Source organism: Rhipicephalus sanguineus, chromosome 10, assembly GCF_013339695.2.
Source record: "Rhipicephalus sanguineus isolate Rsan-2018 chromosome 10, BIME_Rsan_1.4, whole genome shotgun sequence".
Taxonomy (NCBI): domain Eukaryota; kingdom Metazoa; phylum Arthropoda; class Arachnida; order Ixodida; family Ixodidae; genus Rhipicephalus; species Rhipicephalus sanguineus.
The window spans coordinates 38,486,182-38,558,270 of record NC_051185.1 but is presented as its reverse complement, the minus strand read 5'-3'; the positions used below and the strand labels follow the sequence as shown (position 1 = coordinate 38,558,270).

The window sequence follows — 72,089 nt, the reverse complement described above, 5'->3', positions numbered from 1 at the left end:
GCAGGAACCAATGTGAGCAACTTGTTTACATTCAGGATTAAACCTGCTTAATAACCCTGTTTGTCCAGGATTAACCCTTTTAGTTCTGACGCCCGTTGACATCTGTTTACACGTGTTTTTAATATTGATAGATAACCCTGTATAACCCTGAAGCAGAACTAACCCTGTTTGTTGAACTAAGTTTGGACATTACGGGGTTAATCTGTTAGCCTTAATTCCGGGTTTGACGAGTAATGCGTAGTTACTCGACAATTAATATTAAAATAAAAATATTAAGGCAGCTTCGTACTTGTGGCCTCAAGGAAGTGCGGAGCTCGGTGGCATTCTTTGTTTCTCTCTATTTGTCTCTTTCGTTCGTCATCTCTTTCTTTGCTTTTGTCTCTTCTCTCTATTTCTTTCTGTCTTTTTTGGCTCTGTCTATTTCTTTTTTCTTTACGTATGTATTTCTCTTTCTCGCTTTTTCTATCTTCCTTTCTCTCTCTCTCTGCTCATCCTGTCGCCCATTCCAGTTATTACATCTAACGCCGGACAAATCGGAAAAGCGGGAGAGAGCCTGTAAATTAAGGTTGGCAGCAGCGTTCTGATCCAGTCTTTTTAACAAGCGAAGGGCATTTAAGGCATTTAAGCGAACCGCAGGGAGACACGATCTCTCCAATGCTATTCACCGCGTGTTTACAGGAGGTTTTCAGGGTCCTAGATTGGGAAGAATTAAGGATAAGAGTTAATGGAGAGTACCTCAGTAACCTTGTCGATTCGCTGATGACATTGCATTGATGAGTAACGCGGGAGACGAATTACAGCTCGTGATTACTGAATTGGATACGGAAAGTAGAAGAGTAGGTCTGAAAATTAATATGCATAAAACTAAAGTAATGTGGAACAATCTTGGCAGAGAACAGCGCTTTGCGATAGGTGGCGAGACACTGGAAGTTGTAAAGGAGTACGTCTACTTAGGACAGGTAGTAACCGCGGAGCCGAACCATGAGAGTGAAATAACTAGAAGAATAAGGATGGGATGGGGCTCATTCGGCAAGCATGCTCAAATCATAAATGGTAGTTTACCACTATCCCTCAAGAGGAAGGCATATAACAGCTGCGTCCTACCGGTACTTACCTACGGACCAGAAACCTGGAGGGCTTACAAAGAGGGTTCAACTTAAATTGAGGACGACGAAGCGAGCGATGGAAAGGAAAATGATAGGTGTAACCTTAAGAGACAGGAAGAGAGCAGAGTGGGTCAGGGAACAAACGGGGGTTAAGGATATCATAGTTGAAATCAAGAAGAAGAAAGTGATATGGGCCGGGCACGTAGCACGTCGGCAGGATCACCGGTGGTCATTAAGGGTAACTGACTGGATTCCAAGAGATGGCAAACGCGTGAGGGGGAGACAGAAAATTAGGTGGGTAGATGAGATTAAGAAGTTTGCAGGTACAACGTGGCAGCAGAAAGCACAGGACCGGGTTGATTGGCGGAACATGGGAGAGGCATTTGCCCTGCAGTGGGCGTAGACAGGCTGATGATGATGATGACTTTCTCAGATCACTATGCCACAAGCGCATGCATCATCAGACAAAACGAAATGTCTCGAGAATGTTCAGTGCCCACGCAAACGCGTTCAGACGTTTGGCGCCCTTTCCACGAGGCTCACGCTTCCGTCAAGAATTTTCCTGGCGCCTTTTCACAACGCCGATGGAGTGTAGTTGAGCCCTGCTTATCCTATTCGCTTTATCGTTGATAACTGACACCAAAAAAATTCACCGACGATTACGATACTGCCTAATGCGAATTCTGAGCGCAGCTTCGTGTTGGGCCAACGCCAAGCTGCGTTTGAAGTTTTGGCTATCCGCAAGTGTAGCAATGAAACATTCGTTACATATTGCCACAGAAAATGTCAGCGCTTGCGTGCTACGCACACCTCTCTGTGCATTCCAGGCGTCGCGAATCATGCGAAATACCGACAGCCCTGTTAGGACAAGCTGGGTTAGAATTCTCAGGGGATGTTGAGAAATACGTCCGTGCGCAAAATTTCTGATCGCGACTTGTGAATCGCTCAGAATGAAGCTGTGCTTATTGGAGGAGAAGGCCATGGCAATGGCCACCTATTCAGCTTCCTCTATTCTTGTAGTTAAGACAGTACATGCGTCAATGCATTTTCCGGTAGCGTCTACAGCCGCTGCAGCATGTGCTCTCTGCTTACTGTGGTGGAAGTTACATCGGCGAGAAGGGTAACTTTCAGCAAAGACTCAAGCAGCACATGTATGACGAAAGAAATGTTTCATCGAACGCACTGGCCGAACACGTAGAAGCAACTGGCTGGCCACGAAATAGACCGGGATAAGGCAATGATAACGGAAAGAGAAAAGAAGTGGACTTCTCGGTTTTATCTTGAATCTCTGACAATCTAGACAACGGCGCACACGCTTAATCGTCATGACGGCAACTTTCCACACATGTCCGCACGTTGCCTATTTCATATCTAAAACATACATGACCTAACTGTTTGCGCATTCATTTAGTAACTGTGAACAAGGTTCCCGTGCGGGGCCGGAACGTCTTGCTTTTATGAATATTCGTGGTCGGTGTCCATTTTAACACCGTAGACTTGAAATAACAAAAGGGAAAGACAGGGGACAGCGGCATCATGCTCGTGAAAAACAGGGTAGCGGTAAAAGTGAACGCTCACGCCTGGCACCTTCGCGCACGTAGTGCACTGTGGCACGGAACAGAAGAGTACCAGGCCGCCGATAACTTTTACTGCACGTTTCCGGATTGTGTAGTCTCTGGGGGTCCACACACAAGAAGCGAAAGCGAAACAACGCTGTTCAAAAGCGAAAACACCACGAAATCGCCGTTATAACAACGAATTCAACCGTCCACTTCCCTTCGCAAGAGCGAGGCGAGGACACGTGATCCAACCCTGCACGTCACAGCGATTGCAGCGCCCGCGTATCCAGTGGTGGGCCTCGCGTCCAATAGGGGACATCGACGCCAGCCAACAACGGCGACGCCGCTCAACGCAGGAACGGGCACCTAAGAGCTGCGCTCTAAAGCTTGTGCCATCATTTCTTTTTCAGGTTCATGGAGGTACAGTACGGTCCACTGTTAACGGGAACACGCAAATGAGCAATTTTCATTTTGTTGACCCCCTAACGGCTAGTGGATGCGAAAAGATTGTTCGTGCACGTTACTAGTCTGTCATAAGGGTTCGGAACTGTGAACCACCAGTAGTGTTATGCAAATCTAAGCTACTATACTTTTTGCAGGAGAGCAGAATCCAAACATACCCGAAATGCAAGTGTTCCCTTTAACAGTGGACCCGTCTGTACCTTTCGTCTGGTAAATATGAAATGACGGAAATGTGAAGACAGTTTAGAAGCATGTGAAAAATCGGTGACCATTCGTTAGCAGTTAGACATATGAGATCTTTTGTATATAGGGACAATATTTTGGCGCAAACGACGCCTTGGTTACCTGTTTCAGATTTCTCGAAATAAACTTCGGTGCTCGAATACAAAAGTAGTCTCATGGCTTATGTAAATAAAATAACGCAACTGCAGTTCAGACAGCTATACCAAAGAAATGGCTAACGAAAGTTGTTCCACAGCTGTGCCTGGAAAAGAACAACCCTACTCCGGAATCCATGCGGTGTCGGCTCCAAAGGCAGCGGTAGCGCATGCGGATACTAGCTGTTGGCAGCGTTGTGGAAGGTACGGGCGCTCTCAGCCAATCATGACAGAGCGCACTTCATAAGCGTGTTCCTACGCGGACGTTGCGTCCGTTAATTCGACCGGTGGCCCCGTCTGTATGGAAGTAGGTGTACTATATAACTATCTTTTAATTTTTGTAGCAGATGGCGCTCGGTACCTTTTTTATCTGTTTTGATGTTTTGCTTATTTACGGACGGGACGACCAGCGTAGCAGTGGAACTGGCCCGACCTTCTTTATTTATCGTCACCCGGTTCGTATGAGTTCTTGGGGCGTTAGAGTTTTTTAGGGGCGAAGCTCCTTAAGGCGGCACCCGTTCGTCCCTCGTAGTCGTAGTCGTAGTAGTGCGTAACCAGTCGTAACGCTAGTACCAGATCTTGATCTCCAAGGTGGTGCCGGTGGGAGATTTTTCCTGTGCGTTGTTGAACAATAAAAAATTCGCAGCGTGCGCGTTAACTAAAAGCCGAATTCTTCTGTCTCTCATTCCCCATTAGCAGCCATTGGCATGTTCCAGTAGGAAACGTTAGTAGAAGTAGAAGTGTAAGTGTTAGCTAAAAGCCGACTTCTTCTGTCTCTCATGCCCATTAGCAGCCATTGTTTACCTCCAAGGTAGTGCCTGGTGAGATTTCTCCTGTGCGTGATTAAACAAAAATTTTGTTCAAAACGCCGTTGATTGATGAAATAAACCAACGAAAGACGCCAGATGTTTTCAAAAAGTAAAACGAAAGAACGCCAGATGTTTCTAAAGCAAAACGAAAAGACGCCAGCTGCTTAACGAAAGACACCAGATGTTTTCTAAAGCAATGGTTTTCTAAACAATGAAAATTCACAGCGTACATGTGAAATTAAAGTGAGCTGCAAGTCGTCATAACTCATCGAACCTTTAGTATAAACGCGCCCGATCTCACGTCGGTGATGATGTACTGGGCGGAATTCACGGAAGATTCACGGTTTACCGATGAACCTCCGCAGCTACGCCCACTCATCATCATTCACTCCGTGGATATGCTGTGATTCTTTTTATTTGTTTATGCACCGTGTATAAGAATATTTACTTCAGTCACTGAATCACTTAACGAACGAATGATTGAATCAATCAATCGGAAGCTTTATTTTCACTTGCCACTGTGACTTGATTGATTCCTTGTCCTAATAGCAGACAGTTCTGTGTTTTCATTTTGGCTACTCTCACTACGATAGTGCTCAATGATCCTGACCTCTACGCACACATGTAATGATAGACGTGAGCTTGTTACAAGAGCCACATGTCATGGTCCTCATCACAACTTAAATCTGCACTGCTCATTGTTTCGTCCTCCAGGGTGATTATGACAGCTGCATTAGTGTCAACAACATCGTCGATGAAGTGGTCCAGTTTTCTCATTACATCTTCTTGAGCGATAACATGCTCCACATATCTCTTCTACTTCTCAGCGGTTACTTGCTTAACTCCTTGCAATAGTAGAGTGCGAACGTCTTGAAGCTTAAACGTCTTGTTTGCCGCTGCTACGAAGCCCTTCACGTCACTCCAAACAAGCTCTATGGGGTTAAGCTGGCAGTGGTAGGGAAGTAGGCGCACAACGAGGTGACCAGCAGCCTCAGCGATGCAGTCCACACGGTATCGGTCCCCGCTTGCGTGTACGTTGTCGACAAGCTTCATGAGCTCCGCCTTCACCATGTCGCTGCTCCACGGAACACCTTTTTCGGAAAGCCAGGCCTGTATGTCCTTGTTTAGGCTACTCATACGCGGCACTTTTTCCTGCTTCAAAGAATGATAAGGTGCGTTATCCATGACTATAACACTGCCAGGTGGTAGTAGTGGAAGCAGCTTCTGGGAGAACCATCTTTCGTAGTGGTCCCCGTTCATTTCCTCGTCGTAGTCGCCTGAGCTTTTCTTTAGCTTGGAAGACTTCCGCTGCGCCTTCAACGAAACCATGTTCGCTACCGCAGTGCGTGACAATCAGTCTACCTCCTTTGCCACTGGCGTTTCGAAGACCAGTTGACAAACCAGATCGACGGGCTTCGTACGTAGACTGGACAGTGCCGTCTATACACACCCGACTACGTGTATGACCAGCGTTGACCCACGTTTCGTCGGTGAAAAAAAATTGCCCTACCCTGGCGTCGCAGCTCCGCTATTTGGGGCAGGTACCGGCGGCGACTCTGGACAATATGCGTCGCTTCTATGAGAAGGGCGTTCCGAGAGCGTTTCTTGTACCTGAAGCCAAGCTTTTTCAGCATCCTCTGCATCGTCGTCGTGGACGCGGTCGGTAGCGTCGCGTCTTCTTTGAAACGCTGCACCACTTTGGCGATAGTTGGAATTTCGCCTTTCTCAAAAAAGCCGTGCACCACTCTTCGCAAGACGCTGAGGTCAAAATCATCCAGCTTTTTTTTTTTTTCGATCACGGCCTTTCCCACAAGAACGCTTCTTCGGTGGTAGGACTTCGCCGGCGTCTTCCATCTCCCTTTTCCACCGGTACAGCGTTCGCTCGCTCACCTGGGTCAGTTTCGCGGTCCTCTCGATAAGTGCATCCACACTTACACTGTCCCCGCACTCGACGCGAAGCCCTTCAAAAGCATTTAAAGTTATCTGCTTCGCCAGCTTGGGAAAACCGCGCACATTCGAAGGATGGCTCGCTGGTCGCACAGCTTGAGAGGCATCTTGCACAGACACATCCAACTCGGGCGACGCCATGATTCCGAAAGGCGGCGCATCACGACCTCACAACAAGCCTCCGCAGAGATGCGTCCTTGCTGGCTTTCTCTTTTAATTCCACTAATGAGAAAAACACTCCGCACGCTTTGAAAAAGTGAATCCTAACAATATTTTCAGTTTGTGTGGGTGTAGCTTGCGAAATAGAACTGCATTGCTAAAATATTTCAGGGTCTATTTCCTGTGCCCCTACAGCCCTGATTGGACGAGAGAGCTCCACCTTCGGCTGCACTACCAACAGCTTGTGGAGTAGAGTACAGTATGGTACACGCGTGAAGCTTGTCTTTCGGCCTGCCTGGTTTTGGTAGGCTGATGTCTCGTTTGGTGCCGGCCGAAATACCATGTAAATACAAAAAATGTACATATTAACGTTTCATTTGTGCTTTTTGTTTGTCATGTAATGTACATATGTACATCCATCTTTTTGTGACATTTTTGTGTGTGTGTATCTGTGTGTAAAACATCGATTGTGCGTGTTCCCTCCGTCATTTCGTGTTTTCTTTCCATGTAACTGCAGTTTGTTTTGTCATTCTTGTAAACGTATGTCTAGCAAGCAAATGTTACGTTGAATTGTTATTGATGTTAACCGTCTGTTATAATAAATTTTTCTAAACACACTCTAAAAGGAACTTTCACGGCGACTCGGAACATTAGACCGTAGGCTCGAGTGCGACGATAGAAGTCCACTATCGCGATACTCGTAGTTTAGGGACAGCTTTTTACACCTCTGCCATGTCAGAACACGCGTCGTATGTACACGAAATCTTTTTCCCTCTTTAAAAGGGTACTGACAACTTTTTTCGAAGACGAGTTAACCCTGCCGTACAAATCGCCTGTATGCAGAGACGGCTCTGAACAATTGTGAAGCTCAGCAAACGCTCATATATTTACTTTGATATTAAAGTCAATTTTGTCCATGGCGCACCTACCGACATCGACACCAGTTTGACGTCAGGCTAGAGTACTAATTCTGGTGACTACACGCAGCAGTCTGACTAGTTGTGATGACGTCAGGTACCAAAAATTCCAAGGTGGCCGCTTGTCACCAAAACATTCCAATATGGCCGCTTGTGCGTCGCCAACGGAGCCGCGGTGCGGAGCGGCCGTGGAAGCGTTGCTATATATTGTGCGAGCACCTGACGAGAAGCTCATACCGTGTTGTAACGTCAGGATACAGTAAGAACCGAAACTAGCTTTTAAAAACATACTGCAATTACTTTTTCAGGGTGCACTCGCGCTTAGAGTTACCTTGTGTAGGCTCTTGAGGGACTGGCCTTTCATTTGACGCAAAAAAAAAAAAAAAATCGGCAATTGAAAATTTTCGTGTCAGTACCCCTTTAAGGCGAAACTGTTGCATGCCTCACGAGTCAAGAAGTTTTCGAGATTTGGCGAGACCTGACGATACTGCGCGAGACCTTGTCTCGGCGTCAACGCCGAACGATGAAAAAAAAAACTAATAAAAGTCGGTCAAAAGTCACGTGATACTCAAGTGAATGTGCGGGTAGTGCCGGTGTACCGAAACTCGCATGACCTAAATGTAACACGACGTCGTCAATCATCGTGACCTCACAGATCCTCGGAGTTTGTGACATCATAATGACGGTGATGTCACGTGATGACGTCATAGCACACGACATCGTCGCTTGGTCGAAGGCTGGCCCGATCACGGAGGCTGTAAAAAAACTATGTGGGGTGCAGAAAGCTTGCAATGACACACATACTAGAGGTGGTGCAAAACCACGTTAAGTGCGGCAAGCATACAGGCGGGGAGGGGGGGGGGGGGCAATCAATGAATCAATACCGTAGACTCAGATGAAAAAGAAGATGGCGTTCGCCTTTCGGTCGTCTTAGGCAGATGCACGAAGAGCCATGTAGCTTTTTTCATATTTTTGCCTCCACTGCGAAGCTTATGGTTTCTTTCGAACTCGATCGGGGGAGGTGGAGACTGCGGTGAGACCCCCCTGCCCCTTAAATGGGGAAACCCTGCGCACGCCTATGATCTCATACGTACGATTCCACGTCACTTCTCGGCGTCGATGCAGGTGTATGCATCCTCTGAACTGTTGACTCGCAGGTACTGTAAGGATTGGCGAAGAATCGGATAGTTCAAGATACACTCAAACCTCAATATAACGAACCCGGATATAAAGAATTATTGGTTATAACGAAGCGAATGAAGATTCGTCTTATCATAGCTACAGTGTTACAAATAAACGTTTATAACGAATTTTCGGATATAACGAAGTTATTTTTGTGGCAGATGCGACTTTGTTATAATGAGGTTTGAGTGTAAAATAATTATTTGTCTTCCGTGCACTGTGCTCCTTCTTACGTGTCTAGATGTCGACGTATACATATTCTCTGTTCGCTGACCTCGTAACTTTCACGTGCCCTTCTGCTCTCCCATGCACGTACGGCAGCATTTTTACGCGCTGGAGAGAACCCTCAGTTACGAAAACAGCTGCTAACTTCAGTTTAAACAACTATTTGCAAATTAAATTCTACCTATATTAATTAGGCTTTAACTAGTATATTTCTTTTATTGAATAAGTTTTAACTCGACCAGCGTTCGAATAAAGGTGAGGGACTCGTTTCGACTCTCCGTGATGCTGAGTTAAGTTTTGGTAAGACAGTTTTTTTTTTTAGATGTTATAAGGAAACGTTGGCGAACAAGTAAGGCGCCGGCTACTCCTTGGTTCTTGAGTAGATCGAGCATACAGCACAACAAATAAACATATGGACGGTAGTACATGTAAGATAGACGCGCTAACATGCACATGTAAAAAAAAAGAACACAAACACACGTATCAAACAACACCATCATAGCGTAAAAGAAAATCTTCGAAAGGCAAACAGTAATGTCTCCGGTCGTCATGGGGTTTAATACGCACATATGAGCAACAAAACAGTCAACACGTCATATACATCAAGACATGCACATAATAAGTATCAAATAATGTTGCAACATAACTGTCAACGCGTCATAGACTTCAGTACATGCACATAATAAGTTTGGTATAATAATACAACATAACAGTCAACACGTCATCGACATTAGCACATACAAATAATAAGTTTCGTATAATAATACAATATGACAGTCAGCACGTCACAGATATAAGGACATACACATAATAGGTATCATATAATAATACAACATAACAATCAACACGTCATAGAAATCAGGACATATGTGTAATACGTTTCACATAATAATATACTATATATAATGAGTAGGACATACATATGACAAGTGACTTAAGATAATAGGAACATAAATTCCTTAATAAAGGGCTAATACGTCATATACGAGTTCAGACTTGACAAGTAATGCATATTTACTCGACGAAGAAAATTAAAAAAAAAACACAGAATTTGATGTTATTTCTTTCCCATTTAACCAATGAAATGGACATGGTTCCAACTTGAAGATACCAAGTGAAACCCACCTCCCCTCATACGCGAAAAACCGAAATGACGAGGTCGTACGAAAAAAAAAAGTGATAACTGACACGAACGCAGTGCGGGCGTTTTTTCCTCGCGCACTCGAACAATGTTATCTCTCGTGATGGACCCCGCGCGGGCGTGTGTACATGCGGCGTATGCGAGGACCAGGTTATCTAAGCGCCGAGCAAACATACGGTTTCGGAGATAACGCGGAGATATCGGCATATGCGGTGGGGGTACAGTTGAGCGTATGATCAAGGGAGGGGGGCGTTCTTTTCGTCGAGCGATCCTTGTGGGGAGGTAGTACCCTGTCCCGGACTCCGCGTGCTGATATCAGACGGTGACGGACTCCGTGGGTCCGAAAACCCCGGTTTCACTCTGCGGTTTTTGATATAATTTGGTTCCAACAGCACCCGTCACAAACGCAGAGTCTTCATCAGTCTTTCTTCGGCGTGTCGTCTAACGTGTTTCGGTGAGTACACAAAACGTGTGCGTTGCTGGTACACCGATGCTCGCACCTTCTCCGTGTAGTCGCACCCCTGCAGGGTATTGTATGGGAAAAATCTGGGGTTTTCACGTTCCAAAACCGCGATATGATCCTGAGACATGCCGTAGAGGTTGGGCTCCTGGTTTATTGGTTTTTTTTTTTAGGGCGTACCTAAATCTAAGTACACGTGCGCTTTTGCAGTGGTGTGAAGGAAAGAATATGGCTTTTAAGGGCTCATTTTTCTTTGTTAGACACAATATTAATGAGAACTAACAGACAATAATGTCAAGGAAAGTACAGGAGATGTTATTTGTAATAATTGGAATATAAATGTGAAGAAATTAAATTGGACGAAAAGATAACTTGCCGCCGGCAGGGACCGAACCTGCGACCTTCGAACAACGCGCCCGATGCTCTACCGCTGAGCTACGGCGGCGGTCATCCCCTCGACCACTTTATGGGGTATATATGTGCATTTAAACCTAGGAGTGTTATTCAGCGCCGATCGCAGCCATGGCGGCGAGTGTGGAACGCTATTTTCCTGCCTTTTGGCGTCACGTAGCACGTGATCTTTTTACGAGCTGGCAGCTGACAAATAATCCCTCGCATACTGCCTGAAGGCATCAAGTCTGCCAGAACGAGACCCTTGCTACGAATGAAACACGATGGCTTTTAAGGGTTCGTTTTTCTTTGTTAGACGCAATATTAATGAGAACTAACAGACAATAATGCCAAGGAAAGTATAGAAGATGTTATTTGTAATAATTGGAATATAAATGCAAAGAAAGTATAGTGGACGAAAAGATAACTTGCCGCCGGCGGGGACATGTGTATTACATGTGCCGTTAACGTACATAAGTTAAGATTGGAGCAGGGCTCTCTCCCAAAGTTTTTTCAGGTGTGGACATTTTGACAGTGGGAAGGCAGGGTGGTGGGGATAATAAGCCGAAGACTTCAACGTTTTCAAACTGCCACTTTTCAATACACAATCACATTTCATTCGTGTCCATGCATTTTGGGCGTCTTTGAGACACACAGACAACGGAAGCAAGGGGGCTTTTGTTCTAGCGCAGGCACTGGAATTGGCGATCTTCGAAACCACAAGGCCACCTGTTCAGACTCCTTTTTACATAACTAGGTGGTGGGAGGCACGGCTCCACGGCGTTGGGCATGCACAATCGCTACTTATTGGTTCCTCAGGCACGCATTTCAAAGGGGTCAATCGAAGCGGTGGGAAGGTCTATCGAAAGCGGCGGTGGGCGACGTTGCCACCGCCGCCCACCCTGGATTGGAGCCAGAGGACTGAGCCACACAGCGGATTAACTGTTAACTGTATAAGCAAGGATTAGGTGCCTCACAGAGGCTGACCGAAAATGCGATACACGTGAACCTATATACGCCAAAAGGTGGCCTTGTCGATCGTTCCTGCCGTGCTGGTTTTAAAGAATTTGTAGACTATGCCATGTAGTCGTGCACAGTGTCACGTGGACGCATAGAAAGCGTGAGCTTTTATATGTGTTCTAATGAATAGCAATTTATCTGCACATGTGGCACATTCGTGGTCTCGAGATTATGCAATATGTGCGTGACACAATCATGACGAATTCCAAACAGAGAATGGTCCTAGCGTGTTATAAGTCTTTTTTTTTTTGCGCCTCGGTGTACAAGCCAGCGGGTGAGGATGGAAGGAGCCATGAATTGCGGGAAAACCTGGAAAAATGAAACGTCTCATTGGAGAGCAGGTTCGGCATTGCTCGCGTTGGAAGTTACCTCGAAGTCGACGTATACAGTGACGGACAAAGGAAACGCGAATAAGACGTTACAAAGTGGATAAATTTTCGCAAGCAATAACTTGCGAACGCGATTTCCCTTGAAAAAACAAAAGGTTGTAAAAGATTGTTTGGGCCCCGTACTAAGTGCCCAAGGCGAAATCATGCCTACACTAGGCATACCGGTGAAAACAAAACAAAAAAAAAATCGACAGAGTGTGTCCTGGTTAGGCCTAACTTGTTCGTACTGACTGTAACATAAGTCGTAACGGTACGTGACTGTACATAAAGTACACCATCCGCCGTTGAAGGGAACTACGGGTTAATATTTTACGACAGCGAAAAAAAGACATTGGGGTTCATTCAAGTGCATCACGATGCTATACAGAAGGTAACCCCTATGGCTTCCTCGTAGAGAACAAGCTTCTTCGCAGTTGAAGAAAAATTCGTCCGTGTTCCGGGTATCAAAACCAGGGCCAACGGGTAGAATCTGTACCAGCGGTGCTACAGGTATAGAATACAGCTCAGAAGGTATTAGAAATGAGGCGTGAGGCCGCACTAAGTGATCGCAGGAACGAAGTGCGCGGACATTCAATATGACAAATTATTTCATCCAGGAATCGGGGCGACATGGAGGACACTTCACGAAAAAGAAACACCTGGACAGAGTAGCCCGATAATGCTGCCTTCTCCTTAAGACCTTGAGATGATGACGTCACTCATACTAGTATTATGTTTATTGGCGTCTTCGTAGAAACTTAGTCACCCAGTCAGCTTGAGCTAATCAGGTATTCTGGACATACATAATATTCTGTAGCGTTTCGCCCATCTCTTACATATATATTCTTCTGTCTTCATTACAAACCTATACCTCTGTGTTGTGCAGCTGCCAATGCCTGCAACAACTCCAGTTGTATCAACATATTCCCTGTTGTATTTTTTTTACCACAATGAATCTTGCGTACCTCGATCATCTGCTAACCGTTTAATATTCGTTCTCCCACTCCTTATTCTTTTCATCATCACGTTTTTTTTTTTTCTCTCCAATTATTCCTTTCCCAAATTCAAGCTAGCAAACTTGGCATCAATTTTCCGGTTAATAATGGATTCAGCCTTTCGTATCTCATTTATCTATAACTTTCACCCTCTCTCTAATCTCTCTGTCTCTCTCTATCTCATGCAATTTCTCCACGTCGCAGATATGCTCAGGAACTTATCTTCCAAACAACTGTATACAAGTACCAGTTACGTCCGAATTATTTATAACATATGTAGGCACACAGAGATTTTTTAACGCCATTTTCTAGGCGATTATCGTTATTTTGGATCTCTTTCAAAACACTTTTCGGTACAATGTCCGTTTCTTGGCTTCGTTTTGCTTGGCCTTATGCCGCTCAGATAACGAGCTTCAACGAAAGCTCCGCTGCACGTTCACTCCAATCCGTGCGCACGCAAACGTTGCCGTAGAATGCACTATCTTCTTAAACTGCTAAGTAATTAAATGGTACGTTTAAGGTTGCAGATAAGTTATGGGCGTTCTCCTCTGAACAAGAAACGGAAACGTAAAGGTGCTGTATTATTTGGGACATAGCTTATTCTTTCTTTCTTTCTTTCTTTCTTTCTTTCTTTCTTTCTTTCTTTGTAAGTGGTCCTCTATGACTTAACGAGACAATGAAACAGCAAATTAAATTAATTAGCTTACAAAGAAGATTAATGTTTCATGTTTCAAGGTATAAATTTCAGATTTCAAAGTTACAGGTCAAACAGAAATACCTTTAAAGACATGTTCCTGAGCATCTCTCCGTCATTTGCGTTCACTGATTGATTGATTCATTCATTTCTGAAAGTGCCCATGAACAACTCCAGGCCTCAGTAAGGGTGCACTTTTGTTAGTCAAAGAACAACAAAACAACAAAATATAAAACCAGAGGAAACAGCGGTACATGAACGCAGCAGCAACAACAAAAAACAATCAATGGCAGAAAATCAAACAAAAAAAAACAAAGATAAGAGCTAAATGTTTCAGTGATTCTGGGAGTCGTTCACCTTAATATGGTTCTTGCACTTCGCCCAACCGCCTGATAATTTTTCCTGCACTTTTTGACGATAAGAACTTCCTTAATCGCGCCTTGCTCCGCCCCCTCTGTTAGGCACTGACGTCATTTCCTATTACCGCCAGATATCAAGCCTATGCACATTGTTTCATTGTTTACTCGGATCTTATCATGAAAGAATTCTAAGGCGTGCAAGCACGAACACAACAGAAGCAAACGAGGCAACACAAGCGCCGACTGTCCCGTCTCCTGTGCTCATCTCCGGTGTCCGTGTTTGCACACGTCACCATCTTTTATGATGAATCCTTACCAACTGACTCGGGTGTCTGTCGTTTTACGGCGAAACTGTTAAGATTTTCGTTATGCCGCGCGGCGTGACCTGATAACTATCGTCGTCAGGAATTGACACGTGCTGTCTTCGTCCTCTTCTCCACCTTCTGCTTCGCTTTCAGAACACGTGAGCCGGTTTGTCCGGCGTGGGACGCGATAACTGATGGGCGAGAGAACGCGTAAAGAGAGAGAGAGAAACTAAGAGATAGAAACAGACTAGTATAGTATACAAGTCTGTACTAGACTAGTATAGTTTTAGTATAGTATACTAGTCTGTACTAGACTAGTATAGCTTTAGTATAGTATACTAGTCTGTACTAGACTAGTATAGTTTTAGTATAGTATACTAGTCTGTACTAGACTAGTATAGCTTTAGTATAGTATACTAGTCTGTACTAGACTAGTATAGTTTTAGTATAGTATACTAGTGTGTAGAACACTAGTGCGTAGCTGCCCAAAGTTTTCATACTCTAGCCTTATCTTTCCTCATCACGCTGGTCAAGGCACACGCCTTTACGCTACAGATATCTTCATGGGTTATGCAATGTTTACGACTCCTGATGGTTGGTTGTATAGGTTATATAGTAATTCGCAAGTCTGACGATTTTCTGTTCTCCTTGTGCATCTATCACTTCTCTTTTTACTCATTAAAAAGAAAAACGAAATATAATAAGATGAATTCGAGTCCTCAGCTTAATTCATTCCATCCCTTTTTTGTATTAAATTTTTTTTGTCGGTGTTTTCGGACAACTCGCACCGGTGCTTGACCGGGTGGTCTGGATGATGGCAAAAAGTGTATTTTGGTACTCCTGCCACTAATAATAATAATAATAATAATAATAATAATAATAATAATAATAATAATAATAATAATAATAATAATAATAATAATAATAATAATAATAATAATAATAATAATAATAATAATATCAGACAAAGAAACTGCACTCTCTTCGGCGTTGTCTCGCAGTTTTGAAGACATTAGGCAGTACGCATACCGGCAATTTCGGTTTAATACTCTTCTTACAGGCATATATTATCGGGGTTCTCGTGGGTATACACTGGCTTCAAAGCCTAGCACAGTATAGCGACCCTTCATTCAATGTCTCTCTCGAAGATAATGTAGATAACAACACAAAAGAAACGGCACGCTCTTGCACCCGATAAGCGCGGGGCGTCAGTGGCGCACGTCGATTGCCTCTCCGTTTCTGTTGTGATTACAGTTTCTCTCGAGAGTTCCGCTTTGCAAGCGACACCGCTCGCATTGTTCGACGCTTTCGGTACGCCTCCCTCCGCCCACTACGGTACACGTGGCATGACAGGGTTGAAGCGTGTCGTTAAAGTATTAAATTAAATCCACGGTATTTGTGCATTTCACAGCAACAATATGTTTAGGTCGAGAGTTACTCCGGATTAATTTTGACCACTTCGGGGTCTTCATTTGTGCTCATAGATATCTGTGTGCGGGAGTCACTTGCACGGTGCCTGTTGCAGGCGCATTAAGAATATATATTCAGGAGCGCTTTCCCTGCCGGGGCAAGTAATGCTTTGCGTGTCCGTGCTTGACGTACTACTTTTCTTTCTTTCTTTCTTTCTTTCTTTCTTTCTTTCTCTTTCTTTCTTTCTTTCTTTCTTTCTTTCTTTCTTTCTTTCTTTCTTTCTTTCTTTCTTTCTTTCTTTCTTTCTTTCTTTCTTTCTTTTCTTTCTTTCTTTCTTTCTTTCTTTTTCTTTCTTTCTTTCTTTCTTCATTTCTTTCTTTCTTTCTCATCGCGCAATGCTCCCTCCTATAAGTGTTTCCTTCCACCATGCCGGGAATTGAATATTCATCCACGTGCTCAGCAGCGCGACACTTCACTCGCTAGAGGAAACAACGACGGTCACGCGTCCGTATATCCGGGCAACAATGAAATGTGGCGACGAGAAACGGCAAGTGGCGTCGATAAAAGATCAGGCTGCCGTATCAGGAACGGCCGATCGCCAGCAAGCCCGCGATCGAGAGCGCTTGAATTCCTGGAAAAACGGCGCGCACAAATTCGCATGCCACCGGCGCGCCTTCGAGTACACCGGGTGTTTCGCGTATACAACGCCGCCGCCACCGAAACCTGTAACTCATAATAAGCTTCGCTCGAAAAAAGGAACGGAAATCGTTATGAAGATACCACCCATTTATTTTTTTACGGGCGTCTCTTTATAGAGAACAAGTATTACACAAGAACTTGAGCATTGTGTTTGTATACATCATTTAGCCTTCGCAATTTGTATACAACTTGCCCAAGAAGCTGGTCTTCGCTACAGTGACACAAACAGTTATGACCGATGGATACATGACAACACATTCCACAAGACACTTCTTCACTTCATACACAACACCGGCCTAACGGCGCACATTTAACACAAATATACCCAACAAATATTATGCCTTAAGGGCAAGTCTATGTCGTAAATTAAAAAAAATATAAAAAGAAGCAGGGTTCCCAAACTGCGGCCAATTTTTTTTATTGATTGAAGCCTACCAATTTTGGCACATACACACTCTGGGGGATTGGCCGAGAAAAATTATTGTAGCCTATGGATAATAATTACATTAATTTCTTCATTTCGATTCTTTTTTTCGCCTCCTCGTCGTCCTCGCTGTGGTTGTAATTGTAGCAGTAGCAAAAGCAGTTTTAATTAGAGTAGTAATAGTAGTTGACGCTATAATTGTAGTAGTCGCAGTAGTACTACACTTACAGTTGTACTACGACTGCTGCTGCTGTAGAAGCAGCAGTAGCAGCATCAGTAGTTGTAGTAGTAGTAGTAGTAGTAGTAGTAGTAGTAGTAGTAGTAGTAGTTGTTGTTGTTGTTGTTGATGATTTTGTTGTCGTCGTAGCTGTTGTAATTGTAGTAGTAATAGCAGTTGATCTCATAATTGTTGTAGCAGTAGTAATAGTAATAACTGTAATAGTTGTAATTGTAGTATCAGTAGTAGTTGTTGTTGCTGCTATTGTTGTTGCCGTCGGCGCAACTGTTGTTGCTATTGTAGCAGTAGTAGAAGTTGTTGTTATAGCAGTAAAAGTAGTCGATGTTCTGCATAATTGTAGTAGAAGTACTAGTATTGCTAATTGTAGTAGAAATAGTAGTCGTTGTTGTTGTTGTCGTTCTACCTCTTCTCTTTTTTTTTCTTTTATTCGTGTCTTCCAGCTACAGGCAGCTAACTCGCGGTTGTCGACTCCACTCGACTCAGCATCGCGAATCAGTCGATCACGTTGTATACGGCTACACTCCACTGAGTGATGAAATACTTTTACAGCGATCAAGAGAGGCTCTCACTGACGCCCGCAGTGATAAGGGCTACGACGTCATCCCGGCTCGTATTGTCTTTAATGTGAAGCAATTGGGAAGCTGTAAGGGGAGGTTTAAAGTTCAAAGTCTCGGACAAAGTCGCGTATCAAGTACTTCCGTTCCTCCATTTGCGGGCGTCCAAAGGCGTTTGCTAACTCTAAGGCCGCGTTCACACTATGCGAGCAGCAGGTGAGCGAAAACGCCGTAGCCAGCGGAATTTCTTTTCCGCACTTTTTCAAGGTGTTCACATCGGTTTTCCGCAGCCGCCGACTACGCCACTTTTACTCTCTTTTAGCAAATGAAGTGAATGCATGCCACTTCGTTTCTTTAACGAGCATTTTAATTCGTACCGAATTTTAGTTGTGCAAGCAGAGCGTGGAGAAGCATTTGCCATCTATGACAGCTTTCTTTTTTGGTCGTCAGCGTCATGTGTATCCTACGGGATGCGTATAAAGTCGTAATGCTTGGGAATCGTTAATCATTCTCACAGGGCACGAGATACGTATTATTAATTTTTCGTTTGTTTCGGTTTATCGCAGGCATATCATCCAAGATGCAGCGGTTCTGGACCGCGGCATTACTTTGCGTTGCGCTCGCAAGCGTCTCCACACTCGCACAACAACCGAGTAAGTCTCAACTTAATTTTTTTCTCGCTCTCTCTTACCAGCGTCGACAAATTGGATACAAAGTCGTTTGTAAAGTAAGTTAGCTTTAGTGAAACCCGGCTAGAGCGAGTAAATATTCAATTCCGCAACATTAACGACGATCAAAAGTTGACTTTGTTAAACACATGGCGACATAAAATAAGGTGGTTAATTCTGGGACGGAGGCGTAGTCATAGTCGTAAGTTCGTGGAGCACAGAGTCGGCCAACATTGGAAACGACAGCGTGCGCACGCGTACTTGCGCCAACATTCGCTACGTATTGCGAAAACAATACAAAGGAATTTTCCCTAACGTTGAGCAGAATGTAAATAATAATAATTGCTGGGATTTTACGTCCCAAAACCACGATACGATTATGAGGGACGCCGTAGTGGAGGACTCCCAGAAATTTCGACCACCTGGGGCTCTTTAACGCACAACTGAATCTGAAGTGTTGAGTCGATTGTCTTACGTCGTTCATAAAGCTCAGGTTACAGAAGCAGGCGTGCAAGGTGACATCCGTACAGTGTGGCTTCTACGCATCGTACTTTGCAAACGAAGACGAAGTGTGATGGTCGCGGCCGAAGTCATCGATTTATCGTAAAACATTTTTTGTGCAACGTAGTTAGCCTCCATGAGGAATTTTTGCATGCCGGACACAAACCAGGTGACGTATCGCAGGGGAGTATTAAAAAGAAACTAGGATTTAAAAGAAGCATTATTTTAAAATAAATAAGCATTATTTTAAAATAAGCATAAGAAAGGCAGAAAAAGCGAAAGTCATGCGATGACGTCACTTCGAGCTTTGAATAGCTTTTTCGAACGCGCCTGTACATGGGGACCCATTAAAAGGACACTAAAGAGAAACAATTAATCAATTCAGATCGATAAATTGTGCTCTGAGAACCCTAATGTCGTTAATTTCGTCGTCATAGGCTTATTAATAGAAGAGAAAATCACGTTTAAAGTTTCCGTTTTGAATTTCGCGCCGAAATCTAACCGCGTGACGTCACGGATTTCAAAATGTATTTATCGTATTTTGGCGCCATTGGCTCAACAAAAGTACCCCGAAGTTGGTATGTTAGGTCGATGGCCCCCTCAGAGGACAATGTATTTCGTTTTTACTGATTAGGAACTACGTAGTCCCTAGTAGGCGCCGTCAAAACATGTGACGTCAGGGCGAATGGTGCGGGAACTTCAAGGTGGCGTCGCCATCCACATTTAGTTTTTGCGAGTTTTCTTGCTTACTAAGCGTCTTCTCGCAGCAAGCGTGGTGTTTTTGGTATCGTGGAAGAGTGCTTTACTAATATGAGAAAAATCGTTTTGCTCTTTAGTGACCAATTAACTACCAATGTGTGCCACATCTGGCTTCTCCGCGATAAGAGCCTTTCAGCGGGAAAGCCCACCTCAGAGATTCTGTTTGGTTTATTCTGGTTTTGCGGGCAAATGGCTTCTCTTGATTATGTTTACGTCAGCCGGGTAATGTTCGCGTACTCTCGCAACCATTACGAAACAACAGACAGTACGCGGGACAAAGGTGGGGTACAGAACATTTGAGACTGGTGCTCGGTATATTTTATGATCAGGTTCTTCAGGTTTATATACGATGATGACGACGACGACGACAATAATAATAATAATAATAATAATAATAATAATAATAATAATAATAATAATAATAATAATAATAATAATAATAATAATCCAAGGAGCAACCGTCGGGCCTTTCTTTCTCTTTGCTCTTCTCGCAGCATGTACGCTGTAAATAAGTGAACGAGCCCACGTGATGCTAGTATAGAGGAAAAAATTAACATATACCACACCGTTTTGCTTTTCAGCCTACAAAGGGTTCGCGGATCTGATATCCAAATCGTACCACGTCGACGTCGAGGTTACGTACCCTAATAAGGTAAGTCGAACGCAACGTGACAATAAATTTTAAATAAGTTTTATGTTCTGTACGATAGTGTTACGTTGTAGCTAACTACGTCGGTCTCGCGGAAGAAGTAACTCCATGTTTTTTAGGGCTTTCATTTGTGGCGCTTGCATAGACAGCATTTCTGGACATGAAGAACTGCTTGGCAACTTGCGCGATGTTTACTGCTGAGATGTCCCCCTTACTTATTACCCAACAAGGCCTGTCAGGTGTTTCTCAAGGGACCCCTAAGCAAGCTCTAAAAATACAATGAACGGGTGCTTTATTCTTTCTTGGCGTTTCCCGTCTTTCCGGCACTATTCGTGACGCCAGCAGTCTGTTCACGTGACGTCACGAGAAAATAAGAGGAGAGGGTGAAGCCAGGTAGAAAGGAGGAGAGCAAAGGCGAAGCTACGAGCGGGAGCGGAGCAGGTGGTGTGGAGAGGAGGAGAGAGCAGGAGCGCGATTGGCTGCGCCGGTGAAAGGAGTCGACCAATGGTAGCGCCCGGTCTAGCACAGGTGATGCTGGTGAGAGAGGAGGAAGGGCGCGCCGAGCGCTGGCGAAAACGGAGGAAAGGCGCTGATATGCCACCTTCATATCATAGCACATTATAGCCGTGTGTACTATAGCATAGCAATGGGGTGGAAAAGGAAAGGGAGGGTGACGAGAAGTGTTGTAAGGGTGAGGAGGAAAGGAAGAAGGAGGGGAGGGTAAAGCATAGCATAGCCATGTGTAGTACATTATAGCACGGGGAAAAGGCAAGTGAGGATGAGTAGGGGGAAAGGGTGATGGTAGATTATAGTACAGCCGTGCATAGTACAGTATAGCAAGGGGTGGGAAAGAGAAATGAGCGTGAGGAGGATAGACGTGAGTATGAGCAGGAGGAAAAGGAAGAGAGGAGAGGGTGTCACTGCATCACAAATGAAGGCTTCCTTTCCCGCCATTGACGTCGAGCAGGCTATACGTTTGGAACGCCAGCGCTTGCTTGCCCGTGAACGCTAGCATCGCTGAAGGACAGGCAAATCCCTGCTGCGCACTTCATACAGCTTTCACGTCGAGTGCAACCGTATTCATTTTTTTAAAGCAGTAATTATGCCATCTCTGATATAGACGAATAATCATGAAAGCTTCATTATTCGCGCCGATCCCTCTCAAACCTAATTGCATTTCCCGTGTCCTATCGTTCTTGTTCCGTAGAATGAGTCCGAGTTCGTCAGGGAGTACCACTACCGAGAGGACGGGACCGGTTACTTGGAGATTTTCTCCGAAGGAATTACGTCATACATGTACTACTTCCTGGAAACCAACGAAGAAGTCACCATTTTCGGTAAGTATGACTGACAACGTTCGTTGTCATTTTTAAATTCAGTGCGACAGCTTCAGGGATTCTGTGCGTCGGCGATATGACAGCAGTTGTAAGCCTAGGGATGAAGGTGCTGTGGAGGATGAAAAATCTCCATCGAACCTGCGGCATATATGAGGCGAATAACTTTCTTTCTTTCTCTCTTTCTTTCTTTTCTTTTTTTTTTTGATGGCATCGATTTGTTTAACGTCGCATTGTGAACATTATTAATAAAGTCGAAAGCCTTAGGTGCCTCGTCAAACGCGAGAACTGACTGTCAACGGCGTCAACACAAGTGACACGAACACTCGTGATCACGCGATGGCGCGGCACCATGTGACATCATTATGACGCCACAGATCGCCAAAATTTGCGGTGTAATAATGGCGTCACTATGATACCACATGATGACGATCTCTGACGTCACCATGAGCCACAACATGACGTCATCTAGTGATATTGTCGCTTGGTCAAAGGTGTGCCGATCACGGAGGCAGTGCAAAACCAGGTGAGATGCAGAAAGCTGGCAACGCCTCTGATCCCGGAGGCAGTGTAAAACCACATTAGGTGCAGCATGCTTTCGGGTGCGGGATGAATACAATACCTGATAAGAAAAAGAAGATGGCTTTCGCCTTCGAGTCATGTTAGGTAAAGGCATAAGGGACCCTGTGACTTTTTGATTAATTATTGTCGGTGCATAGCAAGCGCGGCATCACTTAACATGCTTCAAGAATCCATGACAATAATGATTGATGTTTCATGCCCCCAATCCCCCCCCCCCCCCCACTGATTATTTCAGAAAACTTATGCAACGTAGCCGAACTCTCCACGACGAAGCCCGTAATCATCGATAAGAAAACTGTGTACATCGGGTCTTCGGCCATCTTTTTCAATGTTCCGGCCAATGTCATGGTGAGTGCTTCATTTCATCTCGTTGGGAACAGGATGTTTCCGAGTGCGCGTCGCACCTATGTGCGCGTGTGTGGAGGCACCTGCCTCCACACACGCGCACATACATACATACATACATACATACATACATACATACATACATACATACATACATACATACATACATACATACATACATACATACATACATACATACATACATACATACATACATACATACATACATACATACATACATACATACATACATACATACGAGGTTAGCTCACAGCATATCTACACCGGACATCTGCAACAGTAAAACGGCATCTCCTGAGCATACATCTGTCTTTCTGTACGTTTTTCATCCTCCTTTCTCGACACATACTTATGACCATTGTTACACGCTGGGCTTGTTTTGTGTAGCATTTTGCAGGATAAAGATGCAGCGCACCTGATACACCCCTAGTAGCACGAAATGTTGACATAACGTTGTGGCAACGTTGCGTGCCACTAGGGACGACGGGAGGAAACGCGAAATCGACACCCATTTGGCGCTAGCTTTCCAAACTGATTTTAAATGGCAGGCTCGTAGGGAGTGAGAGAGAGCTCTTTAATGAAGAACAGAGAAGTCTGCCGTCGTATATTAAGGAGCCTGCATGCTACGATGTATAGGTTTAGGAGAGTGAGAAGTGAAAGGCCCTAGGAGGAAGAGGGCAGAAAAAGAAAAGGGGAAAAAAAAGAAAATATGATGATCGTGGTATATGTATGTGGCAATGTAATGGTTGTGATGCAAGTCACTTTACAGTTTATTAATTAACTTAAAGTCTCCGAGGAACCTGAACAGAAATTTGAAAATTTGACGTTGCTGAGAAGGAGAAGACACAGGTGCAAGTATTTTCCCCGAGATCTAGCGGTGCTTGGAAAGTCGAGAATATTCTACTTTGGAGACGAGTCCTTTCTTCTCTGTATGCCTGTCAATCTAACGAAATACGTTCCACTGTTTGTAACGCACCACAGTTGTCCCAGTATGGGTCTGTGGTCGAACCAAGGCGGCCCATGCGTCTATGGATCATAGCATCTACATAAAACCTTCTTTCAACCGCAGTACACCCCGTGCTGAAATCATGCTGATTGTCGCGGATGGTTTTTTACCAGCACTCTCTGGGCATGTTTCCTCGTGTCCTGCATCGGGTGCATGCGCCTTTATCCTGCGAAATACCTATTACGATTCCGTGGAGCACTTCAGTTGAAGAAAAGCTTATCCCGCAGACGTTGTTTCATACATGCTCGAGAAAAATTGATGCCACTCTTGAACTGTTTCAGAAATACGTGGATCAAGTGACAGTGCGCGGAGTCACCACCAACCACTTTCAGGGCACCTTTAACCAGAAAAAGCATGACATCTACGTACGCAGTAAGTATAGGACTCTCTGTTTCTGAGCTATAACACACGCAAGAATAATGACGTCGCATCTCACCTACTGAGATCGATACACCTGCGTTCTCATGCTGTTCGTTTCTATCTATCTATCTATCTATCTATCTATCTATCTATCTATCTATCTATCTATCTATCTATCTATCTATCTATCTATCTATCTATCTATCTATCTATCTATCTATCTATCTATCTATCTATCTATCTATCTATCTATCTATCTATGTTCTCAGTTAGTGACGTCAAAAGTGACAAGGAGAGGACGCAATCCCTGCATGCCGAATGCAGTACCGTAGATTGATCTCGAAGTATTGCGGCCTGTATGCATTGCTTATGGGCAGTAAAATCATTCTTATTTTATATTAGATTACTGATTGATTGACTATTAGATTGATTGATTGATTGATTGATTGATTGATTGATTGATTGATTTTGAGAACACCACCGAAATATTTAGGAAAACATGGACAGACGAATATACACACAATGTGCTGATTGATTGATTGATTGATTGATTGATTGATTGATTGATTGATTGATTGATTGATTGATTGATTGATTGATTGATTGATTGATTGATTGATTGATTGAACCGTTCAGCGGCCGACTGGACGGAAAATGGCGCCAAGAAGGGAGAGGTTCCGGTCCGGGTTACGGTCGACGAGGACGACAACCTCAACCACACTATCTTTGACTTCTACAACTTCGAGCCATTCACCCCCAAGATTGGTCAGATGAATGTGAGTATGCTATGGCATGAATAACTTTAATGGGCCCGGAAGGTCAACCCTGGGTTGACGCCGGCCGCTCTCACGCTGGGACTGTCAGCTGCCAAGTCCTCCAGCCACATCGCGAGCTTTCTGGACGGGTAATTGGACGGGTATGTGATTCATTGTGCAGCATTTGCTGCCACTATTCCTGTTCCTTGTCACAGTCCGTGAATACCGCGGGGCACTGCCAAAGCACGTGGTCAAGAGAAATTACGCCATTTCACTTATAGCAACTGGTTTGAATTTCCCTATCCCGATATATCCTGTTAATAAAATCTGGAGTTGGGTATGTCCTCGTCTGTAGCGAACGTAATGGCTTGTGCTCCGTTAAGTTTGCCGTGTGTCATTGGATGACAATGCTTCATAATGTGGTTATGGGTTAATAACCGATCTCTGGTTTCCCCGGATGAAGTGTTAGTTTCTCGCTCTTGAAGAGCATGGCTAGAAGGTTGCCCGTGGGCGGTACCGACCGAAGAGCTATCGTGGACAAGTTGCATACACAGGCTTAACGTCATAGCAGTGTATATTACAGACCGTCACATGATGACTGCTAAGCTGAATCTTCATTCACACGCTCTCGTAATCACATTGACTACCACCAATTGTCGGTATATACCAAACCGTGTGGTTTTTGTTTTTTTGTGCAGCTCAAGACCGGGATTGGTTGCGAAGGCAAGAAGAACCCGGCGTCCAAAACGCTGCCAACGATTCCCCCACAGATATCTTTCCAGTACGAGATATACTACAGCCAGCAGGGAGTCAAGCCCGAACTGCACGTCACCGTTAACAAGGTACGCGAGAAGTGGTGACAGTGAACTGCCAGCAACATTCACCGGTAGCGTTGTAACGAGGTTTACCGCATTTCCGCTCAATGTACCTGCAACGTAAGCTATAGTTCTCGAGTAACTTACAGGTACGATTAGAAGCTGCCTTTGCGCGACCACCAAAATCATTGGATAACTAAATAAGACACACAGCAAAAAAAAGTCAATCCTCATTCCGCGAAGTCAAACCGTATTACACGCGAACGTACTTTTCCTCATTTCTGCCATCATTTCTATCCAGTTATTCTATCACGCTCCTCCCGTACAACTTCACAGCCATGAAGCACTGTCTGTCCGTTCCAAGCGCCGATACAGACTGGTCACGTGTCCCTCCGAGCGCCGAGTTATGTACCTGTATGTCGGGCGCCGAAGCCATCCGCTCCAGGCCGCGCTCACTGTGCGAGTTCAACGTTACTAGATTAGGAACGTTGGTGCGAGTTGGCATCACGCCAGCTATGCCTGTGACGTCATGCGCAGCGCCGCACTCGTCTACTCTTGTATAGATTAGCCGGATAAATCTTTAGAAGTCCGCGGCATTTCCTTCTCAAAGGGGGATGCACGCAAGCCTACACCGTTGGGCGCGCACTCCAGACTAACGTCATGAACCGGATGGTCGGTGAGCCCGCCTTCGAAAAACAATTTGCCGAGTCCATGAGCAGGCCTATTTCTTTAGTGGCGGAGGGGATCGGCTGCTGCGCTTCGGTCATCTGGGCGGGGCCTCTCCGGATTTCTTAAGTTTTGTCCAACTATAGGTGAATCCATCATCTGCAGTTACAGCTGCACCAGAAAGCTCGTTCTCTGTGCAGTGTCAACTTTTACAAGCGAACTTCATAGACCCGCATCGCGAATCTTCAGAGTGGGGGGGATTTGCGTTCACGCGTGAACAGCGATTTCGTTATAATGGGAGCTCATTGCGTTTTCATTTAGTGTTCCACATAAACAAGCTAATACTTTCGGGAACAAGTTATTAATGCGAAAGCCTAGATGCCTCATCAAACACTTCCGTTCCTATTGACACTGGCTCTCCATCTATCTCTGAAATGTTATCTAAACTTTTGGAGGGGCAAACTAAGCTAGCTCATGATATTGCCGACATCAAGTCATTTCAACAGACAATTGCCTGCCGTTTTGATGATTTAGAATCGCGTGTTAATGCATTAGAACAGGCTCCGAAATCTAATGAGCATAATTCTGTGAGTGACTTACGTGCTGAAATCAATTGCTTAACCTCTAAGATTAACGAATTGGTCTTAAAGAACGATGACTTAGGAAATCGTTCAAGGCGAAATAACCTGATAATACACGGTATTTCAGAAGATCCGAATGAAAACGCTAGCACGCTGTTGTGCAGCGTTACTTCTGTGTTCACAAACAGCCTGGAAATTACCTGCCCTCAAATCGAGCGCGTGCACAGGCTTGGTAAATCACGTACTGGCTACTCACGACCCATTATTCTGAAGCTTTCAAACTTCGGGGAAAAATCCGTTGTTCTAAAAAATGCATCTAAACTCAAGGGCTCAAACGTGTTTATTACAGAAGATTTTTCGTCACGGATTAGACATATTCGGAAAAGAATTTGGGAGGCGTCACTTCCTTTTCGCAACGATGGCTCTGTGGTGAAGTTAAAATACGATCACGCGTTCATTGACAAGGTTCGTTACAACTGGGACGACGCCTCAAACACACTAGTGCAAATCTCAGATCAACCCCGTGGCCCTCGTTCTTCTGTCCCCACATCCTCAAATCCCTCTTCATCCACTCACTGACCTCATTATAACCGTCAGGAACACCTTGTAGTTCTAAACGTTAATGCTCGTAGCATAGTTAAGAAACTTCCAGACCTATTGTCCCTTGTTGCAACTTATTCCCCTCATGTTGTTGGCATCACTGAGTCTTGGCTGCATAGCAACGTTTACGATTCTGAGTTTACTCCGCCCGGTTTTATTGCCATACGTAATGACAGGGCACATGGCATTGGCGGTGGCGTCGCTCTGCTTATCCGCTCAGATATCCGCTTCTCGGTGTTGCCATCACCTCCGGAGACTGAATCCCTGTGGTGTAAGATTTATCTAAATAAGCAATGTATTGTAGTTAGTGTTATATATCGCCCACCTGGATCCTCCCTTGATGTTCTTCATGCTCTTTCCAATTTCATGTGCGATGTTAATATAGCTTCATCAAAATTTATCTGTATGGGTGATTTTAATGCTCCTGACATCGATTGGCCTTTCCTGACTGTAACGGGTCGCGATGCTGCTATCTGTCATAAATTAATAAATATTTCTTTGTCTTTCGGGCTTACTCAAGTTGTTTCATGTGCGACTAGGTTAAATTCTATTCTAGACTTAGTTTTTCTAAGTACAGATTTAGCTGATAACTTTTCTTGCGAGGTAATTGACGGATTATCAGACCATAAAGGTGTCTTGTTATCACTTTGTTGTGCCACATCCAAATCACCCTATACATTTACTAGTTTCCCTGATTTCACTCGTGCGGATGACAATTCCATTACTGATATTCTAGCTGATCATTTTGATACGTTTTGTGCACTTTCTGACAGGCAAGATATAAATTACCTCGTTAATTACTTTGAGGATCTTGTTAAGTCATGTGTCCGAAGATTTGTGCCACTTAAGACAAAGAAAAGCAATATTAATCTTCCTTGGATCAATCGTGACATTTTGCATTTATCTCGCCGTGTCCGTCGACTTAAGCGGTCCAGAAGAACTAACGATCCCGTTAACCTAGACAGATTTCAGAGGGCGAAAAGTGAACTTAACTCCAAGATGAAAACGGCGAAAGATTTCTTTTTTTCGCGTTCAGTTGCCGGGTATGTTAAGCACGAACCCACGCAAATTTTGGTATTCGATTTTGCCTCATGATGCCTCACCTTCTTCTTTCAGAATTGATAATGACGTTATTAGTGACCCGCAAGCAATATCGAATGCTTTTAATAACTATTTCCAGTCTGTGTTCGTTTCTGACAACAACTCCATTCCTTCTCTGACAAGCATAGCTCGTTCTGAACCAGTCAGTGATATTGAGACAACGAGTGAGGGCATTCTGAACCTTATCTTAAAATTAGATGTAAAAAAAAATGCACTGGCCCTGACGGGATACACAATGCATTCTTAGTTCGCTACTCCCTATGGTCAGCCAGATATCTGACGGTCATATTCAATAAGTCTTTATCTTCTGGCACTGTTCCATCCTCATGGAAGATAGCAAAGGTACTCCCTCTTTACAAATCTGGCGATAAGCAGTCCCTATTGAATTATAGACCGATATCATTGACTTCTCAATCATGCAAGATGTTAGAACATATCATTCATAAACATATTATGCTCTTCTTGGAATCACACCAACTACTATCTAACAGGCAGCATGGGTTTAGGCGTGGTTTCAGTACCACAACACAATTAGTCGAATTCACGCATGATATTTTTCTGAACCTTGATCTTGGCAACCAGGTTGACGCTATATTTATTGACTTCTCAAAGGCTTTCGATACAGTACTGCATTCTAAACTCCTTGCTAAACTCGATGTCATACTAAACAATCCTCAATTGGTTAGCTGGATATCTAGCTTTTTGTCATCCCGCTCTCAGTTCGTTTCTTACAGGTCATCCAACTCTACTGTCATTGATGTAACGTCTGGAGTGCCCCAAGGGTCTGTTCTTGGGCCTCTGCTTTTCTTAATTTACTTAAATGATTGCCTGTTTGCGCCTCCTCTTCCATTCGTTTTTATGCCGATGATTGCGTCTTATATGAGGTCATTAAAACACACGCTGACCATTGCCGCTTGCAGGAGTCATTTGCTGGTTTTTGCAATTGGTGCAGGACCTGGCAAATGAACATTAACTTTAAAAAAACCGTATTTATGTCCTTTTGCAATAAATCTCCGTCTGCTTTTGATTACTCTTTCGATAACCGTACAGTAAATAGGGTTTTCGAGTATAGGGGTCATTTTTACTCATAATATGACATGGTCGAAGCACATTGACTATGTATGTAACAATGCATTAAAAAAACTAGGCTATCTACGTCGCACTCTATCTAAACCTCCGAATGAAACTAAGCTTCTCTTATTTAAATCACTCATTCGTCCAATAGTAGACTATGCATCTGTCGTTTGGAACCCGTACAAGCAGTGCGAGATTAATAGGATAGAAGCAATTCAGAAAAAAGCGGTAAGATTCATATGTCATCGCTATGACCGTGACTTTTCACCCTCTTCTACTCTTTCTTCACTGAACTTAACTTCGCTCTCTTCGCGTCGCCGTATAGAGTCATTAAAATTCTTGCATAGCATCGTGACGTCTTCAGTTAAACTATCAAATGAAAAGGACTACATAAACTTTGCACCTCAGTCAACGACAAGAAGCTATCACAGCTTAAACTTAACGCCTTACTATGCTCGAACTAACATGTTCAAGTTGTTTTTTCCCCGTTCTATTGAAGACTGGAATTCATTACCTGGTTGTATTCGTTCACGCCCATCGCCCAGTTTTGTAGCCGGCATCCATGACATGCGTCTGTAATATACCCTCGTCTATTTGCTGTTGGTGTGATCTCTTGAGTAGCATTGTTTCTTTAATCTATTTTCAGTCATGTTCATCACATGTTTGTGCACTTTTGACCTTGTATAATCACACATCTGTATTAGTTTGCCTGTTTACATAATTTTCATTGATGTTTGTTAAAATTCCGCGTATCTTTGTATACCCACTCCTGCCATAGCGCACTTAGCGCTGCAGTATGTGTAAATAAATAAAATAAATAAAATGTGACTGCCGGCGTAAACACGAGGGCTGCGAAAAATGTTCATCATGTGACGACGCCACCTTATGAAGCCAGCATGACGTCACGAAGCGGCAACATTTGTTACGTCATCATGAAGTCACTGCGACGTCACATAATGACATCATCACATGACATCGCTTGGTCATAGGCGGGCCGATCCCAGAGGCACTTGAGGAGCAGAAAGCTTGCAATGCCTCCGATCCCGGAGGCAATGCAAAACCACGCTGGGTGCAGAGACCTTACGGGGGCGGGGGGATCAATACACTCAACTGAAAAGAAAAAGAAGGTGGCAAGCTTTCGCCTTCGAATACTCTTAGGCGAATGCACAAGGGACCCTGTGAGCTTTTAGTACACGCGAACGACTTGATTGACAAAGCGCATTGCGTTAACATTTTCGTTCTGTCTCGCGTTCTCTTCCTCTCAGATCTGGTACGACGGCACCAACAAGCTCGCGAGGGTGGAACTCTTCCAAAACACCGGAGACACGGTGGGGGAAATCCACGACTTCAACTCAGGTTCGTTGCCGGTTCTTATTCTTTCTTATATATAAAAATAAATGGCGGCGTATATTCCTAAAATGGACTGCATTAGTGCGCGAAGAATTGCTGGCGGTGAAGCAGAAACACACAGCAAACCAAAATAAAACCAGCGGTTGATTTTAGACACGTTGCAAGTCGTCCATCATAACAGCGCACCATAAACGACTACACGGGAAGAGAGAGAGGGGGGACAGGTGATGTCAGACAGCCCAAATTTTATGACAGACATATCGTGAGTATATCGTGAGACCAAGTACAAGGAGAACAGAACAAGCGGGAACACCAGTGTCATATCAGCGCGGGTAAGCTACACGTAATATTGCAAAGACAAGCTTAAGAGAAGTCATGCAGTGCAATCTTTCCCTTAGTCAGAGCGATATAAGGCTGCCTAATACATCTTGTCACTGAGGCATCATGTCAGCGAGAAAGAATAAACAAGGAACACGTACAGACAGGACCGCTGTCCCGCTTATAAGCGTCCCTTGTTTGAATCCTTCGCGCTGCCGTGATGCAGTAGTGTTCGAAAAACGTAGCGCGTACTACTTCGCCAACATAACACGTGAGCTTCGCTGGCCGTTTGAAAAGTCTGTAACGCCTCAGTGCTTTCCCGTGTGCGTTGGTGTTTGTGGCTTGTCATTGGGGTCACACTCACTACGTTTCATTCCACCGTCTCTAGGCGTTATGTACCGCTTCGACAAGGAGGGAACCTGTACGATCGACCACATCTCCAAGTCCTACTTCTCGAAGACCATGGAGAAAAGGGACATCCAGACCATGACGACCCCTGCCGAGATGCTCGAGCTGGTCGGAGACTTCTACTACGTTGGCCAGGTCAGTGCCGACCACCACAACTCTGGTCAAGATGTAGAGACGGTAGCACAAAGGCTGACGTCACAGCCTCGGCAGTGCATTTGGGGGGGGGGGGGATTACGCCTATTTATCACAGCCCAGAGAGGATTACGGCGGCGCCCAGGGAGCCGTCTGTGAAAAGGTCTATAGAAGGTAGCCTCTTCTTTCTACTTTCTTCTATTCTATCTTTCACTCCCCCTTTCCGCCCCCCCCCCCCCCCGACGCTGCGCCGAACTCCATGGATATGAAGCATGACCCATGGGTGTGGCGCAGAATCCGCCTCTTTTCACGATGCCACGGCGCATGCGCCCTTCCCCTAGCGGAAAAGTCGCGAAACGCCTCACGATCTCGGAGGCCTTTGCTCTGCCCATACCGGTTGTCCCGGCCCCTACCTACCAAAACGGCAGAGGGCAGCACAGGAAAATGTAAAAGGCGGATTGACCATTATATACCTACGTTTGTGTGTTCTCTGTTTTAACAGTGAAATGTACGAACAAGCTCAACTGCGCTGAGTGCGCAAGCAACGAGTTTGAAATCGTGTATAGACAGATAACCGCATTGCCCTGATCTCTTACTCCATGCCGCTTTCAGGCCGTGATTCGAGGCGTGGCCTGCGACATCTGGGAATCTGTGAGAACGAACGTCACCATTGGGGATGAACACTTCTCACGATTGGTCACCACCTTCTACTTCACTTCGGTAAGTCGCGCTGTGTCACAGAGACAGAGAAATGCTTCAATGAAATGCTGGAGGTGTTAGTCTCGCTATTCGCCTGACATGCTACTCCAGGAGCTGGGTGATGATTATGATACATACACTGATAAACACATAAGAGCACATACAGCCCCACCCACACACACACATAGATTACACTATTTACACAATTTCGTTAAGGCTTGTGGACCACAAGAAAGTGAACAGCTCTTTCGTGGCGCGTAAAACACAGGTGGTGTTTTGCCGTGGGCCCAGAATATGCCGCGGTTCTAAGCACGAGTCCCGTTGATGATGTAATGCCGCCTTCAGAGACTGTTTCTCTCATGCGTAGCGCCTGCAGTCACACAGTACACGTTGCAGCTCTTATGGGGCGTTACACTGAATGCATAATGGTGAGCCAGACAGTTTAATCTTGCTCTTGAAGTAGTTCGTACAGTCACGCAAGTTATGAGAGTGCGATAAGTAACCGACGAATCGCTACTTGGGCGATTCAGCAAGCGATATGGCCCTTCCCACAGTAACAGCCAGGCGGCTCGTTTTTCTCATCAACGCATGGTGAAGTGTGTAATAGTGATGTGATGACATGAAATGTCTTCACGAATGCTACACCGAAAGACGGGAAATTTGAAACTGATATCGAAGAGTAATTTAAGGGCTAGGCTGTGTTCGTAAATTAGCGTTTTCGTAAACGTAAAGCGGCCACTCTCGCCTAAGAAGGAAAAGAAGAGAGAGAAGAAAACGACAGGTGGCGACGTCACCATCACGTTCCCGAACTAGCTCGGTACGACTGCAGCCTCCGTGATCGCGCGCGGTATCTCGGAGGCTGTGCTAAGATATCGTGTACTTTGACAACGTCTGGTCGAGTACATTTAATTCTTTATCAACAACTGAGGTCTGCATTTAATTCTAGTGGAACCAAACAGGTGACCTAGGAAGTTTCGACTGCTGACCCAAAGGTCGCGGGATCGAATCCCGGCCACGAATCCCGGCCACGGCGGCCACATTTCTATGGAGGCGGAATGCTAGCGGCCCGTGCATCTAGATTTAGATGCACGTTAAAGGTTTCCAGATAGTCAAATTTCCGGAGCCTTACACGACGGCGTTCCTCATAATCATGTCGTAGTTTCGGGAAATAAAAGCCCAACAAGTATTATTATTAGCAAGCTTCGCGAAAGGGCTAAAAGACGATAGCATCAATTTGAAAGTCGGTGTCGTCATACTAATGTGACAGATCCGAGGTTTTGACAAGTTCAAAAATTTTGCTTTTTATTTTCCACATACAATTTCTTCTCAGGCAGCAGATAGTTGAGTACCACTGATCGATCGATTGATTGATTGAGTGATTGATTGATTGATTTATAAATGCTCGCGCAGTTGTTTTACTGCGTGATTTTCGTGAAAGTATCCGCGTGCTAGCGCGCAGAAATCCGGGCTGTGAGCAGCTGAGTGCCATTGATTGATTGATTGATTGATTGATTGATTGATTGATTGATTGATTGATTGATTGATTGATTGATTGATTGATTGATTGATTGATTGATTGATTTCACAAGGTTGGGAATGGACAAGAATTTCACTCTATGCAACCGTACAGCTAGAGAGTGACGTGCCCTTTGCCACGCTGACTTTTTTTTTTCCAGCTCCAGTGGTTTTCAGCCGGAGCCAAGCTTGACAAATTCGTGCCCATTCGCCGCGAAACAACTGGTATGCAAGATGACTACTACGGCATATGGACGGTGAGTAAATAGGCCAGAAAGTTTCAAGGTCTGCGGTGTACCGGTGTAAAGCGTGGCGTTTGCGTAATAACGGGTGACTGGAAGCTCATATAGAGACTTTTCGTGACGCTGCAGTATAGCAACCTATTTTAGACACGTTTTCGTGTTCTCTCCACGAGTGCTCACGATTATGTGCTCACGATTACGTATTAACTATTACGCTTGCGCCGGCAATATAACACCAGCAGAGAATAGGCATTCACTGGCATACTGTAGCAACAGTTCTGCATTTGTCTGCCGACTCCACCTACCTAGCGGCGAATAAGATTGCGTTAATGTAGGGCTCATGTAGACCCTTCAGTGGTTTATAAACATACGCCCTCAATTGATTAACCTCCGGCTTTCGACACTTACGCAGACCGATAGATTTAGCGGGCCGAAAACGCAATCGACAAGTAGTAGGAATGCAGTGAAACGGGTAGAGCTTCTTAATAATAAAAATATTCTAGGAAACACTATGGTGAAATAGAATCCCGCAGATTTTGTATACTTTTTCCTGTACATAAAACCCCGATTTATCGAGTAAACATTGAGCTAAGCTATACGCAACACAATAAATACTATTAGTGTTGACACATCATACGCCCTCGTTTTATCTGAGATTTTTCGTACACTGCAACACGCTTTTCCTTGTGGTGTGGTAGACTCGTAGCCACACCACAAGAATGGGCTCCACCCCATAAGAGTGGGGTGGAGAACATCCGGCAAGCATTCTCAGATCATGAATGGTAATCTACCACTAACCCTCAAGAGGAAGGTATATAACAGCTGCATCTTACAGGTGCTCACCTACGGAGCAGAAACTTGGAGGCTTACAAAGAGGGTTCAACTGAAACTGAGGACGACGCAGTCAGCAATGGAAAGGAAAATGATAGGTGTAACCTTAAGGGACAAGAAGGGAGCAGAGTGGGTCAGGGAACAAACGGGTGTTAAGGATATCATAGTTGAAATTAAGAGGAAGAAATGGACATGGTCTGGTCATGTAGCGCGTAGGCAAGATAACCGCTGGTCATTGAGAGTAACTGACTGGATTCCAAGAGAAGGCAAACGCGCGAGGGAGAGAGAGGAAGTTAGGTGGGCAGATGAGATTAAGAAGTTTGCGGGAATAACGTGGCCGCGGCTAGCACAGGACCGGGTTGATTGGCGGAACATAGGAGAGGCTTTTGCTGTGCAGTGGGCGTAGTCAGGCTGATGATGATAATGAGACTAGTAACTAAGTTTTATGGGTCCCCATCGCGATCGCGAAACCGCCTTTTAACATAGCTTACACGTGTCATGACGCATGAAGCCACTTTATGACGGTGCTGCTCCTTTCAACATGGCGCCTAAGATGACGTCAGCGCGAGCCATGTGTGGTTTGCAAACGCGCGAGCTCTGACGTCACTTCTGACGCGCAGCCGGAGTCGCACGCGGTGAACTACTTCGACTTCGTCGAGGAAGACGGCCTGGACGAGTCGTTCGTGTGGAACTTCGACGTCCGGGACTGCCCCGTGAGCAAGGACAAGAAGAGCTACCTGGACCTACTCTTCATCAGTGAGTGACGATCACGTGACATCGGTGTCACGTGACATCGAGACACCCTTTCTCGTTAAATTTGTTACGTTTGCTCTTAACACGTAACTGCAGGAGGCCACCAAATAGTATGAAAACACCTGCTCGTTTAAAATTGGAGTCATAAGTGTGTTAAAAACAAATATTGCTTACCGGGTACCCAGCAATGTAGCATATCTATCGTATTTAGCAACGTAATGTGTGATGTGTGCATCGTATGTTGCAATCTAGCGGCGTGTCGTGACATAGCGTTGTAGTACAGTAGTGTTTAGGTTGTGTAAGGGGCAGTGCATGCAGCGATGCAGTGCATAGAGCAATCTATGGAGTGTGTACAGCGTGGGCCGTTTACGAAAATTGTGTGATTACGGCTGAGAAAATTGAGAATTAAGTGCCCGCTTTGTGTATCTATTTCTAAAACGAGGCCTGATTATTTTGCTGCATCACTGAATGAAACGTTTGGTGAAAGTCAATGTTGTATCGCATCCTTTTCTTTTGGAAATTGCCTAATAACTAGTAATAAGGAAAATGAACGAGAGCATTCATGTCAGAGAATAAAAAATAGATTCACCTCAAGGGAAAAACCGAGAGTTCAGTCTAAACATATGTCTACTATAACCTGATATTCGTCTTTCGTGTAAGGTGAAAGGGAACGGAAGAGAGAACAATTAATGGCGAAGTTTGTTATTGCGTTGAGGAGTGCGAATGATAGCTAAATTTGCATGAATCAAAGCAGAATCTGGAAACACTTATCACAGTAGCAAAAACAGCCCACCTTTTCTCAAGAAAGCCATGGCGGCTATACGTTCACAGTTTGACACAGAGTATATTTCGGTCATGGACTTTAACAAGTGAAGACTTTGACAGCGGGCCGGTTGTTGAGGCATGCCAATGATTTAACCGTTGACATCGCGTCCACACAGCGGGCGCGCGCAAAGTCTATGCTATATGTATATGTGGTCTATTCGCAGTCAGAGAACTCCGATATCGACAATCGCATACCATCTAAGTTTTATCGTCCTTGAATGAACGAGACGTGTTGTATTTATTTAAGAGCAGACCAGGGTGTAACCCCTCTTCGGGTCTTGCTCAAGCCGAAGACAAGCGCTGTGCATGCGATCTCTAAAAGGGGAATGGCCAACGCGATAGCTTCAACGTGAATTATAGTGAAATGACCGCTTCCCGTAGAAGAGTTTATGACGAGTCACACGAGGTAGCGACGCGTACGATATCTCATCGGCGCCACGCAGGCGACAAGAACGTGAGCCAGCGGGCCCTGTGGTCGAACCGTGACAAACTGCTGGAGACTGTCTGGGAGAAGCTGTACACGTTGCCCCAGATCTCGCCTCTGCGTATCCCCAAGCCGCAGGTGAGCACAGCCATACGTACAGTGCATCTTGTACTACTTATCGCAACTAGTTGGTGTGGACCAATTTTTCTTTCAACAGTGCAGGTTAGCTAAGCAGACTCAGTCCGTTTAATCTATCTATCTATCTATCTATCTATCTATCTATCTATCTATCTATCTATCTATCTATCTATCTATCTATCTATCTATCTATCTATCTATCTATCTATCTATCTATCTATCTATCTATCTATCTATCTATCTATCTATCTATCTATCTATCTATCTATCTATCTATCTAATCTCTGCTTCTCATTCAAGCCAAAAGCTCCTACAATCTCACAATCCTAATCATTTGCTTTTATTCCACAACAGATTGGTTTCCTCGAAGACAACAGCATCCATGTTGTCGCACAGCTGTTGCCCTCCCCTGATGCCATAGGTGAGAACGCGATTATTACCTCCAGCCTGCCTCTAGTACGTTACAACGCCCAAATCTAGCCGGACTGTTCGTACTTCTTACGAACGGTCGTAAACTGCTAGCACGTGTCGTGTGTGTTCACGCGAACTAACCACTTCATTATTTTTCTCAACTTTCGTTTTTTTTTAATATTTGCTGTAACTATCATTCTCCCTTTCTCCCTCCCCTAGTGTATAGGGGACCAAACCGGGCTCACCCTTGATTAACCTCCTAGACTTTTCCCTTCGCCCGCCCGGTTTGCCGAATATTCAGGAAATGCGTTTTGAAAATTAAGCTGGTGCGAAATCAACCGTTCTGGTTTAAGTTGAGGGTTGTTATATTGGATACATATAATATCGGATGCATCAGATCGCTTAAGATAGGGGCCAATTAACTGTCAGGATAATTATAAAAAATTAATTGAGTGAATTCATTGAAAGAGCGGACGCTTTTCTTGTGAGCAGCTCGGATAGCTGCGCCACCTGGCGGAGCAGATCTCAACCACGCGTTCCTTTCTGCGTGGCCTCCGAGATCCGCCTCAGCAGCGCGACGAAACAATCCAAAGAATACACCCGCGCACACGAACGCCGATGCCACTACAAGACAGCTAAGTCAAGGATTAGAGTCTGGTTTTTGGTACACAGTACAGTAATTCCCCTTTGCATGATGTTTGACTTATGCGTTTTCTTGTCTTTTTTTTCTGTCCCCGTTTCTCTGCAGCCAGTTTCATAAGCAGCGAAAACAGGCCCGCGCCCGGCAATAAGATGCAGTTCGACAAGAGCGTGCCGTCCCAGGAGGAATGCGCCGAGAAATGCTACAATGACGCAGACTGCGTGTGAGTAGTGACACCCGTTCGAATATTGTAGGGCATTTGAAGACGATGACGTCATCGGGAGGGGTGCCTCTTTCGCCGACATTTTTTTTTTGTAACGGGGTATGACGTTGTCCGACAATAATTTCTGACCGAGTTTGACTACCGTATATACACACATATACTACGGGCACCGGGCAATGTAGGCCGATTGTTGGCTAATGATAGCCACAGACGGCTAATGTCGTCATGCGTTGTTATTGCAATTGCGTTGTCTTCGTTCAACTCAGTGTAACGACTAAGTTACCTACCAATTTTTCAACACGGAAGCGTTTCATGCCGGCGTCCACCAAGGCTTCATTGATGTCATTTCCGTCACGGAAATGACGTCAGTGAAGCCTTGGTGGACCGTCAGCGACGTTCGTAAAAATGCTCATGAACAAGTCACAAATAAAAATCAGAAATGCTTTGTAAGACTACGTTCCCACAATATTTTTCGTTCAGAAGTACTATAATGCTTCATATTTCATAGAACTACCATACAGCCCCGTAAACCTCTGTGTATGTGTGTGACAAGGGGGGGGGGGAGCTAGGGGTGACTGTGAAGAACGGTGTTACAACTTCAACATGTTCTTTCCTTCTCCACTGGCGCATATTCACACAGCTGCACTTCGGAATGCGCCGCTCGCTCAGTGCTTCAAATAAAGCACGCTTCACAATCGCGCTATGGACAGTCACTCTGATTATCCCTCTCCCTTTTCGTCTCTCTCCTCTCTACAACACGTGCACTATCTCAATGCAGTGCAGGGTAGAAGACCAGTAACTCGCATCTGTCTACTAACCTCCCCACCTTTCCTTTCTCGTAGGAATAAAGTTTGGTAGATCGATTTATTTTCTGAAGGGTAAACTGGCACCAGATAAAGTTTAAAGTTAGACCCGTCTTATCGAGACCTATTGCATTGCTCTCCTAACTCAGGGACTAACCTGTATTTGGCCTGGATTATCTTCCACCAAGTCATGCAGACTTCTGTAGAAGACGTCAACATCTATTCATACTGGAAGGCAAACGCAGGCCTGAAACATTTCTTTCGGAACTCTGTTTTTTTTTGTTTTGTTTTTTGCAGGACATTCATTTACTGCGACCATGGGTGCTTCCGCTCAGCCAGCAACAGGCCTCTGGATTGGGGAAGACCAATGGTGATGAGCGGTTGCCGCCGCTACTACAGTAAGTGCAATCACGCGAAAAAAAATACAACTCAGGCGTGCGTGTGTGTGTTAGAACGCAAGGTAGCGTTAAAACTCTCCCTCCTTCGTCATCGTAACACCGGCATGCACGTAGTACACTCTAAGAAAAAAATGATGGCTCCAATCCACGCTGCGAACGTGATTGGACAGCCAAGCTGTAAACGACACCCAGAACAATTAATTACCCATTGCGATGTCGCTTGAATGGTCATCCGCATTATAAACGTACAAAAGTGAGATTGGCGTCTTACCTTCGCCGGGAGCGATGGCCAAGAAGTGCGTCTGATTTTGCAGACCGGCCACGCATGTTTCATCGTACACAACCGTCCGACTCGACGCGTTCATGGCCGTGACGCATTGCTTTGGGTCATCCAAGTCGTCGACGTCCATCAGCCTCTTGACCTCGTCTCCGCCTGTCTCCCCTTCGTCCGGGAGACGTTCGGAAGTCTGTGGGTTCAAGCGAATGTTGTTGAACTTGTAGTGCGGACCCTGGAGAAGAACGCTTATTAGATTTAGAATCTGCACCCTTGGAACGGTTGATAGCATTGTACCTTCATCGCTTACGCTGAGCGTTCTGGACACGATGTTCATCCGTGACACGAGCACGACGCCGTCGTTCACATTGTCGTCTCTGTTCTGGATGCCGCCCCTCGTATACACGTTGATGTTCAGGAGTCCTCACTATACGTGGCCTTCCCATAGCCCCGTCACAACAGAAATGCAATGCCTTACTAGGCGGGCCCTTTTATATAGATGTAATGTAGTGACGTCACGTCCAGTATTACAAACTGTGCTGTCGCAAACCTGCGCTTTAGTTTACCTTTTTATGGGTATTGACGTCACGCCGCTTGTTACAGACGCCTTATCATCCATCATGCCGTTTTGATGCTTGTATCGTGGTTTGCTTCATTGAAAGGAATACTGAGCCGTATGCTGTAGGCCACGTGGTTTTTGCGCATGCGTTTTTCTGCCCACGGAAACGAAACCGTTAGGGAGTACAGGTATACAGCTTCACTGCAAAATCGAGTATTTGGGAAGTATTTCTGCCACACAATTATAATCGCCAACTACCTCGCGTACTTTCCTTGCGTTATCACCGCGGTCCCGGCACTTCCCGGTCACGAACGGCGTGCGCTCTATCAGCGTGATGAAAGCGGCGAGAGTCGGGTTTTCAAGAAAGGAAACGCGATCAATCCAGATAACAGTTGTACTTGCGGGGCAGAAAAACTCCCCAAATACTCGATTTTAGCTTGTAGTATAGATGTTATCGATGTGCATCCCTAAAAAAAAAAGAGTAAGCGTTACTCGTTTCGGTGAGTCCTGCCTCGCCACGTGATATGACTCTCTTTACAGAGACGCGTTGACTCTCTTTCGGGTCACACGACTCTCCGGAGAGAGTATAGTGATCTCCTAAGAGAGCTCACGGGTATCTTCAAGGAGAGTCATATACGAGGCAAGTAAGGACTCACACACAAGAAAAGAGTCAATTGACTCTTTCTTTTTTTTTCTGAACAGCGAAGCTGTTCTAGCTCGGCGTAAAGTGTGTGACTGTGCCCGAAAGCTATCATCATCATGAAGGGGTATGTGCCACAGAATTTGGGCAGATCCCACTACTCATCACCACGGCGTGGCCTGTAATAACCCTGAGAACGAGAGCACAGAGAGAGAGAGAGAAAGAAATAAAGAAACAATCAGAGAGGCGGAAAGAAAGATATAAAGAAAGAGAAAAATTCTTGCCGAAAGAAAGTACTACACGAGGTTTGATTCGAACCCGCGTACCCTCGATCCGAAGGCGCGCGTCCTAACCACTCGACTATCCAGACACGCTAGGACAGCATAGCATAGCCTTGTATAGTATGGTGTAGCAAGGGGGTGGGAAAGAGAAGTGAACGTGAGGAGGATAGACGTGATGGTGAGAAGGAGGGAAATGAGGAGGGGAGAGAGTAGAAATGCAGAAAAAAAAAGAAACTGACAGAAATCAACAAAACAGAGAGAAAAACAGAAAGAAAGAGGAAGCAAGCAACGCGTCGTCTGGCGACCAGATAGCGCACCACCTGGCCAAGCCGCGCATGCGCAGTAGCTAAGCCACGCCCACCGACGGAGACATCGCGCGCAACCTCCGCTCTATAGTGCACAGCCTGGCTGCGTACTCCCTAGGAGGAAGCCGCTCATCTCGAAGCTAGACGTGTCGGTCGACGGGCCCGTGCTTCGCTGTCCCAAGCTTTGCGCGACTTCGTGGAAACTGCCCGCAATTTTTTTTCTTAGTGTGTACGCACTTGCTAGTTTCTTCATAGCAATGGCGAGGATTTAGAGCTAGCACCGAGCACACTTATTGGTTCAGAAAGTCAAGACACAACGTCGACTGTGGCGTCTCGTTTCGCAGAGTCAGATGCCGACATCAAAGTGACCTTCAGAAACAACTCCGAGGTCATCAGGATGCTCAAGGACGAAGTAGACAATGCCCGCCTCGTGCTCAAGGTTTCCAGCGACGAACTCCAGGCGAGTTGTCTTCACAACCCTTTGCGACAAGCATTATGATCTGCTGTTTATAAATGCGTGAAATTTGCATAATTTGATGCCAAGGTTCCGGTGACCAATTCTGAAGCAAGTACAAAAGTTAGAATAAATTATACTCTATATTGCAGCAATTATTTGTGATTACGTAAATAATTATCTAAAATTTCGACAATCAGTCACGCTATATTTATTCATATACCCAATTGAATGACCCGCTCAAATTACACGCGACAGTTATCTGCTGCCAGCGAGCATTCCTAAAATAACTTTCAAAAATAATTCCTGCCCAGACGCACCACGTGTGACGTCTCGTTAAACACGGCACTCTACACCAAAGCGATCGCGTGCTGCAAACTGGTTCAACCAGAAGTCGTATAAAAGAACTTTAGGCGACCTGAATGCTTCAATTTACCAATAGCTCAGCGTTTGTGGTCTCTTCGTCGCCAATAGTGCACAGAAATGGCAAAGAAAGTCGCGCCTCCATAACACCGCATCGCAAAGGGGTGATATGATGGGTAATTGTAAAAAACAGGGAGGGGGGGGGGGTAATGGTATCACGTTTGCGACTGTTTAAGCATTTTTTTTATAAGAGCAAACATTAAATAATAATAATAATAATAATAATAATAATAATAATAATAATAATAATAATAATAATAATAATAATAATAATAATAATAATAATAATAATAATAATAATAATAGACGGATAGATGTAGCAATACTACATCTTACATTCCTTCTATGCTTTTTGAATATCACCTGACATTGCTTTGTTCAATGCCGAAGTCATTGCGTATTTTTGTCTTACTAAACAGCTTTATATTTTCTTGTTTTTCGCATTCTTCTTTACTTTTTCAAATTGTCTGGACAATTACCGTGACCATTGATATATATATATATATATATATATATATATATATATATATATATATATATATATATATATATATATATATATATATATATATATATATATATATATATACGTGAAAATACGCGAAAAATTCCAAATGAGGCGCTTAAGTGTCGCTTTTTTCTCAGTCAGATCACGCATGGGAGACCCCTGACAGTTCTTAACTTTGGGGCTCGCTGTGTTGTACTATTTTTGTATTTACTATTATCTAAAACTGATATCGTTGATAAATAAACTTGATATTAAATTAAGAGGAAAAGAAGTTGGGGGGGGGGGGGGCAGGGTGCTCGATTGCATATGCGTCTCTGTATATCTACCCGGCTTACTTGTAGCTCCTTCTGAACTGTACTGCCTTCATATCGTGGTTTTCGAACGTTAAAACCCAGATATTATTTTTACATGAACTGTACTGCCACGGGTGCACTGGTTGCCGACTATGTTATCACATTACGCTGTAAGAACAGATAAACGTTAACCGGGTGTACTATATATTCAGTGCAGTACGTATATTACACATTGAAGCGCAGTTACGTATTGCACTGTCTGCAGTAACGCTTGCCCTTGGTACTTTGTTACAGAGCGCGGCAACGTTCACCGCAGTCAGGCTTAACACGGACGCCAGCCCATTCAACGGTAAGTTACGCGTTAGTAGTTACAACGTTACAACGTGAGTTACAACGGCAGTAGTGTCATGTTAATGAAATGCAAAAAAAAGCTTCACTGCTTTTTTTTTTTTTTGCTCCCAAGGTACCTACCTCTCGCTGCGTATAACGCTCCTACGCAAATATAGTTTTAGATTAGACAATGAGCGAGTTGGTATCGATTCATACCTAGGACTGTGCAGCGCTCACAAAAAGGGACAAGGGACAAAAGAAGTGCACACGACAAGCGCTGTCTTGCGCACTTTTGTTCCTTGCCCCTTTTTGTGAGCGCTGCACAGTCCTAAGTATGAAATATAGTCTAACCTGGATATAACAAAGTTCACGAACTAACGAACTATTGTTTTCCCTCTGAAACGAATAGAAGTCTGCTCTTCAGGCTTATGTTGTCACTGCGCTGCGTGTTCGGCGCAGGCCTGACGCTTTAAAGCGAACCTGCATATGCTAGGATACGGGATTTCGTGGCGTCCGTGAGTAAAAAGTCTAGTTTCTCGAGACTCCCCGAGATGGCGGTAGCCGTCCACGTTGGAGCACGATGAAATGAAGCCAACGTCGGGGCAACAGCAAACAATTCATAAAATAATAAAAAAATTCCTAGGGCCGTTATATTTTGTTATAAAATACATATAGCCCCTGACAAAATGGCTTCTGAGCAATGTATTTGTGTTTAGAAGGGAAGTTGATTTTAAGAGAATTGGTGTTAGCTTGGTCTCTGTAAGCTGGCTTTCCCTCATTGTACTGTACAGTGAAGCCTACTCATAAAGAGAGAAAAAGGTCATGCACGCATATCGCAAAGCGGAAAGTGGCAACTTAATTCTAGCTCCGCTTGTGAACTCAACGTGTCGCACATGACTGCACAGTTTGGCTGAAATGTTCGCAATATAGTGCTTGCTTTTCGTGGAATGTGTTTTTCAAGCGAAGCTTTCGTTGACCGACTTGTGTAGCTGGTGATGGTGGTGTTCCAAAAAACCCTCCTCACCCATAGCTGGCGCGCACCAAAGAAACAGTAAATAAAGCAAGATAACCTTTCTTTCCGGGGCTGGGGTTTGAATCCTGGTTTGGGGTCAAACCCCAGCCCCAAAGACACCATGCCGATTCAGCCCGAAAACAGCTTTCCGGGGACGGCCGCTACCTAGAAAGAAAGAAAGAAAGAAAGAAAGAAAGAAAGAAAGAAAGAAAGAAAGAAAGAAAGAAAGAAAGAAAGAAAGAAAGAAAGAAAGAAAGAAAGAAAGAAAGAAAGAAAGAAAGAAAGAAAGAAAGAAAGAAAGAAAGAAAGAAAGAAAGAAAGAAAGAAAGAAAGAAAGAAAGAAAGAAAGAAAGAAAGAAAGAAATGTAGTTCAGGCACGCCCACGCCAAGCTTGCCCGCATTTTCCCGGTAAGGGAAGAGCTCCTTAATTTATTTCTTTTAACGTCTTTGGTTACCTTGCGCAGCGAACCACGCGGGCGGCCTGTACGACGTGGCGTTCCCCGGAAAGGTTCTGTCCACGAACGTGGACACCACGATGAAGGCCTTGATGCTGGACGGCAGCTCGGAGATCGGCTCGGTGCAGCAGTGCTACCGCAACTGCATCACCGAGAGCGGCATCGAGTGCGCCTCGTTCTCTTACTGCGCCGCCACCAAGGAATGCCTGCTGTCCTCCATCTACATCAGGGACGACGACACGGCCGCCCAGAAGAGCCTGGCCACCGATACCAGATGCGACGTTTACGCGCGTGAGTAGAGCGGTTTCCTCAAGATCAAGAGTTCGACGAAAACGAGTCTGCTCGGGAATGCTCGCGGTCAAAGGTAAAAAGAATACGCCGACCAAATACAAAACGAACTTCAAAATAAAAGACGTTCCGGCTACCGTACGGAACGTCTTAAAAAAATTCCTGCCCGTGGGCAGGAATTTTTTTCGTGAGGGGGGGGGGGGGGGCAGGGGGGCACTTGCTGAAAACCTTGTATAGTTGAGAAAAACATCTATTTTCATTATTTATTTTTGGTAAAAACACCTACATGACCAAGATTTCGGGGGGGGGGGGGGCTAGGTCCCCCCTTCCCCCCGGCTACCGGCTTGCCTTGTTCAAGTTGTGATGAAGAAGGCCCCCGTACGGGAGCCGAAAACGTCTGTGTTTGCATACGTTAAGGAAAGTCACTCTGACCCCGACCGAAACGTCTGTAGGCCAGCCTCTGATACTTTACCGCCTGCGTGATTCCACCTCTCTCATTTAGCGGCTAACCACTAAGTTGTGTCTCGTCTCCTCCCAAGTATGGCTGGCCCATTGAAAGAAGATATATATATATATATATATATATATATATATATATATATATATAGTTGAAAAAAAATCAGGCACGTAGGAAAAATTGTTCAGTAAAGGACTGACGTTTCGGCCGCGGGACCGGCCTTCGTCGGTCCCGCGGCCGAAACGTCAGTCCTTTACTGAACAATTTTTCCTACGTGCTTGATTTTTTTTCAACTTTTACTTCCGGGTCCTTTGTTAGCACTTTATTGTTTATATATATATATATATATATATATATATATATATATATATATATATATATATATATATATATATAGTATCATTCACACTGCGGCAATCATGATCATCAACCTGACTACGCCCACTGCAGAGCAAAGGCCTCCCCCATGTTTCGCCAATGAACCCGGTCACGTTATCCCCACAAGTATAACACTTGTGGGGATAACGGCAATACTTGATTTAAAGCGGTAATGCCTGGCTTCGTGCTCAACAGTTTCGGCCTGTATATCCCTATGGTGTATAGGTCGACCTGTTACTCCTGAAGGAGGTCGGTCGACCCACCGAAACTGTTATGTATTAAGCCGAGGACTACTTCAAGGTTCTGCAAGTCTTATTCATCCAATTCATGTGGAGCACATTTTCTTTATTCCTGGACCTCCTTAGCCCCCTTTTAATAACATCCCACCGAAATGCAGGTTCCTACATCAAAATGTACGAGAAGTTCCCGGGCACGGTGAGTCGCGTGGGCGGAGCCCTGTCCAAGGACAACGTCCCGGACGACAACCAGTGCGCGCAACTGTGCAAGCACGACAAGCAGATCCGCTGCCGAGGGTTCGAGTACTGTCCGGGCACCAAGCACTGCGTGCTGCACGAGACTCACTTCCTCGACATACGGCCCGAGGACGTCGTCAACGGCACCGAGGCCTGCTCTCATTACGCCCGTGAGTGCGATACAGCAGACTATACAACGTGACTATTTCATGCTGTTCGCCGTTGCCGTGATGTTCTGCATACGATTAAGCCTGTTAATGCGTTATTTTTGTGGACGCAATGAAAGGAGATGTAGCCCGTGAGTGCGACATAGAAAACAGTACAATGTGGCCATCTCAGGCTTTTAGCCGTTGCCGTGACGTTTTGTATATTGTATGTACGATTCAGCCAGTTACCCCGTTCTTTTGGTGGACACGAAATGTGAGCAGATATAGAAGCATCTCACAACGCTCGTGAGTCCTGCGATAGCGACTGTAATGGCCTTACGGAACTATCAAGTGCGGCGTCAATTACGGTGGTGCTTGAATAAAATATCACCTAACGTTGGGATGAAAACGCTTATGTATTGGCCAGGCCGCATGCGGCCTGCTGGCCGAGTGTTGAGATCCTGACCTAATCGAACGTCTTTATCTCGCTCTGGTCACGCAGAAAAGTTCTCGGCCGACTACTGGGAAGGTGCCAAGGGTGAGCTGATGGCCCCGGACTCGGTGACCGTGACCCTCATCAGCTTCGAGGACTGCGCCAAGCAGTGCACCCTGGACCCGAGCGGCCGTTGCAAGTCGTTCAACTTCTGTCCCGGCGACGATGGACCCGACCGGAAGTGCGTACTCAACTCCCACTCCATCGAGGAAATGGGGTCCAACAAGGACGTCACGTTCAAGCCGAGCAAGGAGTGCCTCTTCTACTTCCGTGAGTGGCCGTCCGTTCACTCGCACCGATTACTTTTGTTTAATTTTATTTCCGTTTTCCTCTTCCCCTCTCACAGTGTAGGGGCAGAAAAGCAGACGTTTCAATCCCGGTCAACCTCCCTGCCGCTCCCTCATTTCTTTATTCTAACTGCGGTGCAGGTTAAGGGACCACCCTTGCTGTACTATACTATACATGGTTATGCTATACATGGTTTTGCCTGTGTGACGCCAAGCGACATGAGACGACGACGACAGCATACGACAGCCCGGGCCCCTAAAGCGCTCCGCACTTAAAAGCAGTAGAAAGGAGACCATAGAATAGAACAGGCTTCATCGTAGGGAAAGGACAAAGCCTTAGGACAAGATAGACGGCGCATATTCAAGCGTTTATTCCGAACAACGAGTTATTATCTACGCCTATTCGGCCTATACTCCGTTTCATACATCAGGTGCAACGCTGAGGAAGCTATGCAAGAAGTTCGGTCAGCAAAATGTGTAAGTCTGCGCGTCTCGCGCTTGGATTTTGTCGTTGTAAACGTGGCCTCCGTGACTGGATCCGGCTGCACGCTACCGGAACTAATCACGGAGGCGCCGACACGAAAACAGCAACGCTAAGCTATCCAGAACGCAACCGTATAAATAACGGGGTTCGTTTATTTCTAAGGCACAAAGTATTTTCAATTATTACTCAATCTAAAAAAATGTAACATTATGGGTGGTAAAATCATTGAAATATTTCTTGGTGCGAACGCATCTACTGCAAGAAGCCTGGTTAGCTTCCAAAGCGTTGAAGCTGACGTATGAAATGGAGTGTAGTCAATGCCTTGCACACTCTTTTGCAATGCGTTTGTGCCTGTAAAACAGGCTTCGCTGCATTAGTAGTCTTCGTGAGGCAAAGCCTACTTTCGGTAATGCTGGTTGTTACAGCTGCTACTACGTTTACAGTACATTGCAAGTATTTATTAGTTGTTAACTAAGACAGTCGCCATTCAACTTTAAGTACTGTCATAAGTACAGCAACTCATAAAAAATTAGTTAAGTGTATCAGCAAGGATGGTCGACGCTAAATAGGTTGGGCTACCATACTTGGGACGCCTACAGTTCGTAATTGCGACCTGGCCGTAGATGCAGCTGTAACCATCTTTCTGTGGCTTCATATGTTCGAATTTTAGATGAAACTATTTTTTAAGTCCCGATGACTGTCAATCACCTTTAATTATTGTTTTCGTTTTTTTTAATGCCACTCCTTAAAGGGACACAAAAGTGAAACAAAGAATCGATTTAAATTAATATATTGTACTCTGATAAGTCTATTGTTGTTAATTTCAAAATCGTAGGTTTATTAACGATGGAGAAAACCCAGGTCAAAGTTTGATTTTTAAATTTCGCGCCGAAATCGCCGTGCGTGACGTCACGGATGTCAAAGCGTAGTTTTCGTATTTTGGCGACATTCGCTCAACGAAACTTCCTGAAACTTGGCATTATAAGTCTACGGCATCTTCAGAGGTCAATGTACTTCACTTTTCCCGATTAGGAGCTACGTAAGACCTGGTAGACACCACCAAAACCTATGACGTCACGGCGTTTGGTGCGGGAATTTCAAGGTGGCGTCGCCACCCGCGTCTTCTTTTTGCGCGTTTTCTCGCTAGACAACCGTCTTCTTGAGGCAAGCGTGGTGACTTTGGTATATCGAAAGAGTAACTTACTGATATGAGAAAAATCGTTTTTCTCTTTAGTGTCCCTTTAACGAATGAAAGTACGAATTTTCATTTTTTTTTTTTCGTTCCTTGCAGAACAAGACCATATCAACGACTTCGTCCACATGAACAGGAAGCAGGCACTTTCAGTGGAAGTCTCCGGCTACACCTCAGGTGAGTGCTCTCATCTTCCACGATACAAGTTTTGAAGCGTTACAGTCAGCAACGAATACGATAAGAACAGTCCGCCGCATAAAAACGCATATTCGATACGTATGCGATACGAACAACAAAAAGGGGGGGGGGGCGGAATCTTTTTTTCTCAAGAACTAGGAGATAGTGCCAAATACATTAAACAATCCACACAATAAACTGCGATCTTTGTGCTAAACTTGATTAAGAACAGAGGCACAAAATTAAGCACAAAATTGTTTTCCTATGATTTTAAGCGAAATATCGACGCCCCTGTGCGAGCCACTGCGCCAGTGGCATAGCCAGGGGTTTGGTTGGGGGGAGGGGTGGTCAAAACCCCCCGAAATTATTACGGTTTGCATGTGCATGTATACGCGCACATAAATAGATGTGCACCAACATACATCACTGAGAGGCTTTGACACCCCCCCTCCCTCTTCTTTTTTTCGGAAAGAATTTCTGGCCACGCCCTTACTCCTGTGTGCTGCTAAGCTGTTACCAGATATGCCAACCGCTTTGTTGCTTTTGCAGGAGGCCTCGGCGGCTTGCTCTTCGGCATGCTCATCCTCGGTCTCATTCTCGGCGTGGCAGGCTACACGGCGTTCAACTACTTCCGCGCGCGCCGAGGTGGAACTGACAACACCACCGTGCGCTTCATGCGACACGAAGACGCCAGCTAGAGAGATTTAACATTACAACTCGTTCGTCGCGTCATTCTTTGTTTTTTTTTTTGTTTTCCATCACGTGTGAGTGACATTCCTAGAGAGTTTGAAATGATCTTTCCTTTCGACAAGTGACGCAGCACTTTCGAAAAACGTGCACTACAGAAATTGCTTTATCCCCACCTCCATTCACTTGTGATGTCACGAAAAAAGCTTTTGCGGGAGCAAATTTTTTTTAGCGTCGTCATCATCATCCGCATATTGGTAGTTTGATTACCGAAGTAGCGATGCAGTTTGAAAAACGATATCTTACCAATAGATTTCCCATTCGGATGACATATTTTCCTTAGCTTTCAAGCAATAGTGCATCCGAAGTGTTCGTCAACCGCATTATGCAACCTGCAACGTATTGAACATTCAGAACCAACGCCTTAACCAAAGTGTCACAACACATGTACGTCTTCCTTGCATGACAAAAACAATGACTTCCTTCCAGAATCGCTTTGTTGTTTCTATTTATTGCGAAGTCACGCCACCAGGAGGGCCGCCGTTTCCAAAAATAAATGTGTAAAGAAATAATAAAGACCATACATCATTGTTATAAATATGAACGTGCTTTCTTGCTCTGTGTGTGTATGCGTTTCTTTCTCACTTATGAGAAGATGTCCTAATGGAGGTCAACAGGCAGCAGTAAAAAAAAAAAAATAATGGATCCCATCAGCAAAGGAGGACCAGAAGTTTTGCTGTACGCTCAATTTTCACAGCACAGAGATTTTCTGTGCAGAGTATATAACAAGACCATAGTCATGTCAGAAGCAACAGGATAGGTTTTGGGGGTTTTAATGCGGGAGTGAGCTTTCTAAACATTCCCCCCTTTGTCTAGTCCAGAATTACTCCAGTGCGTGATGTATCACAGGGAAAACACCAAATGCTCAGTTCACTATACCTGATGCCGCCGTCATTTCTGCAAAGACACAAACAGACAAAAGGCAGACGTCAGTGCATGGTTTCTGCATGTTTCGAAGCAGACGATGCAGCGGTCCCCATTCATGTCGTTACACAAGCCACGTCAAAATTACGGCTAAGTTTGTCCCCCTGGGCTTGTTAAAACAACAGAAAAAAACAATTTCGCAGTAGGCCTTGTGAAGGTCAGCTACAATGGGCAAATCCAAACAATATTGATAAATCGCATCCATCGTGTGAGGGAGGGGCTTATAAGCAGCACTTTCATATTGAAATTATCGATTTAAAATTTCTACTCAGTGATGCTACCGAGGACTTCTGATTTGGAGCAATTTTTGGAGCAGCAAAATTTCCGTTTTGGAGCACTTTGGAGCAGCAAAATTTTCATCTTGGAGCACTTTGGAGCAGATAATTTTGCATCTGGGAGCACTTTGGAGCAGCGAATTTTACATCCTGGAGTGCAATACAGAAGCATATTGCATTAACATTCAAGCACCAGAGTATTATTATGGGGCTCTTATGAAGGCTAGAAGTATTTCGATTCATTGCAAATCTCATGGAAAATATTATCTCAGGAGCATAGGCGTGCGCACAGGGGGAGGGGGCAGGGGGGCGCCCCCCCCTTAATTACCTAAGAGGGGGGGGCGCAAAATCTGCCCCGTACATTTACCCTTGCGATAGCAATTATATGGACACTCTCGGCGGATTTTTGCCGTCGCCGTTGCCGTACTTTTCCGTATAAAGTCCAAATTAATAACATCACCACGCGCATTCTAGCCGCGGGTAAAAGCTCGCGAGCGCTGGCGACGAACGCGGCTGAAGTGGAGATTAAACTAGCCGGCCGTCTGTCTCCGCCGCACGGACAGTGCATGAGATAACATCTTCCCGCGTGCGGGCCTGCCGTCGATTGCTCATCAAACAGAGAGGGAACGCCCCACCCGTCTTTCGTAAGGAGCATGAAGGGACGCCAGGGGAGCGGAAGGGGGCGGGGCATCGTTCGAAAGGCGCAGTCGCTTGCGCGCGCGCTACCTCGAGGCATCAGGAGACGGCCCGTAAACTTGCTGTGCTCTCAACGCTTACTTCGCGTTTAGAGAACTCAGAGCAAGAAAACGCTTCGGTTCCTGGAGGGGCCATATTCCTTTAAACCAGCGTTTTGTTGAGTTACGCGAGATCGAATCCAAAAGGGTTAGCTGCTAGTCTTACTTAGTTTCACAATACAATTTTTTGGTATCGCATTCATTGCTTCGCTCTTAAGCGAAACTGAGTTGTGTTTAACCGTTAGCTATTGACCCCCGAAAGCGAAGGGCGGACGTGTAACATGGCGTAGCCGCTTCACTGTGGGCCGTCAGCGACGGGCCCGCTACTGACAGCTGCGCATTTGCGGCTGCTCCGACCAGGAGATATGATTTTACTAATGAGATGACATTTTTAAAAAAGCAAGCGAAAAATTCGAATTGGAACCCTAGCACGTGAGCTCGAAAGGGCAGGGCCTTTTAGGGGGTATTTACCGCAGAGTGATTACAAACTCGGACGTGCTGGCGGAAGGAATTACGAAAAAGCTGTTCTGGATGAAGGTCCATGGATAAAGTATATCTGAGGAAAAGTGTCAACGCGTTTCCACCGTTCGCGTGCTCTTCCATAAACGCGAAGCAAGGAAAATTCGATATTGTCCCATATATCTACTGCGAGCGATCCCAGATTTCATTCCACGATGTCCGGAAACAGAAGTGACAGACATTTTAGCGGCACTCATGTAGTTATTACTGAACATTGCTTTCCTTACGTGCCGTGCGACGCTTGAAACGAGCTATGAGCAGCGTTTCTGGAACAGACGACGTCCGCCGATGAATCGCCGTCGCACTTTCTCGCTACCGATAGGCCTAGACGTCACGAGCCTCTGCGGAGAGCGCGTTTTGCTGTCGAGCCGACTTGCAGAACAGAAGCTGCGTCGGCACCGTGCATGGCATCGTGGCTTACTCGTAACGCGCGCGCGAGCGCTATTTATTCAGCGGAATAATTCTTGGTCCATGATTGCAACTTTATTGGCAGCCCCAAGATCGAGCTGCACATGTTCTGATGCGCCGGCGGTGCGATTGCCGGTGATAGACGCCCCGAAACCCGAGACTTTGGCGCAGTTTGGCGCAAATTTCGTCGATATTATCAGGATGGCGCAGTAAATACAATTTGGCGCACTTTGGCGCAGTTGGCGCAGGAGTGGAATCACTGTCTACTGAAATCTCGCTTTTTTCGTACACATACGAACTCGTTTGCTCCATGTTAACTGCTGCATGTGTCTGTCATGATACAGAGGCGCGGAAAAAAAAAACAACTCAGTGATCGCCGTGCGGGGGCGATGAAGAAAACGAAGCGTGCCGCGTGGTGCGTGCGGTGGTTCGAGGCAGCGCATGCAAGGACAGTCAGTTCTCGGCTGGACGTCTGGTCCGGGGAACTTGACAACGTCGTCTAGGCGCTCTACCGTTCCTGGGCTCCGGCTGGGCGACTGGCCCAGGGACCAGGCGATCCGCTGCTGTTCCGGCTGCCGTTCCTGACAGCCATGGACAACCGGCGAACGAGACCTGGACTCCGGCTGGGTGACTGGCCCAGGGACCAGGCGAGTTCCGTGGTTCTGGCTGCCGTCCAGAGTGGCCGCGAGTTTCGCTGCTGTGGGCCGATGTTCCTGCTGCCGTTCCGGGTGGCTGGCGCGACCCCGGTGCGCTGCTGAGACGAACGTGGTGGCCGAGAGCTGCTGCGGAGCTACCAAGCAGCTGCCGATACTCTACTGCTGCTGCTGCGGCAGAAGGCCGTGTCATGGCGTGCTGCGACGCATGATGAGGACGGCAACGAGCCAGACGGCGCACAGTCCACGAGCGATCGGCGCTGGCGTCCAGCAAGCCACATCGAAACACGGCGAGACACTTATAATTTAGAGAGACATTGAATACAGCTAGGACTGCACGTCTCTACTACTTTAAGTGTTATTCGTTAAGCGTTACGTCTTCCTGTAAATATATTCTCGTATGTGTATGCGTGTGCACTCGTGTTTCGATTCAGTTCCTTGCTGAGTGGTCCTGGGCCCAAACCTGACACTAACGTCACAGTGTCAAAGTAATAGCGAACCAAGAAAAATGAAGAATAGGTCATGAGGATGTGGCAAAAGAAGCATTTATTGCTAATAACTCATCTGTACAAGAAGAATGTGAGAAATTTTTGTTCAGTAAATTTTGTAGAAAGCAACATACACAAGCGAGTGTTATAGTGTTCCTGTAAATAATATAGTTGCCAAAACACCTCTAAACTGCGATTGCTGCACAGAGCTTAAAACCAATTTAACGTAACGAGACACACTGTTATGAAACTGCTACTACGTACGACGACAGTACTTCAATATGAAAGATTGTAAAGATTATATTCGACGAAATGTCTGGCCGCAAGGCTAGCCATACATTGACAGTTCTGTGTCCTTTAAACAATAGAAGAAATGAAGAGTACTACGCTGCAATTTCTTTCATTTTTCTTGTGTCATTATTTTGGCAGATGTGGAAAATCTGAGAGAATAGATTAGCACACCAGGGGCGTAGCCAGAAATTTTTTTCGGGGGGGGTTCAACCATACTTTATGTATGTTCGTGCGTGTGTATGTATGTGTGCGTGCCTATATACGCAAGCAAAATTGAAAAATTTCGGGGGGGGTTTGAACCCCCCCAACCCCCCCCCCTTGGCTACGCCCCTGTAGCACACATCTAATGATTTCCCACGATCACATAAGGACGTATGTGAAAAATGTGCGCTCACATATAGCCACACTATATCACGGGATATGGAATATATACGCGTCATAAGGAACTTGTCACTGGGGACGGTTATACACTCAAACCTCATTATAACAAAGTCACATCTGCCCCGAAAATAACTTCGTTATATCCGAAAATTCGTTATAAACGTTTATTGGTAACACTCTCTGACAAGACTATTCTTCATTTAGTTCGTTATAACCGATAATTCGTTATATCCGTGTTCGTTATATCGAGGTTTGGGTGTACATGAAAAATCTCACAGGATACATTAGCAGACATCTGATAATTTCTTCTGACCACGAGAACACACTGAAACATATGCATTCGTATATGGTCACGCTACATTACTGGACACGAAATGTACCCTTCGCGTAAAATTTATTGCTAGAGATGGTCAGCAAGCTGTCGCACTAGCCATTTTTGGCACAGCAGTGTGCTAGTTAACCCTTGGCCATTTCTGAGTGCCCAAGGTTAGCCACTCAGCGATGGCTGCTACGTGAAAATAGAGTCGAAGCAAAAGCGTTATAAAGTATGGTCCCAAGTAAAAGTCAGGCAGTACAGGCATTTTAATGCAAGCAACAGTTAAGCAGGGCAGAAGAGCGTTTGCCAACACACCTTCCACCCATCCCACTCACAAGGTACTCGTACACGGAGGAGAGGAGGGGGGGGGGTAGTGAAGACACCACTGGGAGGCAAGTAGTAGGCAGCACTGTTTCCTGACTGCATTTTGTTCTTGTGCACTACTGAAATGAAACGTCAGTAAGTAAACTTCCACATTCTGACCACTAGAGTGACTGCATTATTTATTTTGCATGCCTCTCACAAGGCATAGTTATGTTGGCTTCCACATTTCATTTTTTTTGTTTCATCACTTGTTGTGTGGTTCTTAACCCTTTCAGACGCTATGTACACAATTGTGTACACCACTTGTTTTTGCTGCTTGTATCAACTAGGGGCTAAGAAAGAGCGACATACATTGAGATTTGGATGAAATGAACCTCCTGCATTGTAGATTTGTCTTAATTTAACTTCATTTTACAGTGCACTGTTGCACACGATCACTTTGCTGAAGGCACTACCATGTTCGACGAGTCGTTTGACGTACAGCTTCCCACGAGCCTTGGTCAAAAGTGTAATTTTTCTTTGCTCAAAATGGACATAACCGAAAAGAGGTTTGCACAACGTTTCTAGCTTGAGATTCCATTCTATTAAAGCAAATACATAACACAAACGACTTAACAATAAATAGACATTTAATAACCATTTAATTAGAGGTAATCACTATAACACGCATAAATTAACATATTTTGTTGCAATAGAATATCGAATGCCTTGAAATAAAGTGGTATCGATTTGACGCATTTACAAACACTTCTTCATTGGTGGCGTCTGAAAGAAGTGTTTGTAAATGCGTCAAATCGACAAAGCCTTCTCAAGTGTCCTTGGTTTACCTTCGCGCCTTTCCCTCACAGATAAGAACTCGTACATGCAGCAAATGTATACGTTTCATTCAAGAAATAACAGCAACCCACACGTAGTGATGCGTATCCGCTTAATAACGTTGATGACGTGACAGGCCTACACTTCCACTGTACTCTCCACTAGCTTCCTCCTCTGCACCATCTTTCTACAAAAGTTGAAAAAGTAAAGAGTGTGTGCTCACAAAAGCAATTATCCTAAAAATATCACGAAAAGTCGATATAAAAGTGAGCAAGCAATGACTGAAAATCACAGATTCGGACTTCGGCCGTAGCAAGCAAACCAGTGTCGAATCGTGATATGCCCGAAGACGTAAACCGAATCAAATTTCACAGTTTTAACATCCAGTATTTGAATCACAACTTTGTGATTCAATTACTGTATGCATATTAACTCTTTGAGGGTCGATTTTTTTCGCAAAATGCGTCCCAAAAATGTGTATTTTTTATTGCTGAAATAAACTCTTTAGACGAATCAATTGAAGAAAAAAATTGTGAAAATTTTTTTGGGGGTGACCATAAAGTGACAAAAACATCATTTGTGTTGTTACATACAAATGGTTTTTTTCGTGAGGAACAGCAAGATAAATTCTAAAAAAAGAACCTATACGACTGTTGAAAAGTTATGCATTGAAATAAACGTCTGTGTAGTTCAAAAATCAGGGCACAAAGTGGCGTTAAGTGAAAACACGGGGGGAGAAAAGCCACTTTTGATAGAGTCAGCATCGCCTCGCCACGCATGCTTTTGAGATGTCGCTCACTCATCAACGTCTGAGTCTTGACTCATAAGTAACTCCTTGTATAACGAGCTGACATTTACTGAATCAGATTCTGATTTGGCAGTCGAGCGGCGATTCGGAGGAATCGCCACTAGACTCACTTGCGACAGAGAAACCAGCACGCACCTCCCTAGCAAAAGCAAACTGTGCGGGTGAGCGCACTGTAGAAAACTGTGTAGTTGTGAGCGCATCCGGAATACGGGAAGAAGTCCGAAACCTATAATACTCCTTGGTCTTATGGCCAAGGAGACGGAAGCCACTTTTGTGAGACCCTGAAACAGGAAACACAACCACAGCGGCATTGTTTGTGTCAGTCAGTGCCTGCAAGGAAACAGGCGTAATCGCACCTCGGGGAGCAATAAACAAGAGAATAACAAAATGGCCACCCTTTGAGAGATCCTAAACTAAAAAGCCATCAGTTTTACGAGTGCAACAAGCGGGAACCGACTGAAGGACGAAACCGAAACTAGCCGGCACACCGCTGTAGTAAAGCATAAAAAACGGAGAGACATCGGCACAAGGAAAAAATTCCACCTATTCCCGCAGTGTACCATCACATGCCAAGCAAGAGAAATGATCGAAAAAAAGTGCGCGTTTTAAACGTACAGGCATGACGTACATGTATGTCTTTGACCCTCGAAGGGTTAATCGCAAAGAATTGTGTATTCAAATACTGGATGTATTGATCTACAAATTGTAAGAGACAGCACTATTTTAATCCACATAATTGTTCAGGAGAAAGACACTACTGACTAGCTACTTAAATTGCAATTTCGGCATCAATGATCGTATGCTCCACCTAGTCCACAAACTGAATTGGTGGCTATGTGTTTAAAAAAGTGGCAATTTGCACCAAAAGCATTATAAAGGTGTAGTGTTGCGTTTAACTCTTTGGGCGGCGTTCTAGCCATGTGTGTGTGTGCAATTAGTCCCACAATTTCTGGCACCGTTAAAAGCTCTAACATGCCACGTAGCGCTTGTAATGACACTGGGGTGGTGCCACTGCCCGTAGAGAGCCGACACCAGAAGAAAAATCTCATCACTTTCAGGTTGCAAGCGCGAATATTCTTTTGCAATCGCTAATTGTGAAATAAGATTCAGAATGAAAGGCGTATGCTGGAAAGTAAAAGTGTATTAAGTGTTGCTTGCACGCAGCAGGTGTCGAAAATCCTGAGGAATTATTCAGAGATGACACTTAACCCAGCTTGAGCAACTCTGGCATTTGAATAATAGAGCACCTACACAGTGTACGCGGCATACATACGCAAGTACCATACATTCACGAACACACACAAACATATATACACATACACGGAATATCAACATGACAATTATGGCAGATCATCACCTGGAGTGCACTATCAAAATAATATGCACCATTACTCGTCCAGACAAACTCCATCATTCATGTCGACAGTCCAAAGCAGCACTTCAACAACATCTGATCTGTATTCTGCAAGTGTCCAAATTCTGGATAACTCGGAGATGAGCACAAAACTGGGTCTGAGCAACTTGGGCATTTCATTAATACAGCAACTAGATAGCATACGCGGCATACATGTACAAATACCATACATACAAACATAGACACACTTAATACACAGAACACTGCGGTGATGACGATAACGAATATTTGCCCAGAACGTCCATGTCGCTAGAATGTTCAAACTTTTACTGCAATGGTGCAATTGTTACTGGGTACCAAAGTGGAACCTAAGATGAGCGATCAGGAGAGCACCATCTGAATTTACGCTGCAGCCGCCAACTGGCCGGACTCCCGCCACTTCCGCTAATATCGTTACGGTGAGATGCGTTTATTTATGGGAGATGGTGAATGACGAATGCGTGAGGCCTATAGTCGGCTACAACTTTAGAAGTCTGCAGCATTTCCTCCTCAAAGGCGAATGCACACAAGCCTGCACCAATGGGCGCGCACTCCGGACTGACGTCATGAGCCGGGCGGCCGGTGACCCGGCCTTCCGAGAACATTGCCTAGTCCATGAGTGGGACTATTTGTTTAGTTGCGGAAGCGATCCATTGCCGTGCTTCGGTTGTCTTGGCGAGGCCGTCCTGAACTTCTTAAAAGGACACTAAAGAAAAAAACGATTTCTCGCGCATAAGTAAATTACAATTTCACAATACCGAAAACACAGCTCTTGCCGCGAGAAGATGCTTCGTAAGAGAAAATGCGCGGAAAGAAAATGCGGCAACGTGAATTTCCTGCACCAAACGCCGTGATGTCAGAGATTTTGACGGCGTCTATTAGGTCATACATAGTTCCTAATCAGTAAAAAGAAGTACATTGTCATCTGAGAGGGTCATAGACATCAATCAAGTTTCAGAAAATTGCATTGTGTCAAATGTTGCCAAAATACGACACACACTTAGAAATCCGTGACATCAGGCACGGAGATTTCGGCGCAAAATTTAAAAATGAAACTTCGACCTCGATTTTATCTTCTATTAATAAACATATCTTGGTTAAATTTACAACATCAGAGTGTTCAGAGTACAATTTATCAATCTAAGCAGATTCATTGTTTCACTTTAGTGTCCCTTTAAGTTGTATCTGAATGTACGTATCAAGGAGATCACAGTTCAGGCTAATATCGTCGTCCTCCTCTTCAAAGCATCCACCATATCGCAGCAACGAGGTGTTACTTATCTGAATAAACTCTCTCACTCAGGTCGAAATAGGGCAGCCCGAAGCAACACTCCACCAACATGTGATCCCCGAACCCAGTGGCCAGTCTGTGCTGCTCGTCTGTGTCGAAATTGTGCAACACAGCAGTCCTCATGTTCTCCATGAAGAAGCCGACTCCGTCGCCCACGGAACAGCCGCAGAGGACGGACTGCAGCGATATCCTCGGATTCGTGTATTCCGAAAATGTCCTAGGCTCGTGAAACGTGTACCAGCTGTCGGCTCCCTTGCACACGATGACCGTCTTGTGACTGCTGAACGGAACGAGGACGACCTGCGACGCGGTAAACTTGTCCAACGAGAAGTACACCGCGCGGACTGTTTCGTTGCTCCCTGCCGGGCACGTTGGAATGATGCACACTCGGCCGTTTAAGTTCACGACGGCGCCAACATTGACGGCAACCTCTTCTGGGAGAGTTTCTCCCCGATGCCACAAGCCTGGATGAACACAACAATAAAAGGTGTCGGTTTTAAAGCAGCACTAACATCAAATTTACGCACGTCAAGATTTTTGAATCACCGGGTAGTTATCAACCCCCTAGTAGCGATTCGCGACCCAAAATACCACTGAGGGATGAATAACTATCTGTTTTATTGATTTAGATCACTGGTATCTAGCACGATTCAAAACGACCGGTAAGCCCGCAATTTTTTAGCGCCGGCAGCACCACCTCGAGACCGCGCCCCAGCTGACCACTTGTCTACAGAAAAGAGTGACGTGAGGCTCAGCTGCTCAGCTAACATTTCTTCTGCTAGGCGCACACGTTCAGTCATGCCTTGTCACTAGCATCGCCGGCAAAAATGTCGACTAGTGTTGAAGACGACATTCTGGAACTTGGAATTGCCGCAATTCACGACGTTGCGAATCATTTTCACTTCGGCGCTTTGCAAAACAGCGATTCAAAAATGGACACCATTCCAAGCAGCAACGAGGAGGCGCCCGGGGACACACGCTTGGACCCCATGCTCGCTGGTGTGTCTTAATTACCTATATTAGAGAATTTTTGCGCAAAGGGGTCTATGGAATATCGGTATAACGAATGCACACGAGCGGAGCAATAGAATATGTTAGGTTTGTACAATAGCAATTCTGTGCTTGCAAAATTCTTCTTTACGCCGCCAGATGGCTCCACCTATCCGGCCTCTCACGGTTACGGCTGCCGTAACCTGGTATTACGCTAGCACAACGAAGTCTACGGACGAACTAAAATTCACTATTAACGCTACCTGCGTGTTACTTGTTAGCGTGATATTTATCTATACGCTACTCCACTTTGATAGCTTGTCGTTGTGTCGGCGTGTATCTCACGTGTAATGAAACGACACACTCATTCCACCTTTTCCGCACTTCCAACAACACAATTCCCCGACCTGCTGACTGACGAACACACGTCGATACATGCTCTTTCCTTTTGCCTGTCTTTTCTTGGTGGTTTGCGTCTTGTAGTTTCCTGAAAACATTGAAAGCGGCGCAAAGAAGATCAGGCATGAAGAGTGAGAGCGTTTCCAGGCATCGGCGCCAAGATAAAAACACTCGAACCATCGACGTCATGGCTACTAGTGCATCGTCACTCAGGATGGTATGCGCTACACCGAACACGTCACAGTAGTGTCTATGTCGCAGGATGATGAAAGCCGCTTTGAGCTTTCGTACGCTCTTTGCCCTCGAAATAAAATGACTTCCAGGTGACGGACGCCATTTAAACTTGGTCAAATATTCTTAGGAATACCGAACAATCGTATGAAGGACACATCTCGAGCTTGAAATTTTATATCAGTGCCCCTTTAAGGCAATTAAGACAATACTAAAAGTAAAATGCATAGGGGGGGCTAGTTGGTCGGACACTTTAGCTAAGTTAGTTGGCAGGACACTTAAACTAAACTGAAACTGCAGGGAGAACAGAACACATGTGAAAGAAATAGACAGGATGAGCGCAGTCCTGTCTGCGCTCGTCTTATCTACTACCTGTGTTCCATCCCCCGTGCAGTTTTAACTACGTATATTCAAATAATGAAAGTGTGTTCCTTGTTTCTTGTTTCTTTTTTTTTTGTAATGGTGACACGAAGAACTTTGGTGTCTTAAGTGTTGACACCATGATCTGATTATGAAGCATGTCACAGCATCACAGGATTGATTTTAATTACTCAGTTTCTTCAATGTGTACCTAAGTCTACCATTGTCTGTACCCACAATCAAGAAGAAACAGCACAATAAAAAGTTATTTAAAAAGGCGCGTTTCAATAGGGAAGGCCAACTGTTATTCCCCTGTTGCATTCGCATGTTTGCAGTCCATCAGGTGGAGCATATGGTTATTGCACTAGGAGATGCTCATTCAAAACGCACCATTGGATACACATTTTCTGTACTTAACCCTTTCATCTTGTGACAACAAACTCAGCAAACCCACACATTTCGTACACCCACTGCCACGGATAAGCTGAAGCTGTCCATAGCAAAATGGCCTAATTTATTTTATAAAGGACTCTCTGAGTAACACCATGCGTCCATGTTTTCTTTTTTTGCACAGAGATGGTGGTACAACACCACAGCAACATTTTTCCGCTACAATATTGCAAAAAAACTAAAAAAATAAGTAAATAAATCACGCAAGCCATGCAGAAAAACCAACCTACCCTTATATACTTAGATAACAGTTCTTATCCATGTTCTCAAATAAGAAAGATGGCTTTGAATGCGTTTCCTACTCTTATTTAGTGTTTCGATTCCACAGAGGTCACAATTGGCATCTGCATTGGAAAGGAAACTCACCAGTACTTGTGTCATAGATGTCAACGCTGGATAGCCGCACCCGGAACCGGCCAAACCCACCATACAGGTGGATCGAGTTTCCCACGACAACCGTCTTGCAGTGCCTCCTCGGTTCCGGCAAGCTGGCAACACTGACCCACTTCGACAAGACATGGTTCCAACGATACACGACACAGTTCCAGTGGCCAGATCCAATTCCGTATTCGCCACAAAGGAAGTAAGCATCCTTCCCTAAAATTCAAAACAAAATAAGCAAACATAAACAATCATGCGAACATGTCGGCTTTGCAGCAGCATTAGAATAGAACAGCTCCAGCTAGAAATACACTAAAGTCAAATGCCATTATAACGAAGTGCTCAACGGCTTCACTGCGTCACTTTGTTACACAGGTAACTTCCTGTCGAAGTCGTGCACCGTAACGCCCGCAATGTAGCAAAGGCGTAAGGAAACCTTCTGTACAAAAGTAATTTCGTTGCAGAAGCATTTCACTGTATTATGAGGAATTTAAATAATAACTGTTCAGGTTTAACGTCCCGAAACTGCGATATGATTATGAGGGACGCCGTAGTGGAGGGTTCCGGAAATTTCGACCACCCGGGGTTCTTTAACGTGCACCTAAATCTAAGTACACGGGCCTCAAACATTTTCGCCTCCATCAAAAATGTGGCCGTCGCTGCCGGGACTCGATCCCGCGACCTTCGGGTCAGCAGTAGAGCACCATAGCCACTAGACCACCCTGGCGGGTATCAGGAATGTAAAAAAAGGATGATGCAGCAAGCAAAAATATAGATGTGAAGCTATGTAGCATACCTAGGCGGTGATCTTGTATGTGCTCGGTAAACAAACCAACATCTTTGTCATACACGACCGGTCGAGCATCGCATGTGCAACCCCGTTTGCGCGAGGTGCAACCAATCACTTGCAGCAAAAATGTTTGCTTGTTTACCGATCGCATACAAGATCCCACCCCTAGTTTATCTCGGCATAATTCTGATCATAAACCATAACCAAGCACAGGCACAAGTTCGTTCGAATGTCATTTGAGCATTTGTCCAGTTGACGCAAGCCTACAGACCACTAGCTAGAAGTGAGCAAGAATGAATTTTCCCCAAATCTGGGACAAGAGTGGGGAGGGGATAACAAAAGACATGGCAAATGTTTCCATGCACATGGGTAGAGCCACAAAAAAAAGAAACATTCACAGGAGTCAGCTGCCCTATAATATCTATCACATTTAGAAATCCTGACAAGTCTTTAAGGGACAAAATCTCAGCTGCTGATATGGATATACGCTAACAGATTGTGAAAATGTGTGCATGTGTTTTTGAAAAGTGTAACCATAAATGTGCTGTTAAGCATGTCTATCGTTACACATAGCTTGAACTATGCGTTGCACATGTTAACTGTACGAGTCCTACGATAAGCTGGCAAAGAGAAGAGTGCATTTGGTGCAGTAGAAAAAAAAATGTTTTAAAATTTTTCTTTATAAATCACAGCAAAATTGCACAGCGGTCAGGAAACCCCAGCGAGATGAAATGGAACCACATGCACAGCAATGCCTCTGGCATCATACTGAAGCAAATCTTAAAGGGCACGCTTTTGTGCCCTTTAAGTGGCAGAAACGATCGCAGGAGCAGGAAACGTGTTGTCGTTGCCATAGACTGATTCGTTTTCACACGCGCGTCTCAGCAGTGTGCTGTTTGAATCACGTGGATGAAAGAACTGTGGCCGCAACTGAACAGTGACACCTATCTCACACGGTGCGTGGAGCCGGATGTTCAATGTGATATCGCACCCTTTTAAAGCAGACGACACATCAATGGCCACACACTTCCGAACCTCAAACAATCCATGTGAGAATGACGGTTGATATCAGTGGGAGAAGCTTAAAGGAAAAAGAATCTCGAGTTTCATGCATCAAAACGACAACATGATCCCGAAGCTCACCTTACCGGAGGAGTCTGGATTGATTTTGACCAGCTGGGGTTGTTTAACGTGCACATAAATATAAGTACACGGGTGGTTTTTTGCATTTTGCCCTCATCATTGTAGCCTACACGGCTGGGATTTGTGCCAGCGCCTAGTTCAGGGAAAGTGACCTTCCATTAATTGAAGTTTCTAGTCGGAATACATGATGACTGCATCAGCTCAGCTTTACCTATGCAGTAACAGCTAGATTCGAATGATTGCATGCAGCCTTATTCTGGAAAAGTGTTTTCAGGCGTGGGACAGAAAATGACCGCCTGAACATTCCAGGTAAGTAACGTTCCTTTGTAAAGACTGTGAATACCTTTGTGTCAACCAATACGAAGAAAATATTTTTTTTTTGTTTTACATGGAATATGCATAGATGATGCATCGTGTTAAGGCTTGTTATCGCTCCTTGCTGATTACAGCTGTTCACTTTGCCTTTCTGAGCATGCTTCTGCGACTGTGTTTGTGAACACACGAGCTCACAAAATAAAAATTTAGTTGGATGTCAGTCCTCGTCTTCGTCATGCCTTTGCGTTCTTCGACCACTGTGCTCCTAATCCAGGGTGTAGTTGGGTGGGAATTATTGGCATGCAATACAAATGATAGAAGGGCAAAATGTGCTATAGACTGATACAAGTAATAGAGGAGCCTAAGATGCAAGAGGGGAAAAAGCAGCATCTATGACGTCATGCTCTTTGGAACTCTAGTGCACCGCTTGTCGGGTGAATGGTGACGGTCTTCCGCACATAACGACCCATTTCCACAATACTACTGCAATGAAAAATAGACTACCAGGAAAACGACGCACCGACGGAGCATACGACGAATCCACGAAGGGGCTCAGGTCGACTAGACGTCGGCAGCGCAGAGTGAAACGAGAAGGCGTCCGCGTCGCTCCTCGTGGGCACGTAGACGCACAAGTTGGGGACCTCGGGCGACTGCCGACAGAGCCAGGACACTACGACGCCAGGCCTCACGACCGGTAGCCGTCGCACCCCCGTCTCGCCCTCTCGCAGGATTTCGCGCCAGCGTTCCAACGAGTCGTCATCGTCGGCAAGCAGTGCCTCGACGAAGGAGCACCACGACGTCGAAGCCTGTTCGCTCAGCTGACCGCGCCTGACGCAACACGCGACCGCTATCACTTCATCGATACTGCAAGAGGTCGCATTGGACGCCAACCACTTCTCCGCCGCCACCCTCACGACTTCTTCGCTGGAAGCGTTCAGCGAGTCCTTGGATAGTAGACACTCGATCAGAGCGCAGGAGCAGGTCGCTAGAGTCGCGTGTCCGACAAAGTTTTCGAAGTCCCAGAGGAGCATGACCAGGGCGGCTCGACGTAGCTGCCGGACGCCGAAAGCGTCCCCCTTGTGCCACGTTTCGACGGCGTTGTCAAGACAAACAGCGTGTAGCAGGTGCTCAGTGCAATCCTTGCGGAGTCGCTCGAACTGGAAGACGCAGCCGGCCTTCAAGAGGCGGTCGACGTTGTCACTCGACACCTCCACAGGGCGCCCTTCGGAGACGTCAATGAGCGCCCTCAGGGTCTCTGGCTCGATGTCCCGCATCTCGATCTCGTCGCACGTTGACTCTTTCATGCCCGACGCGAACATGGCATCGAAGTAGCGGGAGCACCGCCGGAGAGCTTCGCGGGAGGCCTCGAACTTCTGACCGCATGTCGCGATGAGCACGCGGTCGGATGCCATCGTGTTAATCGACGGGTGCCTAAGTGATGGCCTTACGCGGCTCTAAGAAGAATGCGTAAACAAATAACTCGAGACACTTCCAAAAAATAAACGAAAGTTGATGCGATGCTAGAGCGAGCCATTCAAACGCACGCCCGGCGGCTTCGGCTTGACCTGTCCCAGCTGTAAGCTTGTACCGCTCAACAGCTGAACCGCTAAAATTGGCCAAACTGATGCCGACAGCTTGGCCTTAGAGATTGGAAATTGTGATTCCGACTCTCAAAGGCCACGTTTAATCTTTCAAAGCAAAAAATTTTAAATTCAAGAAATGATCCATATTGGCCATTTAGTCTTTTTATAATTTACCATATAGTTTTCTACTACGTGATTTTTGTAGAACAAGCTATAATATTTAACAGACAGAGAGATTATATGATTATATATTATATGGAGAGATGATCACAGCAACCGCCATTTTCTTTTTGGTTTTGCATGTGTTTTTGTGTTTTGTTGCGAATAACTTGCGGTGAGCGCGCGTTTTGTTGTTCAGTGCCGATTGCCTCCTGTTTGTGACCTCTACATCGGTTTTAGTGAAACCTGTACTTTGTCGCTTTTTTTCGTTGATAGGCCAGGACCATTCTAGTACACCATACCAGGACTGTGCCGCTCGCTACGTTTACCGCTCTTGAATATTTTTTTTAGTTTTTTCTTTAATTTTGTGCCGGTGGCGTCCGCGTCCCTTCAGTGTGTCCCCAGTCCCAGCGTCAGCGCGTGCGTTGTTACCGCGTTGCTACCTCTGAAGCAGTTCCAAGCTAAGTTGTTCCGTTACCATTCCGTACAACGAGAGCGAGTCGAAGAAAAAGCCAACACAGTCGAACTGCGCGTGCCTCATTTCTGAACAGCGTTGTTCATCCTGTTGTGTGCTCGCGTGCGCATCGGCGGGTACCGTTTATCGGCCGAAGTGCGCGCGACTCGCCCGAACCGTTCAAGTCGGCAAACGCTCGCTAGAATCACCGGTAGCTACCTGTGCCTGGGCGAATTGTCATGAACCCTTCGTGGAACCGGGTTGCCGAAGAGCGCCGTGCGAACGCGGCATCCACACAGGCAATGATCCACGACTCTGCTTCAACCGCAAGAAGCGGCAGTGGTGGTAGTGTCGACATCGCGGTAGCGGCTGGAGTACCAACCACTCCCGCGTCGAGAGGACCTACCACTGCCGCCGGCAGCAGCGGCAGCGCCGAAGATCAGGCCCGTAGGAAGCCGCGAAAGAAGCGACGCAGGGTCGACGTCAGGACCGACGGAGACCGCGCCGTCGATGTCTCCTCAGACCTCCCTGACGCCGCCGCCGAGAGCGACCCGCCCCCCATGCGAGGACCCGTCGAGAACGAAGTCGAAAACGAAGTCGAGAGCGACCAGGAAGACCTGAGTGGGTTGGAGGGGGCCGCGTTCCAGAGCCGACTTCCCTTCGACAAGATGACGGCTCAGGAGGCGGCCTGTTTTCCCGACATTGTGCAGAGCGCGCTGCAGACGCAAAAGATCTTCCTGCACATCCGCAACCGGCTGCTCCAGCTGTGGCTCGAGAATCCCAAGCAGCAACTTGTGTTCGAGAACGCGCTGCCCCAGATGGAGCCGCCGTATAACAGCGACGGTCCCCTGGTGCACCGAATCTTCTCCTACCTGGAGCGCCAGGGACTCATCAACTTCGGCGTCTACGAGAGATCCCGGCCGGGGCTTCTCAAGAAGCACGGCAAGGTCATCGTCATTGGCGCCGGAATCTCGGGCCTGGCCGCGGCTCAACAGCTGCAGCAGTTCGGCATGGAAGTACTCGTTCTGGAAGCCAGGGACCGCGTCGGAGGTCGCATCGCCACCTTCCGCAAGGGCGGCTACGTAGCCGACCTGGGAGCCATGGTGGTTACGGGACTCGGAGGCAACCCCATCACCATCCTCAGCAAGCAGGTCAAGATGGAGCTGCACAAGATCAAGCAGAAGTGCCCGCTCTACGAGTCCAACGGCACCACGGTGCCCAAGGACAAGGATGAAATGGTGGAGCGAGAGTTCAACCGCCTCCTCGAGGCCACGTCGTACCTGTCGCACCAGCTGGACTTCAACTACGTCCAGAACAAGCCCGTGTCGCTGGGACAGGCCCTCGAGTGGGTCATCAAGCTTCAAGAGAAGAGCGTCAAGGAGAAGCAGATTCAGCACTGGAAGGCCATCCTAGAGCTGCAGGAGAAGCTCAGGGAAAACCACATGAAACTCATCGAAACGCGCGAGCGCGTCGAGGAGCTTAACCGGATTTACCGAGAGTCGGCCGGGCAGAAGCAGCGCGACGTCACGCAGGAGTTTGTCCACCGGAGCCGCATCCACGACCTAACGCTCGTGTGCCGTGAGTGGGACCAGCTGCTCGAACAGCAGAGGGAGATCGAGGACAAGCTCGAGGAACTAGAGTCGTCACCGCCCAGCGACGTCTACCTCTCGTCCCGCGATCGCCAGGTCCTGGACTGGCACTTCGCGAATCTCGAGTTCGCCAACGCGACGCCGCTCAACAACCTGTCTCTAAAGCACTGGGACCAGGACGACGACTTCGAGTTCACGGGTAGCCACTTGACCGTCCGCAACGGCTACTCCTGCGTTCCCGTCGCCCTGGCCGAGGGTTTGGACATTCGCCTCAACACCGCAGTCAAGCACGTCTACCTCTCCGCGACGGGCGTCGAAGTCACGACGACTAATACGCGCACCAACACGGGCCTGGCCACGTTCAAGGCCGACGCAGTCCTCTGCACCCTGCCGCTCGGAGTGCTCAAGCAGTCGATACTCAACAATCCCAACGTGCTCAACACGGTCCAGTTCGTGCCTCCGCTGCCGGAGTGGAAGGCAGCAGCCATCGCGCGTTTGGGCTTCGGCAACTTGAACAAGGTTGTGTTGTGCTTCGACCGCATCTTCTGGGACCCGAACTCTAACCTGTTTGGACACGTCGGCAGCACCACCGGAAGTAGGGGCGAGCTGTTCCTCTTCTGGAACCTTTACAAAGCACCCGTGCTCCTCGCTCTGGTTGCGGGCGAGGCGGCGACCATCATGGAGAACGTCAGCGACGACGTCATCATCGGCCGCTGCATCGCGGTCCTCAAGGGAATCTTTGGCAACAACGCCGTGTCCCAGCCCAAGGAGACTGTCGTGACGAGGTGGCGCGCCGACCCGTGGTCCCGCGGTTCGTACTCGTTCGTGGCAACCGGTTCGTCGGGCAACGACTACGACATCCTGGCGGCTCCTGTCACGCCCAGCTCGAACCACGTGACGCCGGCGCTTCCGCGGCTCTTCTTTGCCGGGGAGCACACCATTCGGAATTATCCCGCAACGGTTCACGGCGCGCTGCTCAGCGGTCTGAGGGAGGCCGGACGTATTGCCGACCAGTTCCTGGGGTGTCCCTATGCTCCAAGCTGTAACTGAAGTGGCCTTACTTAAACCTGACCACAAATGCATGTTTACTGACACTTATAAAACTTAACTTTTCTGTACAATGTATGCAGGGTAATGAACCTTGTAACCTGACTGCCTTAGTAGCCTTAAAAAGTATATTTCGCAGTGACATCAGTGAAAGCTTCACTGAAAGGCTTAGCTAAGTATAGCCATTTCATCTAGACTTCATGTTATTATTATTTGTAAAGTTCATCATGAGTTCATGCCAGTTGTTCAAGCAGTGTTCATTCTAATGTACTACATGTTCCATCCACTCTTGCAGTCTCACAAATCCTCTACAAGCGCTATTGCGCAAGGTGTTCTGAACATAATGAAATTTTTTTGCCGTGGCTTAGGGCGTCACACTGATTGCTGAAGAAAACATTGCCCCTTTCTTTTCACCTACAAAAGAACAGCTTACCCAGAAGAAATGAAACTTTAATCCAGAGCATCTTTGTGTCATCTACTTCATACTGTCCGAGCTCATCTCACTCGGGTAATGCAGCTAAGTGCCTCCATTAAACTTGGGCGTGAACAGATTTGATGCAGAAATATTGCTCGTGGATGTGTGGAGCACTACACTCTCAATGTACAAATCATGCTCTAGTTATGTGCACTGCCCTTTTGAGTGGTGTGTGATGGTACAAGTCTGAAAACACTGCTGGGCAGTGCACTGTCACTAAACATTCACTGCTCCATTAATTTTATGATTTTTTGTAGGCATATTCAGACTTAAGAGGAAGCAGGTGTTACACTAGGAACAACGTCTTGTAAATTTGTGCTGGCCTGTAAACACTGATTAAATTGCCTCTTTTTTTAGAAAGATTTCTTGGTGCATGCATTAAAAGCTTTTCAACGTCCTATGTATATTTGTGAATCTCTTCTACTGTTCTTTCTGTCCATCTTTCAATGTGCAATGTGGGGGACTTCTGACACGCTTCGGAGAGCAGTGCTAACTTCACAGGTTGGAGTAGAAATGTGTTTTTGATCCAGAGACATTTCATTTAATTGCAGAAAAGATGTGCACCACAATCTAAAACATTTAAAGCAATTGACATAGCTTCAAGGTGGGGCAATTGTGCAGACAGAATTACTGTTTGGACTGCCATTGTTATTTTTAATGAAAACATATGTTTTGTGTCGCTGTTATGTTAAGCTGTGAAAGAGTATCCAGGTCACGTGCATATGTTCCAGCACTCCTGAACTCTTCGTAAAGCTTACAAAAAGTTAGGCTCAACTTCATAAACGATGCATCGGCATTTCTGCAAAATATTTTATGTTTGCAAATTAGGTCTTCAAACCTCATGGTGAAATTATTCCTGTGTTGACATGACCCAAGGCATATGTTTGCTTTGGGCAAGCCTATACAGAATAGTATTTTAAGCATCTAACATCGGCAAGAGACTTCAGCTGGGGTCTAAAAGCAATGCATTGCTTGTTAATCCTTGCTCTTGCAAGTCTGCTGTGGCACGTGCGCTGTGTCTGATGGTTAAGAAAAGGGCAAACCTTTAGAAAATGCATATCATACCGTCCCCATTTCCGGTATTGGGACTGTGAGATTTCATGTATTCTGGTGCACCTAGGTCGGCAGGTGTGGTAATGTAAATTGTGAAACGTCGCTCTGCAGCCACGTCGAAAGTCGGTTTGAAAAATTTCTGCCCATAAAACCACAGCACACATTTCATTTGGGCTTCAAAATGGACTTTCCAGAGTCACCAGATTTGAAGAAAATCTACGTCCACTGCGACATTGTGGAAATGAACAAACAAAATGTTTGGTACATCTGTACAAATTTTACATTGGGTTGGACAGTGGTTTATTCGTCATTGCCTCTTGGAGTAATACAAAAATGTCACTATCCTTGTGCAGTTTTGAACAGTACCTGAAAATGTACCACGATTGGTCTACATCTTTTAATTTGAGTTTCTCTTTTTATCAGCAACATCAGACAAGTTTCACTCTGCTAGGTCTAATATTAATGGTGTAATTAAGTAGTTACTAGTCATTCCAGGGCAGGCCATGTAATGCATGAGCAGTTAATTTCCGGTCTTTCAAAGAAAATTGTCATCAAGGGGAGCTGGGACATCCGAGAAGTTGATGGTGTGATGAAATTTAAAATTTTCAGGCACAGGTAAAATTCAGTTAATCCAAGATTGGTCTCTCTGGACTAACAGTGAAGTTT

The 72,089-nt window shown here is 45.6% G+C and overlaps 3 protein-coding genes across 3 annotated transcripts; 2 read left to right on the top strand and 1 right to left on the bottom strand.

The window, feature by feature from the left end:
• Positions 1–18,366: 18,366 nt before the first annotated feature.
• LOC119371690 (uncharacterized) lies at positions 18,367–50,355 on the top strand. Its single transcript, XM_037642142.2, has 23 exons — positions 18,367–18,453; positions 20,310–20,380; positions 21,585–21,714; positions 22,529–22,641; positions 23,947–24,037; positions 24,662–24,801; positions 25,479–25,622; positions 30,883–30,973; positions 31,674–31,828; positions 32,438–32,545; positions 34,201–34,296; positions 35,733–35,868; positions 37,134–37,252; positions 37,607–37,673; positions 38,412–38,526; positions 39,627–39,727; positions 42,131–42,246; positions 43,759–43,813; positions 45,271–45,552; positions 46,782–47,027; positions 47,506–47,766; positions 49,559–49,636; positions 50,186–50,355. Exons 1-23 carry the CDS (start codon positions 18,381–18,383, stop codon positions 50,332–50,334), a joined length of 2,937 nt encoding a protein of 978 aa, XP_037498070.1. The 5' UTR covers positions 18,367–18,380; the 3' UTR covers positions 50,335–50,355.
• A 4,079-nt stretch (positions 50,356–54,434) lies between these two features.
• LOC119371689 (kelch-like protein 30) lies at positions 54,435–66,613 on the bottom strand. Its single transcript, XM_037642140.2, has 3 exons — positions 65,584–66,613; positions 62,801–63,031; positions 54,435–60,468 (listed from the first exon to the last, which is right to left on the bottom strand). Exons 1-3 carry the CDS (start codon positions 66,473–66,475, stop codon positions 59,987–59,989), a joined length of 1,605 nt encoding a protein of 534 aa, XP_037498068.1. The 5' UTR covers positions 66,476–66,613; the 3' UTR covers positions 54,435–59,986.
• Positions 66,614–66,981: 368 nt separating this feature from the next.
• Positions 66,982–70,797, top strand: LOC119371688 (lysine-specific histone demethylase 1A). Its single transcript, XM_037642138.2, has one exon. The coding sequence runs from the start codon at positions 67,499–67,501 to the stop codon at positions 69,896–69,898; it is 2,400 nt and encodes a 799-aa protein (XP_037498066.1). The 5' UTR covers positions 66,982–67,498; the 3' UTR covers positions 69,899–70,797.
• The last annotated feature ends 1,292 nt before the right edge of the window (positions 70,798–72,089 follow it).

Excerpts from the sequence above, each read along its gene's own strand:
- LOC119371690 (XM_037642142.2), top strand. The coding sequence starts at position 18,381 with ATGCAGCGGTTCTGGACCGCGGCATTACTTTGCGTTGCGCTCGCAAGC. Across the intron at positions 22,642-23,946 it reads ATGTTCCGGCCAATGTCATG|AAATACGTGGATCAAGTGAC; the intron begins GTGAGTGCTTCA and ends GAACTGTTTCAG. Across the intron at positions 43,814-45,270 it reads GGACGCCAGCCCATTCAACG|CGAACCACGCGGGCGGCCTG; the intron begins GTAAGTTACGCG and ends TACCTTGCGCAG.
- LOC119371689 (XM_037642140.2), bottom strand. The coding sequence starts at position 66,475 with ATGGCATCCGACCGCGTGCTCATCGCGACATGCGGTCAGAAGTTCGAG. Across the intron at positions 63,032-65,583 it reads ATTCGTCGTATGCTCCGTCG|GGAAGGATGCTTACTTCCTT; the intron begins GTGCGTCGTTTT and ends TTTGAATTTTAG. Across the intron at positions 60,469-62,800 it reads CATCTATGACACAAGTACTG|GCTTGTGGCATCGGGGAGAA; the intron begins GTGAGTTTCCTT and ends GTGTTCATCCAG.
- LOC119371688 (XM_037642138.2), top strand. The coding sequence starts at position 67,499 with ATGAACCCTTCGTGGAACCGGGTTGCCGAAGAGCGCCGTGCGAACGCG.